This window comes from Zeus faber, assembly GCF_960531495.2.
Source record: "Zeus faber genome assembly, chromosome: 8".
Lineage (NCBI taxonomy): Eukaryota > Metazoa > Chordata > Actinopteri > Zeiformes > Zeidae > Zeus > Zeus faber.
The window spans coordinates 33,287,274-33,359,362 of NC_137195.1; positions in this window are offsets into that span (position 1 = coordinate 33,287,274).

A 72,089-nucleotide genomic window follows, 5' to 3' on the forward strand; every position below is an offset into this window, starting at 1 on the left:
ATCTTTCAATCTTTATTTCATTCTTTCTTTCAATCTTTCTGTCTTTCAATATTTCTTTCAAACTTTCAATCTTTCTTTCAATCTTTCAATCTTTCTTTCAATTTTTCTTTCAATCTTTCAATCTTTCTTTCATTCTTTCTTTCAATCTTTCAATCTTTCTTTCAATATTTCTTTCAACCTTTCTTTCTTTCAATCTTTCTTTCTTTTAATCTTTCTTTCAATCTTTCAATCTTTCAATCTTTCTTTAAAACTTTTATTCATTCTTTCTTTCAGTCTTTCAATCTTTCTTTCAATCTTTCTTTCAATCTTTCTTTCAATCTTTCATTTTTTCAATTTTTCTTTTTTCAATCTTTCTTTCATTCTTTCTTTCAATCTTTCTTTCAATATTTCAATCTTTCAATCTTTCTTTCAATCTTTCTTTCAATCTTTCAATCTGTCTTTCATTCTTTCTTTCAATCTTTCTTTCCATCTTTCATTCAATCTTTCGTTCATTCTTTCTTTCAATCTTTCTGTCTTTCAATATTTCTTTCAAACTTTCAATCTTTCTTTCATTCTTTCTTTCAATCTTTCAATCTTTCTTTCAATATTTCTTTCAACCTTTCTTTCTTTCAATCTTTCTTTCTTTCAATCTTTCTTTCAATCTTTCAATCTTTCTTTCAATTTTTCTTTCAATCTTTCAATCTTTCTTTCATTCTTTCTTTCAATCTTTCAATCTTTCTTTCAATATTTCTTTCAACCTTTCTTTCTTTCTTTCCATCTTTCTTTCAATCGTTCTTTCAATCGTTCTTACTTTCAATCTTTCTTTCTTTCAATATATCTTTCAATCTTTCTTTCTTACTTTCATTCTTTCTTACAATCTTTCTTTCATTCTTTCTTTCAATCTTTCTTTCATTCAATCTTTCAATCTATCTTTCAATATTTCTTTCTTCTAAGTTTTTCATTTTTTCTTTCAATCTTTCAATCTTTCTTTCATTCATTCTTTCAGTCTTTCAATCTTTCAGTTTTTCCTTCATTCTTTCTTTCAATCTTCATAACTTTAAATCTTTCTTTCTATCTTTTATTTTTTCAATCTCTCTTTCTTACAATATTTCTTTCAATCTGTCAATTTTTCTTTCATTCTTTCATTTTTTCTTTCATTCTTTCTTTCAATCTTTCTTTAAATATTTCAATCTTTCAATCTTTCTTTCAAGCTTTCTTTCAATCTTTCAATCTTTCTTTCATTATTTCTTTCAATATTTCAATCTTTCAATCTTTATTTCATTCTTTCTTTCAATCTTTCTGTCTTTCAATATTTCTTTCAAACTTTCAATCTTTCAATCTTTCTTTAAATCTTTCTTTCAATCTTTCTTTCAATCTTTCATTCTTTCATTTTTTCTTTCAATCGTTCTTTCATTCTTTCTTTCAATCTTTCTTTAAATATTTCAATCTTTCAATCTTTCTTTCAAGCTTTCTTTCAATCTTTCAATCTTTCTTTCATTATTTCTTTCAATATTTCAATCTTTCAATCTTTATTTCATTCTTTCTTTCAATCTTTCTGTCTTTCAATATTTCTTTCAAACTTTCAATCTTTCTTTCAATCTTTCAATCTTTCAATCTTTCTTTCAATTTTTCTTTCAATCTTTCAATCTTTCTTTCATTCTTTCTTTCAATCTTTCAATCTTTCTTTCAATATTTCTTTCAACCTTTCTTTCTTTCAATCTTTCTTTCTTTTAATCTTTCTTTCAATCTTTCAATCTTTCAATCTTTCTTTAAAACTTTTATTCATTCTTTCTTTCAGTCTTTCAATCTTTCTTTCAATCTTTCTTTCAATCTTTCTTTCAATCTTTCATTTTTTCAATTTTTCTTTTTTCAATCTTTCTTTCATTCTTTCTTTCAATCTTTCTTTCAATATTTCAATCTTTCAATCTTTCTTTCAATCTTTCTTTCAATCTTTCAATCTGTCTTTCATTCTTTCTTTCAATCTTTCTTTCCATCTTTCATTCAATCTTTCGTTCATTCTTTCTTTCAATCTTTCTGTCTTTCAATATTTCTTTCAAACTTTCAATCTTTCTTTCATTCTTTCTTTCAATCTTTCAATCTTTCTTTCAATATTTCTTTCAACCTTTCTTTCTTTCAATCTTTCTTTCTTTCAATCTTTCTTTCAATCTTTCAATCTTTCTTTCAATTTTTCTTTCAATCTTTCAATCTTTCTTTCATTCTTTCTTTCAATCTTTCAATCTTTCTTTCAATATTTCTTTCAACCTTTCTTTCTTTCTTTCCATCTTTCTTTCAATCGTTCTTTCAATCGTTCTTACTTTCAATCTTTCTTTCTTTCAATATATCTTTCAATCTTTCTTTCTTACTTTCATTCTTTCTTACAATCTTTCTTTCATTCTTTCTTTCAATCTTTCTTTCATTCAATCTTTCAATCTATCTTTCAATATTTCTTTCTTCTAAGTTTTTCATTTTTTCTTTCAATCTTTCAATCTTTCTTTCATTCATTCTTTCAGTCTTTCAATCTTTCAGTTTTTCCTTCATTCTTTCTTTCAATCTTCATAACTTTAAATCTTTCTTTCTATCTTTTATTTTTTCAATCTCTCTTTCTTACAATATTTCTTTCAATCTGTCAATTTTTCTTTCATTCTTTCATTTTTTCTTTCATTCTTTCTTTCAATCTTTCTTTAAATATTTCAATCTTTCAATCTTTCTTTCAAGCTTTCTTTCAATCTTTCAATCTTTCTTTCATTATTTCTTTCAATATTTCAATCTTTCAATCTTTATTTCATTCTTTCTTTCAATCTTTCTGTCTTTCAATATTTCTTTCAAACTTTCAATCTTTCAATCTTTCTTTAAATCTTTCTTTCAATCTTTCTTTCAATCTTTCATTCTTTCATTTTTTCTTTCAATCGTTCTTTCATTCTTTCTTTCAATCTTTCTTTAAATATTTCAATCTTTCAATCTTTCTTTCAAGCTTTCTTTCAATCTTTCAATCTTTCTTTCATTATTTCTTTCAATATTTCAATCTTTCAATCTTTATTTCATTCTTTCTTTCAATCTTTCTGTCTTTCAATATTTCTTTCAAACTTTCAATCTTTCTTTCAATCTTTCAATCTTTCAATCTTTCTTTCAATTTTTCTTTCAATCTTTCAATCTTTCTTTCATTCTTTCTTTCAATCTTTCAATCTTTCTTTCAATATTTCTTTCAACCTTTCTTTCTTTCAATCTTTCTTTCTTTTAATCTTTCTTTCAATCTTTCAATCTTTCAATCTTTCTTTAAAACTTTTATTCATTCTTTCTTTCAGTCTTTCAATCTTTCTTTAAATCTTTCTTTCAATCTTTCTTTCAATCTTTCATTTTTTCAATTTTTCTTTTTTCAATCTTTCTTTCATTCTTTCTTTCAATCTTTCTTTCAATATTTCAATCTTTCAATCTTTCTTTCAATCTTTCTTTCAATCTTTCAATCTGTCTTTCATTCTTTCTTTCAATCTTTCTTTCCATCTTTCATTCAATCTTTCGTTCATTCTTTCTTTCAATCTTTCTGTCTTTCAATATTTCTTTCAAACTTTCAATCTTTCTTTCATTCTTTCTTTCAATCTTTCAATCTTTCTTTCAATATTTCTTTCAACCTTTCTTTCTTTCAATCTTTCTTTCTTTCAATCTTTCTTTCAATCTTTCAATCTTTCTTTCAATTTTTCTTTCAATCTTTCAATCTTTCTTTCATTCTTTCTTTCAATCTTTCAATCTTTCTTTCAATATTTCTTTCAACCTTTCTTTCTTTCTTTCCATCTTTCTTTCAATCGTTCTTTCAATCGTTCTTACTTTCAATCTTTCTTTCTTTCAATATATCTTTCAATCTTTCTTTCTTACTTTCATTCTTTCTTACAATCTTTCTTTCATTCTTTCTTTCAATCTTTCTTTCATTCAATCTTTCAATCTATCTTTCAATATTTCTTTCTTCTAAGTTTTTCATTTTTTCTTTCAATCTTTCAATCTTTCTTTCATTCATTCTTTCAGTCTTTCAATCTTTCAGTTTTTCCTTCATTCTTTCTTTCAATCTTCATAACTTTAAATCTTTCTTTCTATCTTTTATTTTTTCAATCTCTCTTTCTTACAATATTTCTTTCAATCTGTCAATTTTTCTTTCATTCTTTCATTTTTTCTTTCATTCTTTCTTTCAATCTTTCTTTAAATATTTCAATCTTTCAATCTTTCTTTCAAGCTTTCTTTCAATCTTTCAATCTTTCTTTCATTATTTCTTTCAATATTTCAATCTTTCAATCTTTATTTCATTCTTTCTTTCAATCTTTCTGCCTTTCAATATTTCTTTCAAACTTTCAATCTTTCTTTCAATCTTTCAATCTTTCAATCTTTCTTTCAATTTTTCTTTCAATCTTTCAATCTTTCTTTCATTCTTTCTTTCAATCTTTCGATCTTTCATTCAATCTTTCTTTCCATCTTTCTTTCCATCTTTCTTTCATTCTTTCCTTCAGTCTTTCAATCTTTCTTTCAATCTTTCTTTCAATTTTTCTTTCAATCTTTCTTTCATTCTTTCCTTCAATCTTTCAATCTTTCTTTCAATCTTTCTTTCAATCTTTCATTCATTCTTTCTTTCAATCTTTCTTTAAATATTTCAATCTTTCAATCTTTCTTTCAAGCTTTCTTTCAATCTTTCAATCTTTCTTTCATTATTTCAATCTTTCAATCTTTCTTTCAATTTTTCTTTCAATCTTTCAATCTTTCTTTCATTCTTTCTTTCAATCTTTCAATCTTTCTTTCATTCTTTCCTTCAACCTTTCAATCTTTCTTTCATTATTTCTTTCAATCTTTCTTTCCATCTTTCTTTCAATCTTTCTTTCATTCTTTCTTTCAATGTTTCTTTTTTCAATATTTCTTTCAATCAGTCAATTTTTCTTTCATTCTTTCTTTCAATCGTTCTTTCATTCTTTCTTTCAATCTTTCAATCTTTCTTTAAATATTTCAATCATTCAATCTTTCTTTCAATCTTTCTTTCAATCGTTCAATCTTTCTTTCATTCTTTCTTTAAATATTTAAATCTTTCAATCTTTCTTTCATTCTTTCTTTCAATCTTTCAATCTTTCTTTCATTCTTTCTTTCAATCTTTCTTACTTTCAATTTTTCTCTTTCAATATTTCTTCCAATCGTTCAATCTTTCTTTCAATCTTTCTTTCAATCTTTCAATCTGTCTTTCATTCTTTCTTTCAATCTTTCCTTCCATCTTTCTTTCAATCTTTCGTTCATTCTTTCTTTCAATCTTTCTGTCTTTCAATATTTCTTTCAAACTTTCAATCTTTCTTTCAATATTTCTTTCAACCTTTCTTTCTTTCAATCTTTCTTTCTTTCAATCTTTCTTTCAATCTTTCAATCTTTCTTTCAATTTTTCTTTCAATCTTTCAATCTTTCTTTCATTCTTTCTTTCAATCTTTCAATCTTTCTTTCAATATTTCTTTCAACCTTTCTTTCTTTCTTTCAATCTTTCAATCTTTCTTTCAATTTTTCTTTCAATCTTTCAATCTTTCTTTCATTCTTTCTTTCAATCTTTCAATCTTTCTTTCAATATTTCTTTCAACCTTTCTTTCTTTCTTTCCATCTTTCTTTCAATCGTTCTTTCAATCGTTCTTACTTTCAATCTTTCTTTCTTTCAATATATCTTTCAATCTTTCTTTCTTACTTTCATTCTTTCTTACAATCTTTCTTTCATTCTTTCTTTCAATCTTTCTTTCATTCAATCTTTCAATCTATCTTTCAATATTTCTTTCTTCTAAGTTTTTCATTTTTTCTTTCAATCTTTCAATCTTTCTTTCATTCATTCTTTCAGTCTTTCAATCTTTCAGTTTTTCCTTCATTCTTTCTTTCAATCTTCATAACTTTAAATCTTTCTTTCTATCTTTTATTTTTTCAATCTCTCTTTCTTACAATATTTCTTTCAATCTGTCAATTTTTCTTTCATTCTTTCATTTTTTCTTTCAATCGTTCTTTCATTCTTTCTTTCAATCTTTCTTTAAATATTTCAATCTTTCAATCTTTCTTTCAAGCTTTCTTTCAATCTTTCAATCTTTCTTTCATTATTTCTTTCAATATTTCAATCTTTCAATCTTTATTTCATTCTTTCTTTCAATCTTTCTGTCTTTCAATATTTCTTTCAAACTTTCAATCTTTCTTTCAATCTTTCAATCTTTCAATCTTTCTTTCAATTTTTCCTTCAATCTTTCAATCTTTCTTTCATTCTTTCTTTCAATCTTTCAATCTTTCTTTCAATCTTTCAATCTTTCAATCTTTCTTTAAATCTTTTATTCATTCTTTCTTTCAGTCTTTCAATCTTTCTTTAAATCTTTCTTTCAATCTTTCTTTCAATCTTTCATTCTTTCAATTTTTCTTTTTTCAATCTTTTTTTCAATATTTCAATCTTTCAATCTTTCTTTCAATCTTTCTTTCAATCTTTCTTTCAATCTTTCAATCTGTCTTTCATTCTTTCTTTCAATATTTCAATCTTTCAATCTTTCTTTCATTCTTTCTTTCAATCTTTCAATCTTTCTTTCATTATTTCTTTCAATCTTTCTTTTGTTATTTCTTTCAATCTTTCTTTCTTTCAATCTTTCTTTCCATCTTTCTTTCAATCTTTCGTTCATACTTTCTTTCAATCTTTCTGTCTTTCAATATTTCTTTCAAACTTTCAATATTTCTTTCAATCTTTCTTTCAATATTTCTTTCAACCTTTCTTTCTTTCAATCTTTCTTTCTTTCAATCTTTCTTTCAATCTTTCAATCTTTCTTTCAATTTTTCTTTCAATCTTTCAATCTTTCTTTCATTCTTTCTTTCAATCTTTCAATCTTTCTTTCAATATTTCTTTCAACCTTTCTTTCTTTCAATCTTTCTTTCTTTCAATCTTTCTTTCAATCTTTCAATCTTTCAATCTTTCTTTAAATCTTTTATTCATTCTTTCTTTCAGTCTTTCAATCTTTCTTAAAATCTTTCTTTCAATCTTTCAATCTTTCAATTTTTCTTTTTTCAATCTTTTTTTCAATCTTTCTTTCATTCTTTCTTTCAGTCTTTCTTTAAATATTTCAATCTTTCAATCTTTCTTTCATTCTTTCTTTTAATCTTTCAATCTTTCTTTCATTGTTTCTTTCAATCTTTCTGTCTTACAATATTTCATTCAATCTTTCTTTCATTCCTTCTTTCAATCTTTCTTTCAAATTTTCTTTCAATCTTTCTTTTTTCAATATTTCTTTCAATCTTTCTTTCATTCTTTCTTTCAGTCTTTCAAAATATGTTTCAAACTTTCAATCTTTCTTTCAATCTTTCAGTCGTTCAATCTTTCTTTCAATCTTTCTTTGAATCTTTCAATCTTCAATCTTTCAATCTATCTTTCAGTCTTTCTTTCAATCATTCAATCTTTCAATCCTTCTTTCAATCTTTCTTTCTTTCAATCTTTCTTTCAATCTTTCTTTCATTCTTTCCTTCAGTCTTTCAATCTTTCTTTCAATCTTTCTTTCAATCTTTCTTTCAATCTTTCTTTCATTCTTTCTTTCAATCTTTCTTTCAATCTTTCAATCTTTCTTTCAATATTTCTTTCAATCTTTCTTACTTTCAATCTTTCTTTCTTAAAATCTTTCTTTCAATCTTTCTTTCAAACTTTCATTCTTTATTTCAATCTTTCAATCTTTCAATATTTCTTTCATTCTTTCTTTCAATCTTTCTTTCAATCTTTCAATCTTTCTTTCAATATTTCTTTCAATCTTTCTTTCTTTAAATCTTTCTTTCAATCTTTCTTTCAAACTTTCAATCTTTATTTCAATCTTTCAATCTTTCAATCTTTCTTTCAATCTTTCTTTCAATCTTTCAATCTTTCTTTCATTCTTTCTTTCAATATTTCAATCTTTCAACCTTTCTTTCATTCTTTCTTTCAATCTTTGAATCTTTCTTTAATTTTTTCTTTCAATCTTTCTTACTTTCAATTTTTCTATCTTTCAATATTTCTTCCAATCTTTCAATCTTTCTTTTGTTATTCTTTCAATCTTTCTTTCTTTCAATCTTTCTATCCATCTATCTATCAATCTTTTTTCATTCTTTCTTTCAATCTTTCTTTTTTCAATCTTTCTTGCAAACTTTCTTTCAATTGTTTAATCTTTCAATCTTTCTTTCATTCTTTCTTTCAGTCTTTCAATCTTTTTTTCATTCTTTCTTTCAATATTTCAATCTTTCAATCTTTCTGTCATTCTTTCTGTCAATCTTTCAATCTTTCTTTCATTATTTCTTTCAATTTTTCTATCTTTCAATATTTCTTCCAATCGTTCAATCTTTCTTTTATTCTTTCTTTCAATATTTCAATCTTTCAACCTTTCTTTCATTCTTTCTTCCAATCGTTCAATCTTTCTTTTATTACTTCTTTCAATCTTTCTTTCTTTCAATCTTTCTTTCCATCTTTCTTTCAATCTTTCTTTCATTCTTTCTTTCAATCTTTCTTTTTTCAATATTTCTTTCAATCTGTCAATTTTTCTTTCATTCTTTCATTCTTTCTTTCAATTGTTCTTTCATTCTTTCTTTCAATCTTTCTTTAAATATTTCAATCTTTCAATCTTTCTTTCAATCTTTCTTTCAATCTTTCAGTCTTTCTTTCATTCTTTCTTTCAATATTTCAATCTTTCAATCTTTCTTTCATTCTTTCTTTCAAGCTTTCAATCTTTCTGTCATTCTTTCTTTCAATCTTTCAATTTTTCTATCTTTCAATATTTCTTCCGATCGTTCAATCTTTCTTTCATTATTTCTTTCAATCTTTCTTTTGTTATATCTTTCAATCTTTCTTTCTTTCAATCTTTCTTTCCATCTTTCTTTCCATCTTTCTTTCAATCTTTCTTTCATTCTTTCTTTCAATCTTTCTTTCATTATTTCTTTCTTACTTTCAATCTTTCTTTCAAACTTTCAATCTTTCTTTCAATCTTTCAGTCGTTCAATCTTTCTTTCAATCTTTCTTTCATTCTTTCTTTCAATCTTTCTTTCAATCTTTCAATCTTTCTTTCAATATGTCTTTCAATCTTTCTTACTTTCAATCTTTCTTTTTTTAAATCTTTCTTTCAATCTTTCTTTCAAACTTTCATTCTTTATTTCAATCTTTCAATCTTTCAATCTTTCTTTCATTCTTTATTTCAATCTTTCAATCTTTCAATCTTTCTTTCATTCTTTCTTTCAATCTTTCTTTCAATCTTTCAATCTTTCTTTCAATATTTCTTTCAATCTTTCTTTCTTTGAATCTTTCTTTCAATCTTTCTTTCAAACTTTCAATCTTTATTTCAATCTTTCTTTCAGTATTTCAATCTTTCTTTCATTCTTTCTTTCAATCTTTCAATCTTTCTTTAATTCTTTCTTTCAATCTTTCTTACTTTCAATTTTTCTATCTTTCAATATTTCTTCCAATCTTTCTTTTGTTATTCTTTCAATCTTTCTTTCTTTCAATCTTTCTATCCATCTATCTTTCAATCTTTCTTTCATTCTTTCTTTCAATCTTTCTTTTTTCAAACTTTCTTGCAAACTTTTTTCTAATTGTTTAATCTTTCAATCTTTCTTTCATTCTTTCTTTCAGTCTTTCAATCTTTTTTTCATTCTTTCTTTCAATATTTCAATCTTTCAATCTTTCTTTCATTCTTTCTTTCAATCTTTCAATCTTTCTTTCATTCTTTCTTTCAATCTTTCTTACTTTCAATTTTTCTATCTTTCAAAATTTCTTCCAATCTTTCAATCTTTCTTTCATTATTTCTTTCAATCTTTCTTTCTTTCAATCTTTCTTTCCATCTTTCTTTCAATCTTTCTTTCATTCTTTCTTTCAATCTTTCAATCTTTCAATCTTTCTTTCATTCTTTCTTTCAATCTTTCAATCTTTCTTTCAATCTTTCTTTCCATCTTTCTTTCCATCTTTCTTTCATTCTTTCCTTCAGTCTTTCAATCTTTCTTTCAATCTTTCTTTCAATCTTCCTTTTTTTCAATCTTTTTTTAAATCTTTCTTTCATTCTTTCTTTCAATCTTTCAATCTTTCTTTCAATCTATCTTTCTTTTTTCAATCTTTCTTTCATTCTTTCTATAAATCTTTCTTTCTTTCATTCTTTCTTTCAATCTTTCAATCTTTCTTTCATTCTTTCTTTCAATCTTTCTTACTTTCAATTTTTCTATCTTTCAATATTTCTTCCAATCGTTCAATCTTTCTTTCATTATTTCTTTCAATCTTTCTTTCTTTCAATCTTTCTTTCCATCTTTCTTTCAATCTTTCTTTCATTCTTTCTTTCAATGTTTCTTTTTTCAATATTTCTTTCAATCAGTCAATTTTTCTTTCATTCTTTCTTTCAATCGTTCTTTCAATCTTTCTTTAAATATTTCAATCATTCAATCTTTCTTTCAATCTTTCTTTCAATCGTTCAATCTTTCTTTCATTCTTTCTTTAAATATTTCAATCTTTCAATCTTTCTTTCATTCTTTCTTTCAATCTTTCAATCTTTCTTTCATTCTTTCTTTCAATCTTTCTTACTTTCAATTTTTCTCTTTCAATATTTCTTCCAATCGTTCAATCTTTCTTTCATTATTTCTTTCAATCTTTCTTTTATTTCTTTCAATCTTTCTTTCTTTCAATCTTTCTTTCCATCTTTCTTTCAATCTTTCTTTCATTCATTCTTTCAATCTTTCTTTTTTCAATCTTTCTTGCAATCTTTCTTTCAATTGTTTAATCTTTCAATCTTTCTTTCATTCATTCTTTCATTCTTTCTTTCAATCTTTCTTTCAATCGTTCTTTCTTTCTTTTAGTCTTTCTTTCAATCTTTCAATTTTTCAATCTTTCTTTCATTCTTTCTTTTAATCTTTCAATCTTTCTTTCATTGTTTCTTTCAATCTTTCTTTCATTCTTTCTTTCATTCTTTCTTTCAATCTTTCTTTCAATCGTTCTTTCTTTCTTTTAGTCTTTCTTTCAATCTTTCAATTTTTCAATCTTTTTTTCATTCTTTCTTTTAATCTTTCAATCTTTCTTTCATTCTTTCCTTCAGTCTTTCATTCTTTCTTTCAATCTTTCTTTTTTCAATCTTTCTTGCAATCGTTCTTTCAATTGTTTAATCTTTCAATCTTTCTTTCATTCTTTCTTTCAGTCTTTCAATCTTTTTTTCAATCTTTCTTTCATTCTTTCTTTCAATCTTTCTGTCCGTCATTCTTTCTTTCATTCTTTATTTCAATCTTTGTTTCATTCTTTCTTTCAATCTTTCATTCAATCTTTCTTTCAATCTTTCTTTCAATCTTTCTTTCAATCTTTCTTTCAATCGTTCTTTCATTCTTTATTTTAATCTTTCAATCTTTCTTTAATTGTTTCTTTCAATCTTTCAATCTTTCAATCTTTCTTTTTTTTCAATCTTTCTTTCAATCTTTCTTTCAGTCTTTCAATCTTTCTTTAAATCTATCTTTCATTCTTTCTTTCAATCTTTCAATCTTTCTTTCATTCTTTCTTTCAATCTTTCTTAATTTCAATTTTTCTATCTTTCAATATTTCTTCCAATCGTTCAATCTTTCTTTCATTATTTCTTTCAATATTTCTTTCTTTCTTTCTTTCATTCTTTCTTTCAATCTTTCTTTCAATCGTTCTTTCTTTCTTTTAGTCTTTCTTTCAATCTTTCAATTTTTCAATCTTTTTTTCATTCTTTCTTTTAATCTTTCAATCTTTCTTTCATTCTTTCCTTCAGTCTTTCATTCTTTCTTTCAATCTTTCTTTTTTCAATCTTTCTTGCAATCGTTCTTTCAATTGTTTAATCTTTCAATCTTTCTTTCATTCTTTCTTTCAGTCTTTCAATCTTTTTTTCAATCTTTCTTTCATTCTTTCTTTCAATCTTTCTGTCCGTCATTCTTTCTTTCATTCTTTATTTCAATCTTTGTTTCATTCTTTCTTTCAATCTTTCATTCAATCTTTCTTTCAATCTTTCTTTCAATCTTTCTTTCAATCTTTCTTTCAATCGTTCTTTCATTCTTTATTTTAATCTTTCAATCTTTCTTTAATTGTTTCTTTCAATCTTTCAATCTTTCAATCTTTCTTTTTTTTCAATCTTTCTTTCAATCTTTCTTTCAGTCTTTCAATCTTTCTTTAAATCTATCTTTCATTCTTTCTTTCAATCTTTCAATCTTTCTTTCATTCTTTCTTTCAATCTTTCTTAATTTCAATTTTTCTATCTTTCAATATTTCTTCCAATCGTTCAATCTTTCTTTCATTATTTCTTTCAATCTTTCTTTCTTTCAATCTTTCTTTCCATCTTTCTTTCAATCTTTCTTTCATTCTTTCTTTCAATGTTTCTTTTTTCAATATTTCTTTCAATCAGTCAATTTTTCTTTCATTCTTTCTTTCAATCGTTCTTTCATTCTTTCTTTCAATCTTTCAATCTTTCTTTAAATATTTCAATCATTCAATCTTTCTTTCAATCTTTCTTTCAATCGTTCAATCTTTCTTTCATTCTTTCTTTAAATATTTCAATCTTTCAATCTTTCTTTCATTCTTTCTTTCAATCTTTCAATCTTTCTTTCATTCTTTCTTTCAATCTTTCTTACTTTCAATTTTTCTCTTTCAATATTTCTTCCAATCGTTCAATCTTTCTTTCATTATTTCTTTCAATCTTTCTTTTATCTCTTTCAATCTTTCTTTCTTTCAATCTTTCTTTCCATCTTTCTTTCAATCTTTCTTTCATTCATTCTTTCAATCTTTCTTTTTTCAATCTTTCTTGCAATCTTTCTTTCAATTGTTTAATCTTTCAATCTTTCTTTCATTCATTCTTTCATTCTTTCTTTCAATCTTTCTTTCAATCGTTCTTTCTTTCTTTTAGTCTTTCTTTCAATCTTTCAATTTTTCAATCTTTCTTTCATTCTTTCTTTTAATCTTTCAATCTTTCTTTCATTGTTTCTTTCAATCTTTCTTTCATTCTTTCTTTCATTTTTTCTTTCAATCTTTCTTTCAATCGTTCTTTCTTTCTTTTAGTCTTTCTTTCAATCTTTCAATTTTTCAATCTTTCTTTCATTCTTTCTTTTAATCTTTCAATCTTTCTTTCATTCTTTCCTTCAGTCTTTCATTCTTTCTTTCAATCTTTCTTTTTTCAACCTTTCTTGCAATCGTTCTTTCAATTGTTTAATCTTTCAATCTTTCTTTCATTCTTTCTTTCAGTCTTTCAATCTTTTTTTCAATCTTTCTTTCATTCTTTCTTTCAATCTTTCTGTCCGTCATTCTTTCTTTCAGTCTTTCTTTCATTCTTTATTTCAATCTTTGTTTCATTCTTTCTTTCAATCTTTCATTCAATCTTTCTTTCAATCTTTCTTTCAATCTTTCTTTCAATCTTTCTTTCAATCGTTCTTTCATTCTTTATTTTAATCTTTCAATCTTTCTTTAATTGTTTCTTTCAATTTTTCTTTCTTTCAATATTTCTTTCAATCTTTCAATCTTTCTTTTTTTTCAATCTTTCTTTCAATCTTTCTTTTATTCTATCTTTAAATCTTTCTGTTTTTTCAATCTTTCTTGCAATCTTTCTTTCAGTCTTTCAATCTGTCTTTCAAACTTTCAATCTTTCTTTCAATCTTTCAATCTTTCAATCTTTCTTTCAATTTTTCTTTCAATCTTTCAGTCTTTCTTTCATTCTTTCTTTCAATCTTTCAATCTTTTAATCTTTCAATCTTTCTTTCATTCTTTCTTTCAATCTTTCAATCTTTCTTTCAATATTTCTTTCAATCTTTCTTTCTGTCAATCTTTCTTTCAATCTTTCAATTTTTCTTTCATTCTTTCTTTCAATCTTTCTTACTTTCATTCTCTCTTTCTTTCAATATTTCTTTCAAGCTTTCAATCTTTCTTTCATTCTTTCATTCTTTCTTTCAATCGTTCTTTCATTCTTTTTTTCAATCTTTCATTCTTTCTTTCAGTCTTTCAACCTTTCTTAAAATCTTTCTTTCAATCTTTCTTTCAAGCTTTCAATCTTTCTTTCCATCTTTCTTTCAATCGTTCTTTCAATCGTTCTTACTTTCAATCTTTCTTTCTTTCAATATATCTTTCAATCTGTCTTTCTTACTTTCATTCTTTCTTACAATCTTTCTTTCATTCTTTCTTTCAATCTTTCTTTCATTCAATCTTTCAATCTATCTTTCAATATTTCTTTCTTCTAAGTTTTTCATTTTTTCTTTCAATCTTTCAATCTTTCTTTCATTCATTCTTTCAGTCTTTCAATCTTTCAGTTTTTCCTTCATTCTTTCTTTCAATCTTCATAACTTTAAATCTTTCTTTCAATCTTTTATTTTTTCAATCTCTCTTTCTTACAATATTTCTTTCAATCTGTCAATTTTTCTTTCATTCTTTCATTTTTTCTTTCAATCGTTCTTTCATTATTTCTTTCAAACTTTCTTTAAATATTTCAATCTTTCAATCTTTCTTTCAAGCTTTCTTTCAATCTTTCAATCTTTCTTTCATTATTTCTTTCAATATTTCAATCTTTCAATCTTTATTTCATTCTTTCTTTCAATCTTTCTGTCTTTCAATATTTCTTTCAAACTTTCAATCTTTCTTTCTTTCTTTCAATCTTTCTTTCCATCTTTCTTTCCGTCTTTCTTTCATTCTTTCCTTCAGTCTTTCAATCTTTCTTTCAATCTTTCTTTCAATTTTTCTTTCAATCTTTCTTTCATTCTTTCCTTCAATCTTTCAATCTTTCTTTCAATCTTTCTTTCAATCTTTCATTCATTCCTTCTTTCAATCTTTCAATCTTTCTTTCAATATTTCTTTCAATCTTTTTTACTTTCAATCTTTCTTTCTTTAAATCTTTCTTTCAATCTTTCTTTCAAACTTTCATTCTTTATTTCAATATTTCAATCGTTCAATCTTTCATTCATTCTTTCTTTCAATCTTTCTTTCAATCTTTCAATCTTTCTTTCAATATTTCTTTCAATCTTTCTTTCTTTAAATCTTTCTTTCAATCTTTCTTTCAAACTTTCAATCTTTATTTCAATCTTTCAATCTTTCAATCTTTCTTTCAATCTTTCTTTCAATCTTTCAATCTTTCTTTCATTCTTTCTTTCAATATTTCAATCTTTCAACCTTTCTTTCATTCTTTCTTTCAATCTTTGAATCTTTCTTTAATTTTTTCTTTCAATCTTTCTTTCAATCTTTCTTTCAATCTTTCATTCATTCCTTCTTTCAATCTTTCAATCTTTCTTTCAATATTTCTTTCAATCTTTTTTACTTTCAATCTTTCTTTCTTTAAATCTTTCTTTCAATCTTTCTTTCAAACTTTCATTCTTTATTTCAATATTTCAATCGTTCAATCTTTCTTTCATTCTTTCTTTCAATCTTTCTTTCAATCTTTCAATCTTTCTTTCAATCTTTCTTTCAATCTTTCTTTCTTTAAATCTTTCTTTCAATCTTTCTTTCAAACTTTCAATCTTTATTTCAATCTTTCAATCTTTCAATCTTTCTTTCATTCTTTCTTTCAATATTTCAATCTTTCAATCTGTCGTTCATTCTTTCTTTCAATCTTTCTTTCTTTCAATTTTTCTATCTTTCAATATTTCTTCCAATCTTTCAATCTTTCTTTTGTTATTCTTTCAATCTTTCTTTCTTTCAATCTTTCTTTCCATCTATCTTTCAATCTTTCTTTCATTCTTTCTTTCAATCTTTCTTTTTTCAATCTTTCTTGCAAACTTTCTTTCAATTGTTTAATCTTTCAATCTTTCTTTCATTCTTTCTTTCAGTCTTTCAATCTTTTTTTCAATCTTTCTTTCAATCTTTCAATCTTTCTTTCTATCTTTCATTCAATCTTTCTTTCATTCTTTATTTCAATCTTTTTTTCATTCTTTCGTTCAATCTTTCTTTCAATCTTTCTTTCAATCTTTCTTTCAATCTTTCTTTCAATCTTTCTTTCATTCTTTCTTTTAATCTTTCAATCTTTCTTTCATTGTTTCTTTCAATCTTTCTGTCTTTCAATATTTCTTTCAATCTTTCAATCTTTCTTTCTTTTTTCAATCTTTCTTTCAATCTTTCTTTTATTCTATCTTTAAATCTTTCTTTTTTTTGTAACATGTATTTGTCGAGTTATGATCATTTTCATCATTATTTGTACATGTGGGAAAAAACGCATTTTCAGCCGATTTAAACGTCGAAAAGGGGAATTGGTTAAACGCTTCAGTCATTACTCTGTGTGACAGTGTCAGACAGTTTAAATACAATGGTGAACTAGTATATGCTGCTAAAGTGTTGTTTGTCAAACAGTTTTAGGCCCATACAACATGTATTTGTTGAGGTATGAGCATTTTCAGAACATTGGACGGTTTGCTGTCTAGCTGAATTAGAGAAACACCGAACCATTGTCTCTTCAGAGGTGAATGATTCAGAATGCTGCAGTACAGCATAGAAATTTAATTAATATGATGAACTATTATGTGCTTCCTAAGTTTTTCTCTCAGATTTCTATGCCCATCTAACATGTATATGTGGAGTTAGGATCATTTTCATCATAGTGTGCACATGTGGGAAAAAACGCATTTTCAGCCGATTTAAACGTCGAAAAGGGGAATTGCTTAAACGCTTCAGTCATTACTCTGTGTGACAGTGTCAGACAGTTTAAATACAATGGTGAACTAGTATATGCTGCTAAAGTGTTGTTTGTCAACCAGTTTTAGGCCCATCTAACATGTATTTGTCGAGTTATGATCATTTTCATCATTATGTGTACATGTGGGAAAAAACGCATTTTCAGCCGATTTAAACGTCGAAAAGGGGAATTGCTTAAACGCTTCAGTCATTACTCTGTGTGACAGTGTCAGACAGTTTAAATACAATGGTGAACTAGTATATGCTGCTAAAGTGTTGTTTGTCAAACAGTTTTAGGCCCATGTAAAATGTATTTGTCGAGTTATGATTATTTTCATCATTGTGTGCACATGTGGGAAAAAACGCATTTTCAGCCGATTTAAACGTCGAAAAGGGGAATTGGTTAAACGCTTCAGTCATTACTCTGTGTGACAGTGTCAGACAGTTTAAATACAATGGTGAACTAGTATATGCTGCTAAAGTGTTGTTTGTCAAACAGTTCTAGGCCCATCTAACATGTATTTGTCGAGTTATGATCATTTTCATCATTATGTGCACATGTGGGAAAAAACGCATTTTTAGCCGATTTAACCGTCGAAAAGGGGAATTGGTTAAACGCTTCAGTCATTACTCTGTGTGACAGTGTCAGACAGTTTAAATACAATAGTGAACTAGTATGTGCTGCTAAAGTGTTGTTTGTCAAACAGTTTTAGGCCCATCTAACATGTATTTGTCGAGTTATGATCATTTTCATCATTATGTGTACATGTGGGAAAAAACGCATTTTCAGCCGATTTAAACGTCGAAAAGGGGAATTGCTTAAACGCTTCAGTCATTACTCTGTGTGACAGTGTCAGACAGTTTAAATACAATGGTGAACTAGTATATGCTGCTAAAGTGTTGTTTGTCAAACAGTTTTAGGCCCATGTAAAATGTATTTGTCGAGTTATGATTATTTTCATCATTGTGTGCACATGTGGGAAAAAACGCATTTTCAGCCGATTTAAACGTCGAAAAGGGGAATTGGTTAAACTCTTCAGTCATTACTCTGTGTGACAGTGTCAGACAGTTTAAATACAATGGTGAACTAGTATATGCTGCTAAAGTGTTGTTTGTCAAACAGTTTTAGGCCCATGTAAAATGTATTTGTCGAGTTATGATTATTTTCATCATTGTATGCACATGTGGGAAAAAACGCATTTTCAGCCGATTTAAACGTCGAAAAGGGGAATTGGTTAAACGCTTCAGTCATTACTCTGTGTGACAGTGTCAGACAGTTTAAATACAATGGTGAACTAGTATATGCTGCTAAAGCGTTGTTTGTCAAACAGTTTTAGGCCCATACAACATGTATTTGTCGAGGTATGAGCATTTTCAGAACATTGGACGGTTTGCTGTCTAGCTGAATTAGAGAAACACCGAACCATTGTCTCTTCAGAGGTGAATGATTCAGAATGCTGCAGTACAGCATTGAAATTTTATTAATATGATGAACTATTATGTGCTTCCTAAGTTTTTCTCTCAGATTTCTATGCCCATCTAACATGTATTCGTGGAGTTAGGATCATTTTCATCATAGTGTGCACATGTGGGAAAAAACGCATTTTCAGCCGATTTAAACGTCGAAAAGGGGAATTGGTTAAACGCTTCAGTCATTACTCTGTGTGACAGTGTCAGACAGTTTAAATACAATGGTGAACTAGTATATGCTGCTAAAGTGTTGTTTGTCAAACAGTTTTAGGCCCATCTAACATGTATTTGTCGAGTTATGATCATTTTCATCATTATGTGCACATGTGGGAAAAAACGCATTTTCAGCCGATTTAACCGTCGAAAAGGGGAATTGGTTAAACGCTTCAGTCATTACTCTGTGTGACAGTGTCAGACAGTTTAAATACAATGGTGAACTAGTATATGCTGCTAAAGTGTTGTTTGTCAACCAGTTTTAGGCCCATCTAACATGTATTTGTCGAGTTATGATCATTTTCATCATTATGTGTACATGTGGGAAAAAACGCATTTTCAGCCGATTTAAACGTCGAAAAGGGGAATTGGTTAAACGCTTCAGTCATTACTCTGTGTGACAGTGTCAGACAGTTTAAATACAATGGTGAACTAGTATATGCTGCTAAAGTGTTGTTTGTCAAACAGTTTTAGGCCCATCTAACATGTATTTGTCGAGTTATGATCATTTTCATCATTATGTGCACATGTGGGAAAAAACGCATTTTCAGCCGATTTAACCGTCGAAAAGGGGAATTGGTTAAACGCTTCAGTCAATACTCGGTGTGACAGTGTCAGACAGTTTAAATACAATGGTGAACTAACAGATGGTTAAAACGTCCATTTTCTCTCTGTGTGACAGTGTCAGACAGTTCAAATACAATGGTGAACTAGTATATGCTGCTAAAGCGTTGTTTGTCAAACAGTTTTAGGCCCATACAACATGTATTTGTTGAGGTATGAGCATTTTCAGAACTTGTGACGGTTTGCTGTCTAGCTGAATTAGAGAAACACCGAACCATTGTCTCTTCAGAGGTGAATGATTCAGAATGCTGCAGTACAGCATAGAAATTTAATTAATATGATGAACTATTAAGTGCTTCTTAAGTGTTTCTCACAGATTTCTATGCCCATTTAACATGTATTTGTGGAGTTAGGATCATTTTCATCATAGTGTGCACATGTGGGAAAAAATGCATTTTCAGCCGATTTAAACGTCGAAAAGGGGAATTGGTTAAACGCTTCAGTCATTACTCTGTGTGAACTAATGGTGAACTAGTATATGATGCTAAAGTGTTGTTTGTCAACCAGTTTTAGGCCCATCTAACATGTATTTGTCGAGTTATGATCATTTTCATCATTATGTGTACATGTGGGAAAAAACGCATTTTCAGCCGATTTAAACGTCGAAAAGGGGAATTGCTTAAACGCTTCAGTCATTACTCTGTGTGACAGTGTCAGACAGTTTAAATACAATGGTGAACTAGTATATGCTGCTAAAGTGTTGTTTGTCAAACAGTTATAGGCCCATGTAAAATGTATTTGTCGAGTTATGATTATTTTCATCATTGTGTGCACATGTGGGAAAAAATGCATTTTCAGCCGATTTAAACGTCGAAAAGGGGAATTGGTTAAACGCTTCAGTCATTACTCTGTGTGACAGTGTCAGACAGTTTAAATACAATGGTGAACTAGTATATGCTGCTAAAGTGTTGTTTGTCAAACAGTTTTAGGCCCATCTAACATGTATTTGTCGAGTTATGATCATTTTCATCATTATGTGCACATGTGGGAAAAAACGCATTTTCAGCCGATTTAACCGTCGAAAAGGGGAATTGGTTAAACGCTTCAGTCATTACTCTGTGTGACAGTGTCAGACAGTTTAAATACAATGGTGAACTAGTATATGCTGCTAAAGCGTTGTTTGTCAAACAGTTTTAGGCCCATACAACATGTATTTCTCGAGGTATGAGCATTTTCAGAACATTGGACGGTTTGCTGTCTAGCTGAATTAGAGAAACACCGAACCATTGTCTCTTCAGAGGTGAATGATTCAGAATGCTGCAGTACAGCATTGAAATTTTATTAATATGATGAACTATTATGTGCTTCCTAAGTTTTTCTCTCAGATTTCTATGCCCATCTAACATGTATTCGTGGAGTTAGGATCGTTTTCATCATAGTGTGCACATGTGGGAAAAAACGCATTTTCAGCCGATTTAAACGTCGAAAAGGGGAATTGGTTAAACGCTTCAGTCATTACTCTGTGTGACAGTGTCAGACAGTTTAAATACAATGGTGAACTAGTATATGCTGCTAAAGTGTTGTTTGTCAAACAGTTTTAGGCCCATCTAACATGTATTTGTCGAGTTATGATCATTTTCATCATAGTGTGCACATGTGGGAAAAAACGCATTTTCAGCCGATTTAAACGTCGAAAAGGGGAATTGGTTAAACGCTTCAGTCATTACTCTGTGTGACAGTGTCAGACAGTTTAAATACAATGGTGAACTAGTATATGCTGCTAAAGTGTTGTTTGTCAAACAGTTTTAGGCCCATGTAAAATGTATTTGTCGAGTTATGATTATTTTCATCATTGTGTGCACATGTGGGAAAAAACGCATTTTCAGCCGATTTAAACGTCGAAAAGGGAATTGGTTAAACGCTTCAGTCATTACTCTGTGTGACAGTGTCAGACAGTTTAAATACAATGGTGAACTAGTATATGCTGCTAAAGCGTTGTTTGTCAAACAGTTTTAGGCCCATACAACATGTATTTCTCGAGGTATGAGCATTTTCAGAACATTGGACGGTTTGCTGTCTAGCTGAATTAGAGAAACACCGAACCATTGTCTCTTCAGAGGTGAATGATTCAGAATGCTGCAGTACAGCATTGAAATTTTATTAATATGATGAACTATTATGTGCTTCCTAAGTTTTTCTCTCAGATTTCTATGCCCATCTAACATGTATTCGTGGAGTTAGGATCGTTTTCATCATAGTGTGCACATGTGGGAAAAAACGCATTTTCAGCCGATTTAAACGTCGAAAAGGGGAATTGGTTAAACGCTTCAGTCATTACTCTGTGTGACAGTGTCAGACAGTTTAAATACAATGGTGAACTAGTATATGCTGCTAAAGTGTTGTTTGTCAAACAGTTTTAGGCCCATCTAACATGTATTTGTCGAGTTATGATCATTTTCATCATAGTGTGCACATGTGGGAAAAAACGCATTTTCAGCCGATTTAAACGTCGAAAAGGGGAATTGGTTAAACGCTTCAGTCATTACTCTGTGTGACAGTGTCAGACAGTTTAAATACAATGGTGAACTAGTATATGCTGCTAAAGTGTTGTTTGTCAACCAGTTTTAGGCCCATCTAACATGTATTTGTCGAGTTATGATCATTTTCATCATTATGTGTACATGTGGGAAAAAACGCATTTTCAGCCGATTTAAACGTCGAAAAGGGGAATTGCTTAAACGCTTCAGTCATTACTCTGTGTGACAGTGTCAGACAGTTTAAATACAATGGTGAACTAGTATATGCTGCTAAAGTGTTGTTTGTCAAACAGTGTTAGGCCCATGTAAAATGTATTTGTCGAGTTATGATTATTTTCATCATTGTGTGCACATGTGGGAAAAAACGCATTTTCAGCCGATTTAAACGTCGAAAAGGGGAATTGGTTAAACGCTTCAGTCATTACTCTGTGTGACAGTGTCAGACAGTTCAAATACAATGGTGAACTAGTATATGCTGCTAAAGCGTTGTTTGTCAAACAGTTTTAGGCCCATACAACATGTATTTGTTGAGGTATGAGCATTTTCAGAACTTGTGACGGTTTGCTGTCTAGCTGAATTAGAGAAACACCGAACCATTGTCTCTTCAGAGGTGAATGATTCAGAATGCTGCAGTACAGCATAGAAATTTAATTAATATGATGAACTATTAAGTGCTTCTTAAGTGTTTCTCACAGATTTCTATGCCCATTTAACATGTATTTGTGGAGTTAGGATCATTTTCATCATAGTGTGCACATGTGGGAAAAAACGCATTTTCAGCCGATTTAAACGTCGAAAAGGGGAATTGGTTAAACGCTTCAGTCATTACTCTGTGTGAACTAATGGTGAACTAGTATATGCTGCTAAAGTGTTGTTTGTCAAACAGTTATAGGCCCATGTAAAATGTATTTGTCGAGTTATGATTATTTTCATCATTGTGTGCACATGTGGGAAAAAATGCATTTTTAGCCGATTTAAACGTCGAAAAGGGGAATTGGTTAAACGCTTCAGTCATTACTCTGTGTGACAGTGTCAGACAGTTTAAATACAATGGTGAACTAGTATATGCTGCTAAAGTGTTGTTTGTCAAACAGTTTTAGGCCCATCTAACATGTATTTGTCGAGTTATGATCATTTTCATCATTATGTGCACATGTGGGAAAAAACGCATTTTCAGCCGATTTAACCGTCGAAAAGGGGAATTGGTTAAACGCTTCAGTCATTACTCTGTGTGACAGTGTCAGACAGTTTAAATACAATGGTGAACTAGTATATGCTGCTAAAGCGTTGTTTGTCAAACAGTTTTAGGCCCATACAACATGTATTTGTCGAGGTATGAGCATTTTCAGAACATTGGACGGTTTGCTGTCTAGCTGAATTAGAGAAACACCGAACCATTGTCTCTTCAGAGGTGAATGATTCAGAATGCTGCAGTACAGCATTGAAATTTTATTAATATGATGAACTATTATGTGCTTCCTAAGTTTTTCTCTCAGATTTCTATGCCCATCTAACATGTATTCGTGGAGTTAGGATCATTTTCATCATAGTGTGCACATGTGGGAAAAAACGCATTTTCAGCCGATTTAAACGTCGAAAAGGGGAATTGGTTAAACGCTTCAGTCATTACTCTGTGTGACAGTGTCAGACAGTTTAAATACAATGGTGAACTAGTATATGCTGCTAAAGTGTTGTTTGTCAACCAGTTTTAGGCCCATCTAACATGTATTTGTCGAGTTATGATCATTTTCATCATTATGTGTACATGTGGGAAAAAACGCATTTTCAGCCGATTTAAACGTCGAAAAGGGGAATTGCTTAAACGCTTCAGTCATTACTCTGTGTGACAGTGTCAGACAGTTTAAATACAATGGTGAACTAGTATATGCTGCTAAAGTGTTGTTTGTCAAACAGTGTTAGGCCCATGTAAAATGTATTTGTCGAGTTATGATTATTTTCATCATTGTGTGCACATGTGGGAAAAAACGCATTTTCAGCCGATTTAAACGTCGAAAAGGGGAATTGGTTAAACGCTTCAGTCATTACTCTGTGTGACAGTGTCAGACAGTTTAAATACAATGGTGAACTAGTATATGCTGCTAAAGTGTTGTTTGTCAAACAGTTTTAGGCCCATGTAAAATGTATTTGTCGAGTTATGATTATTTTCATCATTGTGTGCACATGTGGGAAAAAAACGCATTTTCAGCCGATTTAAACGTCGAAAAGGGAATTGGTTAAACGCTTCAGTCATTACTCTGTGTGACAGTGTCAGACAGTTTAAATACAATGGTGAACTAGTATATGCTGCTAAAGCGTTGTTTGTCAAACAGTTTTAGGCCCATACAACATGTATTTCTCGAGGTATGAGCATTTTCAGAACATTGGACGGTTTGCTGTCTAGCTGAATTAGAGAAACACCGAACCATTGTCTCTTCAGAGGTGAATGATTCAGAATGCTGCAGTACAGCATTGAAATTTTATTAATATGATGAACTATTATGTGCTTCCTAAGTTTTTCTCTCAGATTTCTATGCCCATCTAACATGTATTCGTGGAGTTAGGATCATTTTCATCATAGTGTGCACATGTGGGAAAAAACGCATTTTCAGCCGATTTAAACGTCGAAAAGGGGAATTGGTTAAACGCTTCAGTCATTACTCTGTGTGACAGTGTCAGACAGTTTAAATACAATGGTGAACTAGTATATGCTGCTAAAGTGTTGTTTGTCAAACAGTTTTAGGCCCATCTAACATGTATTTGTCGAGTTATGATCATTTTCATCATTATGTGCACATGTGGGAAAAAACGCATTTTCAGCCGATTTAACCGTCGAAAAGGGGAATTGGTTAAACGCTTCAGTCATTACTCTGTGTGACAGTGTCAGACAGTTTAAATACAATGGTGAACTAGTATATGCTGCTAAAGTGTTGTTTGTCAAACAGTTTTAGGCCCATCTAACATGTATTTGTCGAGTTATGATCATTTTCATCATTATGTGCACATGTGGGAAAAAACGCATTTTAAGCCGATTTAACCGTCGAAAAGGGGAATTGGTTAAACGCTTCAGTCATTACTCGGTGTGACAGTGTCAGACAGTTTAAATACAATGGTGAACTAGTATATGCTGCTAAAGTGTTGTTTGTCAACCAGTTTTAGGCCCATCTAACATGTATTTGTCGAGTTATGATCATTTTCATCATTATGTGTACATGTGGGAAAAAACGCATTTTCAGCCGATTTAAACGTCGAAAAGGGGAATTGCTTAAACGCTTCAGTCATTACTCTGTGTGACAGTGTCAGACAGTTTAAATACAATGGTGAACTAGTATATGCTGCTAAAGTGTTGTTTGTCAAACAGTTTTAGGCCCATGTAAAATGTATTTGTCGAGTTATGATTATTTTCATCATTGTGTGCACATGTGGGATAAAACGCATTTTCAGCCGATTTAAACGTCGAAAAGGGGAATTGGTTAAACGCTTCAGTCATTACTCTGTGTGACAGTGTCAGACAGTTCAAATACAATGGTGAACTAGTATATGCTGCTAAAGCGTTGTTTGTCAAACAGTTTTAGGCCCATACAACATGTATTTGTTGAGGTATGAGCATTTTCAGAACTTGTGACGGTTTGCTGTCTAGCTGAATTAGAGAAACACCGAACCATTGTCTCTTCAGAGGTGAATGATTCAGAATGCTGCAGTACAGCATAGAAATTTAATTAATATGATGAACTATTAAGTGCTTCTTAAGTGTTTCTCACAGATTTCTATGCCCATTTAACATGTATTTGTGGAGTTAGGATCATTTTCATCATAGTGTGCACATGTGGGAAAAAACGCATTTTCAGCCGATTTAAACGTCGAAAAGGGGAATTGGTTAAACGCTTCAGTCATTACTCTGTGTGAACTAATGGTGAACTAGTATATGATGCTAAAGTGTTGTTTGTCAACCAGTTTTAGGCCCATCTAACATGTATTTGTCGAGTTATGATCATTTTCATCATTATGTGTACATGTGGGAAAAAACGCATTTTCAGCCGATTTAAACGTCGAAAAGGGGAATTGCTTAAACGCTTCAGTCATTACTCTGTGTGACAGTGTCAGACAGTTTAAATACAATGGTGAACTAGTATATGCTGCTAAAGTGTTGTTTGTCAAACAGTTATAGGCCCATGTAAAATGTATTTGTCGAGTTATGATTATTTTCATCATTGTGTGCACATGTGGGAAAAAATGCATTTTCAGCCGATTTAAACGTCGAAAAGGGGAATTGGTTAAACGCTTCAGTCATTACTCTGTGTGACAGTGTCAGACAGTTTAAATACAATGGTGAACTAGTATATGCTGCTAAAGTGTTGTTTGTCAAACAGTTTTAGGCCCATCTAACATGTATTTGTCGAGTTATGATCATTTTCATCATTATGTGCACATGTGGGAAAAAACGCATTTTCAGCCGATTTAACCGTCGAAAAGGGGAATTGGTTAAACGCTTCAGTCATTACTCTGTGTGACAGTGTCAGACAGTTTAAATACAATGGTGAACTAGTATATGCTGCCAAAGTGTTGTTTGTCAACCAGTTTTAGGCCCATCTAACATGTATTTGTCGAGTTATGATCATTTTCATCATTATGTGTACATGTGGGAAAAAACGCATTTTCAGCCGATTTAAACGTCGAAAAGGGGAATTGCTTAAACGCTTCAGTCATTACTCTGTGTGACAGTGTCAGACAGTTTAAATACAATGGTGAACTAGTATATGCTGCTAAAGTGTTGTTTGTCAAACAGTTTTAGGCCCATGTAAAATGTATTTGTCGAGTTATGATTATTTTCATCATTGTGTGCACATGTGGGAAAAAACGCATTTTCAGCCGATTTAAACGTCGAAAAGGGGAATTGGTTAAACGCTTCAGTCATTACTCTGTGTGACAGTGTCAGACAGTTTAAATACAATGGTGAACTAGTATATGCTGCTAAAGCGTTGTTTGTCAAACAGTTTTAGGCCCATACAACATGTATTTGTTGAGGTATGAGCATTTTCAGAACTTGTGACGGTTTGCTGTCTAGCTGAATTAGAGAAACACCGTGTGTGACAGTGTCAGACAGTTTAACATGGGCCTAAAACTGTTTGACAAACAACGCTTTAGCAGCATATACTAGTTCACCATTGTATTTAAACTGTCTGACACTGTCACACAGAGTAACGACTGAAGCGTTTAACCAATTCCCCTTTTCGACGTTTAAATCGGCTGAAAATGCGTTTTTTCCCTCATGTGCACACTATGATGAAAATGATCATAACTCAACAAATACATTTTTTTTTTTTAATATAAAAATACAGAATCATCAACAGTAACAATTATGCCAAGAAAACATTTTTAAACACTTGGGAAATACATGTTTTCCCTTTTTCTCCCTTCTCTATCCTATCAGAATGCGAAGGAGAGAGAGTGGCATTCAGTTTCCTGGAGTAGGGTAGTTTGTTGCATAAATTGGATTACAAAAAGGTCTTTGTTTCCTCCATTTAGCAACAATAAGTGGGCTTTTAGTGAGTTTCCAAAGAGGTTTTGTATGCTTACGTCTCTACCCTCATATAGTGCCAAGTTCATTCTTGTCCATGTTGCGCGCCTGGCAAATGCCAGCACAGTGTTTATCAGTAAGTTTTCCGTTGGGCTCATTGTTTTGGGGGGGGGGGCAAACATGTAGGCCCAGTCCCATGTAAGCCCTGTTAGTCTCCTAAGGCCACAATGTTCCACCAGTAGGCTCTTGACCCTCTCCCTATAGTTTGTGAGGGCCGTGCACCTAAGGAACAGGTGCTCAATGTCTTCTGCTTCTTCCATGCAGACCACACACTCCCTTTTGTGCAAGTCTTTGTGTTATTGATGCAGGATGATGCCAGTAAAAATCCTCCTGTACCTTATCTTGAAATCCAGGTGGAAGATGGCTGATGTGGCAAAAGGGATTTCCATGTTGTTCCATATATTTCTAATTGAATAGCCAGGAAATATCCTTGACCAGGCCTTTTCTGAAACTGGAATTGTCACAATCTTTGAAATGAGTAATCTATACCAGTCTCTGGTTTTCACTGATTGGATGGTGGGGAATTTTCCTCTAAGGCACAGGAGGAAGTTCAGGGCATCATCCTGCACCTTGGGTCCTTTCTCTTTGAGCATGCCTCGCCACTCAGGTAGTAGGCTTTGATCAAATTTTTCCCCGAAAGAGACAATCAGTTTTTCCCTGTATTGCACCTTCCATCTGTCTAATTCCCATAGTACATTCCCTATATCAAAGTTCCCTTTGTGGTCGGTCACCTGTCCCACTCTTGTTAGGCCTGCTGCCGTCAAGTGACTGCTGACGAGGTTTCTCCCATTATAGGTGAAGCATGGATTCGAGAGGAAAGGTAACTGCAGCACATGCTCTTTTTTACTGCACTCGGGTCTGAGGTGGGGGAGTATCCTTCCCCATGCCTCCAGCACCTCCTGGTAGAAGCCCGGCAGGCCACTGTAAGTTTTTCTGGGGTAGTGGGTACAGAGATTGTATTTGCTCCTCTCCCCAAACTCCGCCAGGTAGCCTGCGAGTGCGTCCTCCAAGGGATACTGCCTGGTCGAATCCAAGAATTTCCCTATCAATTTAACCCTCAGTGCGTCTCTTTTGGCACCAATGTCAATCAGCCCTAATCCGCCCTCCCGTTTATTAGCAATTAACGTCCTGTGGGCGAACATATTTCCCTTACCCTTCCAAAGAAAGGAGGAGATCTCACCGTTCAATGAATTTAGTGCCCAATCGGGCAGCTCACAGGTTCCCAAAGCATGATTTATTTTTGACAGCACTAGGGCATTAGATACTATTACCTTTCCTTTTAGACTAAGCCCCCTCGCCCTCCACAGGTTCAAGGTACACTGTATTTTAATTATCACACTCTTCCATGTTTTATCTCTTGCTTCACTCTCGTCTTTCCCAATGTACACACCCAAGATTTCTCTGCACCCTGTGGTCTCTTTAAGGCCCCATTTGTTTATCGTTTTTTGATTCTTACCGCAGAACATTATTGCAGATTTTTCTTTATTGATTCTTGCGCCAGAGGCTTTCTCATAGGCCCCTAGGTGTTTGAAGACATGGTCTATGCTGTCACCATCCGAGACCATGATATTAATGTCGTCTGCATATTGGACTATTTTGGTTTTGTTGCCATTTGGCGTTAAGATACCTTTTATATTTTTGTCTTTCAGTATTAGGAGTGCGAGGGGTTCTGCGACCAGGGTGTATAGCAGAGCTGAGAGGGGGCATCCCTGTCTCACCGACCTCTCGATCCGAATGTCCCTGGTGAGAAGTCCGTTGCATTTCACCCTGCTACTCGCACTTCGATATAAAACCTTGATCCAATCGATGAACTTTGCTCCGAAGCCGAACTTTTTCATTACGGACCAGAGGAACGGATGCTCAACCCTGTCAAAAGCTTTTTCTAGGTCTACTCCAAGCAGCAGGCCCCTCTGCATAGTCATTGTTTTTACTGTATCCCTAATTGTATTGATGGAGTCTGTAATATCTCTGCCTGGGATACTGTAAGTTTGCGTATTGCTGATGATTGAGCCTATTACTGCTTGAAGTCTATTAGCCAGAATTTTTGCCAGAATCTTATAATCTGAATTGAGTAGGCTAATTGGCCTATAGTTTTTCAGTTGGTTCCGGCATCCTTTATTCTTAAATACAATTGTGATGATACCTTTTGTGAGGGAGTCCGGAGTTGTCTGGTTTACTCTAATACTAGTGTAAAGTTTTAGCAGCAAGGGGGCCAGCTGGGCTTTGAAGCACTGGTAGAACTCTGTCGAGATTCCGTCTGGGCCTGGGCTTTTCTTCTTATTTTGTCCATCTATTGCCAGTTCTACTTCAGCTAATGTGATTACCGTGTCGCACTCTTCTTTGTCGATGTGATTGATTTCCCTATCAATACATTCCAGTATTTCTTTAGTCTGTTTTGGATTGGAGCTGTTACTAGTAAAGAGGTTCTCGTAATACCTATGTATTTCGTCCAGTATGTCTTCCTGCTCAGCTATTATTTCCCCCTTACTATTTTCAATCTGACCCATTCTGGCTTTGTTTTGTTTTTGTTTTTCTAGGCCAAGGAAAAAAGCTGTACATTTCTCCCCATCTGTGATATTTTTAAATCTACTTCTAACAGCTGCTCCTATGCATCTTTTTTTTTCAAAAGAGTGAAGTTTAGCTTCATATTCTTCAAATTTTGCACAACTTCTGTCAGGGTTATGGTCAAGTAATGTAATTTCTTTTGCGAGGAGGTGCCTTAATGTTCTCTCCTCCATTCCTTCCCGCCATCCTTTCTCTTTACTATAATCTATACAGGCTCTCTTAATTCGTCTTTTTACATCGTCCCATGATTTAATGTAGTTTTCTTCTAAAGCTAATTCATCTGTTATATTGCTCAGTAGATTCCTTATCTTTTTTTTGAAGGTTTGGTCCTCAAGGAGACTGGCATTGAAGCACCAGATGCCCCCACCTCTGGGCCTTCCATCGTCCCCTAATTGCCAGTATAAAGATGCGTGATCGCTCCAGCTATTGAACTCATATTTAATTTTGTTAATGTCCCTGATAATGCTGGAGGAAGCCAGACAGAGATCGATTCTGGACTGTTTGAGGACCCCCTTTACAATCTGCCTTCTCGAGAAGTCCCGCTTCAAAGGGTTTGAGATTCTCCACATTTCTACTAGGTTATGGTGATTTATCAAATTCATTAGGGTTGTTCGACTGGCGTCACTCTTGAAGGTATTGTTTACTGACACGTCCATTTTTGTTAGAGCCACATTAAAGTCTCCAGTTATTATTACATTGTTTCCGTACCATTTCTTTAATTTAATGAAAAACTGCTTTCTATGATTTTCATTGTTTGGTGCATATATGTTAATTATTCTATATCGTTGTTTATTAAGTGAAAAATCTACAATTAATACTCTGCCTTGATCGTCTTTGTATATCTCTTCAGCACTCATGCCTGAAGCAATCTTAGATATGATTGCTACCCCGCATGATCTTGCTGACCCGTGGTTTGAAAATACCTGCTTGTTTCTCTGGTTCGCCACATAGTCGTGATGCTCCTGGTCCCACCAAGTTTCTTGCAGGCAGACTACATCCGAGTTCAAAGTTTGCAGTACAGAATCTATTTTCGATTTTGTGCGTAGGCCGTTAGCATTTAGAGAAGTGAAGCTAATCATTAGAGTCACACTGAGAAGAGAGTATGATTTTCGACATTTAGTTATTAACTCTGTCTTTGTTTCTCTTGCTTCTCCTTCTCATCTGCTTTTCACTTAGCCTTTTCCCAATTCTGTTCATATGAGACAAGTCTATCTCGGATTCGGCCTCACTTGCACTTGAGATCGGGTTATCAAGAGGCAGTCGCTGGAGGGGCTGGGACTGAGATGATGACCTATTCATCATTCCCATCTCAGATGCAGGATCTCTGATTTGCTTCAGCAGCAGCGGGGTAGGAGGGGGGGTGGGGCCCACTCCCAAGGCTAGCACCTCCCCTCCCACCTCCGCCTTCAGCCTCGCTCCTCGTCTCGCTCCGCTCTCCTCGTCAGAGCCGGAGCTCAGATCTAGCCTCACCTTGCTTGCTTGGTTCATACTACCCGCCACTGCAGGTTGAGTTTCATCCCTCACATCCGCCTGCCCCGTCTCAGTCTCCATTTTATTTTCATCCTCGCTATGCAGTTCGCCTTGCCTATCGGTTGAAGCGGCCGTCGTGACCAGCGGAGCGCCGCCGTCCTCCTCGCTCTTATTGCAGTCACATTCATTCCAAGTGTTATGACACAGGTCACATTTCTTGGCACTTTTGCACTCTCTCGCAAAGTGTCCTTGCAATCCACATTTGCGACAGAAGAACTCCGGACATTCCCGTAGGATATGTCCAGGCTGTATACAGAGGCGGCAGACCTTTGATTGTCTATCGTGAATGACGCGGAAGTACTCTGGCCCTATGGCAGTGTGAAACTTTGCAGAGTATGGAAGACTCTGAACTAATTTATTGAATTTTACTCTCATAAACCGTGTACCGTCCGCAATACGGGTTCCTGGCCACATTCTGCGCTTAATCGGCGAGGTGGCCGACACGCCCCAACCATGTAGCTTCCCCAGTATTTCGTCGTCAGTAATATAAGCCGGGAGGTTGAGGAAAGAAACGACCATCTCGTCATTTCCTCAATTCTCTGGCTATTATTCTTACCTCTCCAATCTTGAATCCCTCCAGCAGGCGATCTTTCCCTCTTTGGTGACTCATTGTAAGTTCGTATCGTCGATCTCCGGTGGTGCGGCAAGCTAGTAAACCGCCGCAGAGCTCTCGCACGTTCTTCATCAATTCCGTCGTCGTAATACTTTCCTCCCCTTGCAGTTCCACACAGACTGTAAGCTCTTTTCCATAGCTTCTGTCTGCTTCGCCGCCACCTTTTGGTGCGTTTGCTTCTTCATTCAGCCGTACGTGATCCATTTTCCCGGTCGCAGAGTTTGTTTCAATGTGATCGGTCATCGCACACCCGAAGAAAAAGGGTGGTTGGGGTGTGTGGGGGGGGGGACCCCCCACGCACTGAAAACAACCACTGCTGGAGGATCAGTCACATAAAAATGAAAAAGATTCCGTAAAGACGTTCTGGAGTCCGGAAAAAACTCCCTTCCGTGTTCCACCCGCGGTGTTCCACTTCCTGGTGCTGTCGGATGCCAGTCGCGCATGCGCACTGGTTGACAAACAACACTTTAGCCGCACATACTAGTTATTCATTGTATTTAAACTGTCTGACACTGTCACACAGAGTAATGACTGAAGCGTTTAACCAATTCGCCTTTTCGACGTTTAAATCGGCTGAAAATGCGTTTTTTCCCACATGTGCACAATATGATGAAAATGATCATAACTCGACAAATACATTTTACATGGGCCTAAAACAGTTTGACAAACAACACTTTAGCAGCATATACTAGTTCACCATTGTATTTAAACTGTCTGACACTGTCACACAGAGTAATGACTGAAGTGTTTAACCAATTCGCCTTTTCGACGTTTAAATCGGCTGAAAATGCGTTTTTTCCCACATGTGCACACAATGATGAAAATGATCATAACTCCACAAATACATGTTAGATGGGCCTAGAACTCTGTGAGAAACACATAAGAAGGACATAATATTTCATCATATTAATTCAATTTCTATGCTGTACTGCAGCATTCTGAATCATTCACCTCTGAAGAGACAATGGTTCGGTGTTTCTCTAATTCAGCTAGACAGCAAAACGTCAAAAGTTCTGAAAATGATCATAACTCCACAAATACATGTTAGATGGGCATAGAAATCTGAGAGAAACACTTAGGAAGCACATAATAGTTCATCATATTAATTAAATTTCTATGCTGTACTGCAGCATTCTGAATCATTCACCTCTGAAGAGACAATGGTTCGGTGTTTCTCTAATTCAGCTAGACAGCAAAACGTCAAAAGTTCTGAAAATGATCATAACTCCACAAATACATGTTAGATGGGCATAGAAATCTGAGAGAAACACTTAGGAAGCACATAATAGTTCATCATATTAATTAAATTTCTATGCTGTACTGCAGCATTCTGAATCATTCACCTCTGAAGAGACAATTGTTCGGTGTTTCTCTAATTCAGCTAGACAGCAAACCGTCCAATGTTATGAAAATGCTCATACCTCGACAAATACATTTTATATGGGCCTAAAACTGGTTGACAAACAACACTTTAGCAGCACGTACTAGTTAATCATTGTATTTAAACTGTCTGACACTGTCACACAGAGTAATGACTGAAGCTTTTAACCAATTCGCCTTTTCAACGTTTAAATCGGCTGAAAATGCGTTTTTTCCCACATGTGCACACTATGATGAAAATGATCATAACTCGACAAATACATTTTCTATGGGCCTAAAACTGTTTGACAAACAACACTTTAGCAGCATATACTAGTTCATCATTGTATTTAAACTGTCTGTCACTGTCACACAGAGTAATGACTGAAGCGTTTAACCAATTCGCCTTTTCGACGTTTAAATCGGCTGAAAATGCGTTTTTTCCCACATGTGCACACTATGATGAAAATGATCATAACTCAACAAATACATTTTAAATGGGCCTAAAACTGTTTGACATACAACACTTTAGCAGCACATACTAGTTATTCATTGTATTTAAACTGTCTGACTCTGTCACTCAAAGTAATGACTAAAGCTTTTGACCAATTCTCCTTTTCGACGTTTAAATCGGCTGAAAATGCGTTTTTTCTCACGTGTAGACTTTGATGAAAATTATCAGAACTCGAAAAATATATTTTATATGGGCCTAAAACTGGTTGACAAACAAGACTTTAGCAGCACATACTAGTTTATCATTGTATTTAAACTGTCTGACACTGTCACATAGAGTAATGACTGAAGTGTTTAACCGTTCCGCCAAATCGACGTTTAAATCGACTGAAAATGCGTTTTTTCCCACGTGTAGACTTTGATGAAAATTATCTGAACTCGAAAAATACATTTTATATGGGCCTAAAACTGGTTGACAAACAAGACTTTAGCAGCACATACTAGTTCATCATTGTATTTAAACTGTCTGACACTGTCACATAGAGTAATGACTGAAGCGTTTAACCGTTCCGCCAAATCGACGTTTAAATCGACTGAAAATGCGTTTTTTCCCACGTGTAGACATTGATGAAAATTATCAGAACTCGAAAAATACATTTTATATGGGCCTGAAACTGGTTGACAAACAAGACTTTAGCAGCACATACTAGTTTATCATTGTATTTAAACTGTCTTTAAGAAAGACTTAAGAAGCACATAATAGTTCCTCATATTAATTAAAGTTATATGGTGTACTGCAGCATTCAAAATCATGCACCTACAAAGAGACAATTGTTCGGTGTTTCTCTAATTCAGCTAGACAGCAAATCGTCCAAAGTTCTGAAAATGATCATAACTCGAAAAATACATTTTATATGGGCCTAAAACTGTTTGACAAACAACACTTTAGCAGAACATACTAGTTTATCATTGTATTTAAACTGTCTGACACTGTCACATAGAGTAATGACTGAAGCGTTTAACCGTTCCGCCAAATCGACGTTAAAATCGGCTGAAAATGCGTTTTTTCCCACGTGTAGACTTTGATGAAAATTATCAGAACTCGAAAAATACATTTTATATGGGCCTAAAACTGGTTGACAAACAAGACATAAGCAGCACATACTAGTTCATCATTGTATTTAAACTGTCTTTAAGAAAGACTTAAGAAGCAAAATAATTGTTCCTCATATTAATTAAAGTTATATGGTGTACTGCAGCATTCTGAATCATTCACCTACAAAGAGACAATGGTTCTGTGTTTCTCTAATTCAGCTCGACAGCAAATCGTCCAAAGTTCTGAAAATGATCATAACTCCACAAATACATGTTAGATGGGCCTAGAACTCTGTGAGAAACACTTAAGAAGCACATAATAGTTCATCATATTAATTAAATTTCTATGCTGTACTGCAGTATTCTGAATCATGCACCTACAAAGAGACAATGGTTCGGTGTTTCTCTGATTCAGCTAGACAGCAAATCGTCCAAATTTCTGAAAATGATCAGAACTCGAAAAATACATTTTATATGGGCCTAAAACTGGTTGACAAACAACACTTTAGCAGCACATACTAGTTCATCTTTGTATTTAAACTGTCTGACACTGTCACATGGAGTAATGACTGAAGCGTTTAACCGATTCGCCTTTTCGACGTTTAAATCGACTGAAAATGCGTTTTTTCCCACATGTGTAGACTTTGATGAAAATGATCAGAACTCGAAAAATACATTTTATATGGGCCTAAAACTGGTTAACAAACAAGACTTTAGCAGCACATACTAGTTTATCATTGTATTTAAACTGTCTTTGAGAAAGACTTAAGAAGCACATAATAGTTCCTCATATTCATTAAAGTGATATGGTGTACTGCAGCATTCTAAATCATGCGCCTACAAAGAGACAATGGTTCGGTGTTCTCTAATTCAGCTAGACAGCAAACGGTCCAAAGTTCGGAAAATGATCATAACTCGAAAAATACATTTTATATGGGCCTAAAACTGGTTGACAAACAAAACTTTAGCAGCACATACTAGTTTATCATTGTATTTAAACTGTCTGACACTGTCACATAGAGTAATGACTGAAGCGTTTAACCGTTCCGCCAAATCGACGTTTAAATCGGCTGAAAATGCGTTTTTTCCCACGTGTAGACTTTGATGAAAATTATCAGAACTCGAAAAATACATTTTATATGGGCCTAAAACTGTTTGACAAACAACACTTTAGCAGCACATACTAGTTGATCATTGTATTTAAACTGTCTGACACTGTCACATAGAGTAATGACTGAAGCGTTTAACCGTTCCGCCAAATCGACGTTTAAATCGACTGAAAATGCGTTTTTTCCCACGTGTAGACATTGATGAAAATTATCAGAACTCGAAAAATACATTTTATATGGGCCTAAAACTGGTTGACAAACAAGACTTTAGCAGCACATACTAGTTTATCATTGTATTTAAACTGTCTGACACTGTCACATAGAGTAATGACTAAAGCGTTTAACCGTTCCGCCAAATCGACGTTAAAATCGGCTGAAAATGCGTTTTTTCCCACGTGTAGACTTTGATGAAAATGATCAGAACTCGAAAAATACATTTTATATGGGCCTAAAACTGGTTGACAAACAAGACATTAGCAGCACATACTAGTTCATCATTGTATTTAAACTGTCTTTGAGAAAGACTTAAGAAGCAAAATAATTGTTCCTCATATTAATTAAAGTTATATGGTGTACGGCAGCATCCTGAATCATTCACCTACAAAGAGACAATGGTTCGGTGTCTCTCTAATTCAGCTCGACATCAAATCGTCCAAAGTTCTGAAAATGATCATAACTCGAAAAATACATTTTATAAGGGCCTAAAACTGGCTGACAAACAACACTTTAGCAGCACATACTAGTTTATCATTGTATTTAAACTGTCTGACACTGTCACATAGAGAAATGACTGAAGCGTTTAACCGTTCCGCCAAATCGACGTTAAAATCGGCTGAAAATGCGTTTTTTCCCACGTGTAGACTTTGATGAAAATTATCAGAACTCGAAAAATACATTTTATATGGGCCTAAAACTGGTTGACAAACAAGACATAAGCAGCACATACTAGTTCATCATTGTATTTAAACTGTCTTTGAGAAAGACTTAAGAAGCAAAATAATTGTTCCTCATATTAATTAAAGTTATATGGTGTACTGCAGCATTCTGAATCATTCACCTACAAAGAGACAATGGTTCTGTGTTTCTCTAATTCAGCTCGACAGCAAATCGTCCAAAGTTCTGAAAATGATCATAACTCCACAAATACATGTTAGATGGGCCTAGAACTCTGTGAGAAACACTTAAGAAGCACATAATAGTTCATCATATTAATTAAATTTCTATGCTGTACTGCAGTATTCTGAATCATGCACCTACAAAGAGACAATGGTTCGGTGTTTCTCTAATTCAGCTAGACAGCAAATCGTCCAAATTTCTGAAAATGATCAGAACTCGAAAAATACATTTTATATGGGCCTAAAACTGGTTGACAAACAACACTTTAGCAGCACATACTAGTTTATCATTGTATTTACACTTTCTGACACTGTCACATAGAGTAATGACTGAAGCGTTTAACCGTTCCGCCAAATCGACCTTTAAATCGGCTGAAAATGCGTTTTTTCCCACGTGTAGACTTTGATGAAAATTATCAGAACTCGAAAAATACATTTTATATGGGCCTAAAACTGTTTGACAAACAACACTTTAGCAGCACATACTAGTTGATCATTGTATTTAAACTGTCTGACACTGTCACATAGAGTAATGACTGAAGCGTTTAATCGTTCCGCCAAATCGACGTTAAAATCGGCTGAAAATGCGTTTTTTCCCACGTGTAGACTTTGATGAAAATGATCAGAACTCGAAAAATACATTTTATATGGGCCTAAAACTGGTTGACAAACAAGACATTAGCAGCACATACTAGTTCATCATTGTATTTAAACTGTCTTTGAGAAAGACTTAAGAAGCAAAATAATTGTTCCTCATATTAATTAAAGTTATATGGTGTACGGCAGCATCCTGAATCATTCACCTACAAAGAGACAATGGTTCGGTGTCTCTCTAATTCAGCTCGACAGCAAATCGTCCAAAGTTCTGAAAATGATCATAACTCGAAAAATACATTTTATAAGGGCCTAAAACTGGCTGACAAACAACACTTTAGCAGCACATACTAGTTTATCATTGTATTTAAACTGTCTGACACTGTCACATAGAGTAATGACTGAAGCGTTTAACCGTTCCGCCAAATCGACGTTAAAATCGGCTGAAAATGCGTTTTTTCCCACGTGTAGACTTTGATGAAAATTATCAGAACTCGAAAAATACATTTTATATGGGCCTAAAACTGGTTGACAAACAAGACATAAGCAGCACATACTAGTTCATCATTGTATTTAAACTGTCTTTGAGAAAGACTTAAGAAGCAAAATAATTGTTCCTCATATTAATTAAAGTTATATGGTGTACTGCAGCATTCTGAATCATTCACCTACAAAGAGACAATGGTTCTGTGTTTCTCTAATTCAGCTCGACAGCAAATCGTCCAAAGTTCTGAAAATGATCATAACTCCACAAATACATGTTAGATGGGCCTAGAACTCTGTGAGAAACACTTAAGAAGCACATAATAGTTCATCATATTAATTAAATTTCTATGCTGTACTGCAGTATTCTGAATCATGCACCTACAAAGAGACAATGGTTCGGTGTTTCTCTAATTCAGCTAGACAGCAAATCGTCCAAATTTCTGAAAATGATCAGAACTCGAAAAATACATTTTATATGGGCCTAAAACTGGTTGACAAACAACACTTTAGCAGCATACTAGTTCATCTTTGTATTTAAACTGTCTGACACTGTCACATGGAGTAATGACTGAAGCGTTTAACCGATTCGCCTTTTCGACGTTTAAATCGACTGAAAATGCGTTTTTTCCCACATGTGTAGACTTTGATGAAAATTATCAGAACTCGAAAAATACATTTTATATGGGCCTAAAACTGGTTGACAAACAAGACTTTAGCAGCACATACTAGTTTATCATTGTATTTAAACTGTCTTTGAGAAAGACTTAAGAAGCACATAATAGTTCCTCATATTCATTAAAGTGATATGGTGTACTGCAGCATTCTAAATCATGCGCCTACAAAGAGACAATGGTTCGGTGTTTCTCTAATTCAGCTAGACAGCAAACGGTCCAAAGTTCGGAAAATGATCATAACTCGAAAAATACATTTTATATGGGCCTAAAACTGGTTGACAAACAAAACTTTAGCATCACATACTAGTTTATCATTGTATTTAAACTGTCTGACACTGTCACATAGAGTAATTACTGAAGCGTTTAACCGTTCCGCCAAATCGACGTTTAAATCGGCTGAAAATGCGTTTTTTCCCACGTGTAGACTTTGATGAAAATTATCAGAACTCGAAAAATACATTTTATATGGGCCTAAAACTGTTTGACAAACAACACTTTAGCAGCACATACTAGTTGATCATTGTATTTAAACTGTCTGACACTGTCACATAGAGTAATGACTGAAGCGTTTAACCGTTCCGCCAAATCGACGTTAAAATCGGCTGAAAATGCGTTTTTTCCCACGTGTAGACTTTGATGAAAATGATCAGAACTCGAAAAATACATTTTTTTTTTTTTTTTTTTTTTTAATATAAAAATACAGAATCATCAACAGTAACAATTATGCCAAGAAAACATTTTTAAACACTTGGGAAATACATGTTTTCCCTTTTTCTCCCATTCTCTATCCTATCAGAATGCGAAGGAGAGAGAGTGGCATTCAGTTTCCTGGAGTAGGGTAGTTTGTTGCATGAATTGGCTTACAAAAAGGTCTTTGTTTCCTCCATATACCAACGATAGGTGGGCTTTTAGTGAGTTTCCAAAGAGGCTTTGTATGCTTACGTCTCTACCCTCATATAGTGCCAAGTTCCTTCTTGTCCATGTTGCGCGCCTGGCAAATGCCAGCACAGTGTTTATCAGTAAGTTTTCCGTTGGACTCTTTGTTTTGGGGGGGGGGCCAAACATGTAGGCCCAGTCCCATGTAAGCCCTGTTAGTCTCCTAAGGCCACAATGTTCCACCAGTAGGCTCTTGACCCTCTCCCTATAGTTCGTGAGGGCCGGGCACCTAAGGAACAGGTGCTCAATGTCTTCTGCTTCTTCCATGCAGACCGCACACTCCCTCTTGTGCAAGTCTTTGTGTATTTGATGCAGGATGATGCCAGTAAAAATCCTCCTGTGCCTTATCTTGAAATCCAGGTGGAAGATGGCTGATGTGGCAAAAGGGATTTCCATGTTGTTCCATATATTTCTAATTGAATAGCCAGGAAATATCCTTGACCAGGCCTTTTCTGAAGCTGGAATTGTCACAATCTTTGAAATGAGTAATCTATACCAGTCTCTGGTTTTCACTGATTGGATGGTGGGGAATTTTCCTCTAAGGCACAGGAGGAAGTTCAGGGCATCATCCTGCACCTTGGGTCCTTTCTCTTTGAGCATGCCTCGCCACTCAGGTAGTAGGCTTTGATCAAATTTTTCCCCGAAAGAGACAATCAGTTTTTCCCTGTATTGCACCTTCCATCTGTCTAATTCCCATAGTACATTCCCTATATCAAAGTTCCCTTTGTGGTCGGTCACCTGTCCCACTCTTGTTAGGCCTGCTGCCGTCAAGTGACTGCTGACGAGGTTTCTCCCATTATAGGTGAAGAATGGATTCGAGAGGAAAGGTAACTGCAGCACATGCTCTTTTTTACTGCACTCGGGTCTGAGGTGGGGGAGTATCCTTCCCCATGCCTCCAGCACCTCCTGGTAGAAGCCCGGCAGGCCACTGAAGGTTTTTCTGGGGTAGTGGGTACAGAGATTGTATTTGCTCCTCTCCCCAAACTCCGCCAGGTAGCCTGCGAGTGCGTCCTCCCAGGGATACTGCCTGGTCGAATCCAAGAATTTCCCTATCAATTTAACCCTCAGTGCGTCTCTTTTGGCACCAATGTCAATCAGCCCTAATCCCCCCTCCCGTTTATTAGCAATTAACGTCCTGTGGGCGAACATATTTCCCTTACCCTTCCAAAGAAAGGAGGAGATCTCACCGTTCAATGAATTTAGTGCCCAATCGGGCAGCTCACAGGTTCCCAAAGCATGATATATTTTTGACAGCACTAGGGCATTAGATACTATTACCTTTCCTTTTAGACTAAGCCCCCTCGCCCTCCACAGGTTCAAGGTACACTGTATTTTAATTATCACACTCTTCCATGTTTTATCTCTTGCTTCACTCTCGTCTTTCCCAATGTACACACCCAAGATTTCTCTGCACCCTGTGGTCTCTTTAAGGCCCCATTTGTTTATCGTTTTTTGATTCTTACCGCAGAACATTATTGCAGATTTTTCTTTATTGATTCTTGCGCCAGAGGCTTTCTCATAGGCCCCTAGGTGTTTGAAGACATGGTCTATGCTGTCACCATCCGAGACCATGATATTAATGTCGTCTGCATATTGGACTATTTTGGTTTTGTTGCCATTTGGCGTTAAGATACCTTTTATATTTTTGTCTTTCAGTATTAGGAGTGCGAGGGGTTCTGCGACCAGGGTGTATAGCAGAGCTGAGAGGGGGCATCCCTGTCTCACCGACCTCTCGATCCGAATGTCCCTGGTGAGAAGTCCGTTGCATTTCACCCTGCTACTCGCACTTCGATATAAAACCTTGATCCAATCGATGAACTTTGCTCCGAAGCCGAACTTTTTCATTACGGACCAGAGGAACGGATGCTCAACCCTGTCAAAAGCTTTTTCTAGGTCTACTCCAAGCAGCAGGCCCCTCTGCATAGTCATTGTTTTTACTGTATCCCTAATTGTATTGATGGAGTCTGTAATATCTCTGCCTGGGATACTGTAAGTTTGCGTATTGCTGATGATTGAGCCTATTACTGCTTGAAGTCTATTAGCCAGAATTTTTGCCAGAATCTTATAATCTGAATTGAGTAGGCTAATTGGCCTATAGTTTTTCAGTTGGTTCCGGCATCCTTTATTCTTAAATACAATTGTGATGATACCTTTTGTGAGGGAGTCCGGAGTTGTCTGGTTTACTCTAATACTAGTGTAAAGTTTTAGCAGCAAGGGGGCCAGCTGGGCTTTGAAGCACTGGTAGAACTCTGTCGAGATTCCGTCTGGGCCTGGGCTTTTCTTCTTATTTTGTCCATCTATTGCCAGTTCTACTTCAGCTAATGTGATTACCGTGTCGCACTCTTCTTTGTCGATGTGATTGATTTCCCTATCAATACATTCCAGTATTTCTTTAGTCTGTTTTGGATTGGAGCTGTTACTAGTAAAGAGGTTCTCGTAATACCTATGTATTTCGTCCAGTATGTCTTCCTGCTCAGCTATTATTTCCCCCTTACTATTTTCAATCTGACCCATTCTGGCTTTGTTTTGTTTTTGTTTTTCTAGGCCAAGGAAAAAAGCTGTACATTTCTCCCCATCTGTGATATTTTTAAATCTACTTCTAACAGCTGCTCCTATGCATCTTTTTTTTTCAAAAGAGTGAAGTTTAGCTTCATATTCTTCAAATTTTGCACAACTTCTGTCAGGGTTATGGTCAAGTAATGTAATTTCTTTTGCGAGGAGGTGCCTTAATGTTCTCTCCTCCATTCCTTCCCGCCATCCTTTCTCTTTACTATAATCTATACAGGCTCTCTTAATTCGTCTTTTTACATCGTCCCATGATTTAATGTAGTTTTCTTCTAAAGCTAATTCATCTGTTATATTGCTCAGTAGATTCCTTATCTTTTTTTTTAAGGTTTGGTCCTCAAGGAGACTGGCATTGAAGCACCAGATGCCCCCACCTCTGGGCCTTCCATCGTCCCCTAATTGCCAGTATAAAGATGCGTGATCGCTCCAGCTATTGAACTCATATTTAATTTTGTTAATGTCCCTGATAATGCTGGAGGAAGCCAGACAGAGATCGATTCTGGACTGTTTGAGGACCCCCTTTACAATCTGCCTTCTCGAGAAGTCCCGCTTCAAAGGGTTTGAGATTCTCCACATTTCTACTAGGTTATGGTGATTTATCAAATTCATTAGGGTTGTTCGACTGGCGTCACTCTTGAAGGTATTGTTTACTGACACGTCCATTTTTGTTAGAGCCACATTAAAGTCTCCAGTTATTATTACATTGTTTCCGTACCATTTCTTTAATTTAATGAAAAACTGCTTTCTATGATTTTCATTGTTTGGTGCATATATGTTAATTATTCTATATCGTTGTTTATTAAGTGAAAAATCTACAATTAATACTCTGCCTTGATCGTCTTTGTATATCTCTTCAGCACTCATGCCTGAAGCAATCTTAGATATGATTGCTACCCCGCATGATCTTGCTGACCCGTGGTTTGAAAATACCTGCTTGTTTCTCTGGTTCGCCACATAGTCGTGATGCTCCTGGTCCCACCAAGTTTCTTGCAGGCAGACTACATCCGAGTTCAAAGTTTGCAGTACAGAATCTATTTTCGATTTTGTGCGTAGGCCGTTAGCATTTAGAGAAGTGAAGCTAATCATTAGAGTCACACTGAGAAGAGAGTATGATTTTCGACATTTAGTTATTAACTCTGTCTTTGTTTCTCTTGCTTCTCCTTCTCATCTGCTTTTCACTTAGCCTTTTCCCAATTCTGTTCATATGAGACAAGTCTATCTCGGATTCGGCCTCACTTGCACTTGAGATCGGGTTATCAAGAGGCAGTCGCTGGAGGGGCTGGGACTGAGATGATGACCTATTCATCATTCCCATCTCAGATGCAGGATCTCTGATTTGCTTCAGCAGCAGCGGGGTAGGAGCGGGGGTGGGGCCCACTCCCAAGGCTAGCACCTCCCCTCCCACCTCCGCCTTCAGCCTCGCTCCTCGTCTCGCTCCGCTCTCCTCGTCAGAGCCGGAGCTCAGATCTAGCCTCACCTTGCTTGCTTGGTTCATACTACCCGCCACTGCAGGTTGAGTTTCATCCCTCACATCCGCCTGCCCCGTCTCAGTCTCCATTTTATTTTCATCCTCGCTATGCAGTTCGCCTTGCCTATCGGTTGAAGCGGCCGTCGTGACCAGCGGAGCGCCGCCGTCCTCCTCGCTCTTATTGCAGTCACATTCATTCCAAGTGTTATGACACAGGTCACATTTCTTGGCACTTTTGCACTCTCTCGCAAAGTGTCCTTGCAATCCACATTTGCGACAGAAGAACTCCGGACATTCCCGTAGGATATGTCCAGGCTGTATACAGAGGCGGCGTGAATGACGTGGAAGTACTCTGGCCCTATGGCAGTGTGAAACTTTGCAGAGTATGGAAGACTCTGAACTAATTTATTGAATTTTACTCTCATAAACCGTGTACCGTCCGCAATACGGGTTCCTGGCCACATTCTGCGCTTAATCGGCGAGGTGGCCGACACGCCCCAACCATGTAGCTTCCCCAGTATTTCGTCGTCAGTAATATAAGCCGGGAGGTTGAGGAAGGAAACGACCATCTCGTCATTCCTCAATTCTCTGGCTATTATTCTTACCTCTCCAATCTTGAATCCCTCCAGCAGGCGATCTTTCCCTCTTTGGTGACTCATTGTAAGTTCGTATCGTCGATCTCCGGTGGTGCGGCAAGCTAGTAAACCGTCGCAGAGCTCTCGCACGTTCTTCATCAATTCTGTCGTCGTAATACTTTCCTCCCCTTGCAGTTCCACACAGACTGTAAGCTCTTTTCCATAGCTTCTGTCTGCTTCGCCGCCACCTTTTGGTGCGTTTGCTTCTTCATTCAGCCGTACGTGATCCATTTTCCCGGTCGCAGAGTTTGTTTCAATGTGATCGGTCATCGCACACCCCAAGAAAAAGGGTGGTTGGGGTGTGTGGGGGGGGGGACCCCCCACGCACTGAAAACAACCACTGCTGGAGGATCAGTCACATAAAAATGAAAAAGATTCCGTAAAGACGTTCTGGAGTCCGGAAAAAACTCCCTTCCGTGTTCCACCCGCGGTGTTCCACTTCCTGGAGCTGTCGGATGCCAGTCGCGCATGCGCACTGGTTGACAAACAACACTTTAGCCGCACATACTAGTTATTCATTGTATTTAAACTGTCTGACTCTGTCACTCAAAGTAATGACTAAAGCTTTTGACCAATTCTCCTTTTCGACGTTTAAATCGGCTGAAAATGCATTTTTTCCCACATGTGCACACTATGATGAAAATGATCATAACTCGACAAATACATTTTACATGGGCCTAAAACTGTTTGACAAACAACACTTTAGCAGCATATACTAGTTCACCATTGTATTTAAACTGTCTGACTCTGTCACTCAAAGTAATGACTAAAGCTTTTGACCAATTCTCCTTTTCGACGTTTAAATCGGCTGAAAATGCATTTTTTCCCACATGTGCACACTATGATGAAAATGATCATAACTCCACAAATACATGTTAGATGGGCCTATAATTCTGTGAGAAACACTTAAGAAGGACATAATAGTTCATCATATTAATTAAATTTCAATGCTGTACTGCAGCATTCTGAATCATTCACCTCTGAAGAGACAATGGTTCGGTGTTTCGCTAAATCAGCTAGACAGCAAACCGTCCAATGTTCTGAAAATGCTCATACCTCGACAAATACATGTTGTATGGGCCGAAAACTGTTTGACAAACAACACTTTAGCAGCATATACTAGTTCACCATTGTATTTAAACTGTCTGACACTGTCACACAGAGTACTGACTGAAGTGTTTAACCAATACGCCTTTTCGACGTTTAAATCGGCTGAAAATGCGTTTTTTCCCACATGTGCACACTATGATGAAAATGATCATAACTCAACAAATACATTTTAAATGGGCCTAAAACTGATTGGCAAACAACACATTAGCAGCACATACTAGTTTATCATTGTATTTACACTTTCTGACACTGTCACAGAGAGTAATGACTGAAGCGTTCAACCGATTCGCCTTTTCGACGTTTAAATCGGCTGAAAATGCGTTTTTTCTCACGTGTAGACTTTGATGAAAATTATCAGAACTCGAAAAATACATTTTATATGGGCCTAAAACTGGTTGACAAACAAGACTTTAGCAGCACATACTAGTTTATCATTGTATTTAAACTGTCTGACACTGTCACATAGAGTAATGAATGAAGTGTTAAACCGTTCCGCCAAATCGACGTTTAAATCGACTGAAAATGCGTTTTTTCCCACGTGTAGACTTTGATGAAAATTATCTGAACTCGAAAAATACATTTTATATGGGCCTAAAACTGGTTGACAAACAAGACTTTAGCAGCACATACTAGTTCATCATTGTATTTAAGCTGACTGACACTGTCACATAGAGTAATGACTGAAGCGTTTAACCGTTCCGCCAAATCGACGTTTAAATCGACTGAAAATGCGTTTTTTCCCACGTGTAGACATTTATGAAAATTATCATAACTCGAAAAATACATTTTATATGGGCCTAAAACTGGCTGACAAACAAGACTTTAGCTGCACATACTAGTTTATCATTGTATTTAAACTGTCTTTGAGAAAGACTTAAGAAGCACATAATTGTTCCTCATATTAATTAAAGTTATATGGTGTACTGCAGCATTCAAAATCATGCACCTACAAAGAGACAATTGTTCGGTGTTTCTCTAATTCAGCTAGACAGCAAATCGTCCAAAGTTCTGAAAATGATCATAACTCGAAAAATACATTTTATATGGGCCTAAAAGTGGTTGACAAACAACACACAGCAAATCGTCCAAAGTTCTGAAAATGATCATAACTCCACAAATACATGTTAGATGGACCTAGAACTCTGTGAGAAACACTTAAGAAGCACATAATAGTTCATCATATTAATTAAATTTCTATGCTGTACTGCAGTATTCTGAATCATGCACCTACAAAGAGACAATGGTTCGGTGTTTCTCTAATTCAGCTCGACAGCAAATCGTCCAAAGTTCTGAAAATGATCATAACTCCACAAATACATGTTAGATGGGCCTAGAACTCTGTGAGAAACACTTAAGAAGCACATAATAGTTCATCATATTAATTAAATTTCTATGCTGTACTGCAGTATTCTGAATCATGCACCTACAAAGAGACAATGGTTCGGTGTTTCTCTAATTCAGCTAGACAGCAAACGGTCCAAAGTTCTGAAAATGATCATAACTCGAAAAATACATTTTATATGGGCCTAAAACTGGTTGGCAAACAAGACATTAGCAGCACATACTAGTTCATCATTGTATTTAAACTGTCTTTGAGAAAGACTTAAGAAGCAAAATAATTGTTCCTCATATTAATTAAAGTTATATGGTGTACGGCAGCATCCTGAATCATTCACCTACAAAGAGACAATGGTTCGGTGTTTCTCTAATTCAGCTCGACAGCAAATCGTCCAAAGTTCTGAAAATTATCAGAACTCGAAAAATACATTTTATATGGGCCGAAAACTGGTTGACAAACAAGACTTTAGCTGCACATACTAGTTTATCATTGTATTTAAACTGTCTTTGAGAAAGACTTAAGAAGCACATAATTGTTCCTCATATTAATTAAAGTTATATGGTGTACTGCAGCATTCAAAATCATGCACCTACAAAGAGACAATTGTTCGGTGTTTCTCTAATTCAGCTAGACAGCAAATCGTCCAAAGTTCTGAAAATGATCATAACTCGAAAAATACATTTTATATGGGCCTAAAAGTGGTTGACAAACAACACACAGCAAATCGTCCAAAGTTCTGAAAATGATCATAACTCCACAAATACATGTTAGATGGACCTAGAACTCTGTGAGAAACACTTAAGAAGCACATAATAGTTCATCATATTAATTAAATTTCTATGCTGTACTGCAGTATTCTGAATCATGCACCTACAAAGAGACAATGGTTCGGTGTTTCTCTAATTCAGCTAGACAGCAAATCGTCCAAAGTTCTGAAAATGATCATAACTCGAAAAATACATTTTATATGGGCCTAAAACTGTTTGACAAACAACACTTTAGCAGCACATACTAGTTTATCATTGTATTTAAACTGTCTGACACTGTCACATAGAGTAATGACTGAAGCGTCTAACCGTTCCGCCAAATCGACGTTAAAATCGGCTTAAAATGCATTTTTTTCCCACATGTGTAGACTTTGATGAAAATTATCAGAACTCGAAAAATACATTTTATATGGGCCTAAAACTGGTTGACAAACAACACTTTAGCAGCACATACTAGTTTATCATTGTATTTAAACTGTCTTTGCGAAAGACTTAAGAAGCAAAATAATTGTTCCTCATATTAATTAAAGTTATATGGTGTACTGCAGCATTCTGAATCATTCACCTACAAAGAGACAATGGTTCGGTGTTTCTCAAATTCAGCTCGACAGCAAATCGTCCAAAGTTCTGAAAATGATCATAACTCCACAAATACATGTTAGATGGGCCTAGAACTCTGTGAGAAACAATTAAGAAGCACATAATAGTTCATCATATTAATTAAATTTCTATGCTGTACTGCAGTATTCTGAATCATGCACCTACAAAGAGACAATGGTTCGGTGTTTCTCTAATTCAGCTAGACAGCAAACGGTCCAAAGTTCTGAAAATGATCATAACTCGAAAAATACATTTTATATGGGCCTAAAACTGGTTGGCAAACAACACTTTAGCAGCACATACTAGTTTATCATTGTATTTAAACTGTCTGACACTGTCACATAGAGTAATGACTGAAGCGTTTAACCGTTCCGCCAAATCGACGTTAAAATCGGCTGAAAATGCGTTTTTTCCCACGTGTAGACTTTGATGAAAATGATCATAACTCGAAAAATACATTTTATATGGGCCTAAAACTGTTTGACAAACAACACTTTAGCAGCACATACTAGTTTATCATTGTATTTAAACTGTCTGACACTGTCACATAGAGTAATGACTGAAGCGTCTAACCGTTCCGCCAAATCGACGTTAAAATCGGCTTAAAATGCATTTTTTTCCCACATGTGTAGACTTTGATGAAAATTATCAGAACTCGAAAAATACATTTTATATGGGCCTAAAACTGGTTGACAAACAAGACATTAGCAGCACATACTAGTTCATCATTGTATTTAAACTGTCTTTGAGAAAGACTTAAGAAGCAAAATAATTGTTCCTCATATTAATTAAAGTTATATGGTGTACGGCAGCATCCTGAATCATTCACCTACAAAGAGACAATGGTTCGGTGTTTCTCTAATTCAGCTCGACAGCAAGTCGTCCAAAGTTCTGAAAATGATCATAACTCGAAAAATACATTTTATAAGGGCCTAAAACTGGCTGACAAACAACACTTTAGCAGCACATCCTAGTTTATCATTGTATTTAAACTGTCTGACACTGTCACATAGAGTAATGACTGAAGCGTTTAACCGTTCCACCAAATCGACGTTAAAATCAGCTGAAAATGCATTTTTTCCCACATGTGTAGACTTTGATGAAAATTATCAGAACTCGAAAAATACATTTTATATGGGCCTAAAACTGGTTGACAAACAACACTTTAGCAGCACATACTAGTTTATCATTGTATTTAAACTGTCTTTGCGAAAGACTTAAGAAGCAAAATAATTGTTCCTCATATTAATTAAAGTTATATGGTGTACTGCAGCATTCTGAATCATTCACCTACAAAGAGACAATGGTTCGGTGTTTCTCTAATTCAGCTCGACAGCAAATCGTCCAAAGTTCTGAAAATGATCATAACTCCACAAATACATGTTAGATGGGCCTAGAACTCTGTGAGAAACACTTAAGAAGCACATAATAGTTCATCATATTAATTAAATTTCTATGCTGTACTGCAGTATTCTGAATCATGCACCTACAAAGAGACAATGGTTCGGTGTTTCTCTAATTCAGCTAGACAGCAAACGGTCCAAAGTTCTGAAAATGATCATAACTCGAAAAATACATTTTATATGGGCCTAAAACTGGTTGGCAAACAAGACATTAGCAGCACATACTAGTTCATCATTGTATTTAAACTGTCTTTGAGAAAGACTTAAGAAGCAAAATAATTGTTCCTCATATTAATTAAAGTTATATGGTGTACGGCAGCATCCTGAATCATTCACCTACAAAGAGACAATGGTTCGGTGTTTCTCTAATTCAGCTCGACAGCAAATCGTCCAAAGTTCTGAAAATGATCATAACTCGAAAAATACATTTTATAAGGGCCTAAAACTGGCTGACAAACAACTCTTTAGCAGCACATGCTAGTTTATCATTGTATTTAAACTGTCTGACACTGTCACATAGAGTAATGACTGAAGCGTTTAACCGTTCCACCAAATCGACGTTAAAATCAGCTGAAAATGCATTTTTTCCCACATGTGTAGACTTTGATGAAAATTATCAGAACTCGAAAAATACATTTTATATGGGCCTAAAACTGGTTGACAAACAACACTTTAGCAGCACATACTAGTTTATCATTGTATTTAAACTGTCTTTGCGAAAGACTTAAGAAGCAAAATAATTGTTCCTCATATTAATTAAAGTTATATGGTGTACTGCAGCATTCTGAATCATTCACCTACAAAGAGACAATGGTTCGGTGTTTCTCAAATTCAGCTCGACAGCAAATCGTCCAAAGTTCTGAAAATGATCATAACTCCACAAATACATGTTAGATGGGCCTAGAACTCTGTGAGAAACACTTAAGAAGCACATAATAGTTCATCATATTAATTAAATTTCTATGCTGTACTGCAGTATTCTGAATCATGCACCTACAAAGAGACAATGGTTCGGTGTTTCTCTAATTCAGCTAGACAGCAAACGGTCCAAAGTTCTGAAAATGATCATAACTCGAAAAATACATTTTATATGGGCCTAAAACTGGTTGGCAAACAACACTTTAGCAGCACATACTAGTTTATCATTGTATTTAAACTGTCTGACACTGTCACATAGAGTAATGACTGAAGCGTTTAACCGTTCCGCCAAATCGACGTTAAAATCGGCTGAAAATGCGTTTTTTCCCACGTGTAGACTTTGATGAAAATTATCAGAACTCGAAAAATACATTTTATATGGGCCTAAAACTGTTTGACAAACAACACTTTAGCAGCACATACTAGTTGATCATTGTATTTAAACTGTCTGACACTGTCACATAGAGTAATGACTGAAGCGTTTAACCGTTCCACCAAATCGACGTTAAAATCGGCTTAAAATGCATTTTTTCCCACATGTGTAGACTTTGATGAAAATTATCAGAACTCGAAAAATACATTTTATATGGGCCTAAAACTGGTTGACAAACAACACTTTAGCAGCACATACTAGTTCATCATTGTATTTAAACTGTCTGACACTGTCACATGGAGTAATGACTGAAGCGTTTAACCGATTCGCCTTTTCGACGTTTAAATCGACTGAAAATGTGTTTTTTCCCACATGTGTAGACTTTGATGAAAATTATCAGAACTCGAAAAATACATTTTATATGGGCCTAGAACTGGTTGACAAACAAGACTTTAGCAGCACATACTAGTTTATCATTGTATTTAAACTGTCTGACACTGTCACATGGAGTAATGACTGAAGCGTTTAACCGATTCGCCTTTTCGACGTTTAAATCGACTGAAAATGTGTTTTTTCCCACATGTGTAGACTTTGATGAAAATGATCAGAACTCGAAAAATACATTTTATATGGGCCTAGAACTGGTTGACAAACAAGACTTTAGCAGCACATACTAGTTTATCATTGTATTTAAACTGTCTTTGAGAAAGACTTAAGAAGCACATAATAGTTCCTCATATTCATTAAAGTTATATGGTGTACTGCAGCATTCTAAATCATGCGCCTACAAAGAGACAATGGTTCGGTGTTTCTCTAATTCAGCTAGACAGCAAACAGTCCAAAGTTCGGAAAATGATCATAACTCGAAAAATACATTTTATATGGGCCTAAAACTGGTTGGCAAACAACACATTAGCAGCACATACTAGTTTATCATTGTATTTACACTTTCTGACACTGTCACATAGAGTAATGACTGAAGCGTTCAACCGACTGAAGCGTTCAAAAAACGCATTTTCAGCCGATTTAAACGTCGAAAAAGCGAATGCCTAGAACTCTGTGAGAAACACTTAAGAAGCACATAATAGTTCATCATATTAATTAAATTTCTATGCTGTACTGCAGTATACTGAATCATGCACCTACAAGGAAACAATTGTTCGGTGTTTCTCTAATTCAGCTAGACAGCAAATCGTCCAAAGTTCTGAAAATGATCATAACTTGAAAAATACATTTTATAAGGGCCTAAAACTGGCTGACAAACAAGACATAAGCAGCACATACTTGTTCATCATTGTATTTAAACTGTCTTTGAGAAAGACTTAAGAAGCAAAATAATTGTTCCTCATATTAATTAAAGTTATATGGTGTACTGCAGCATTCTGAATCATTCACCTACAAAGAGACAATGGTTCGGTGTTTCTCTAATTCAGCTCGACAGCAAATCGTCCAAAGTTCTGAAAATGATCATAACTCCACAAATACATGTTAGATGGGCCTAGAACTCTGTGAGAAACACTTAAGAAGCACATAATAGTTCATCATATTAATTAAATTTCTATGCTGTACTGCAGTATTCTGAATCATGCGCCTACAAAGAGACAATGGTTCGGTGTTTCTCTAATTCAGCTAGACAGCAAACGGTCCAAAGTTCGGAAAATGATCATAACTCGAAAAATACATTTTATATGGGCCTAAAACTGGTTGACATACAACACACAGCAAATCGTCCAAAGTTCTAAAAAAATGATCATAACTCGAAAAATACATTTTATATGGGCCTAAAACTGTTTGACAAACAACACTTTAGCAGCACATACTAGTTTATCATTGTATTTAAACTGTCTGACACTGTCACATAGAGTAATGACTGAAGCGTTTAACCGTTCCGCCAAATCGAAGTTAAAATCGGCTTAAAATGCATTTTTTCCCACATGTGTAGACTTTGATGAAAATTATCAGAACTCGAAAAATACATTTTATATGGGCCTAAAACTGGTTGACAAACAAGACATTAGCAGCACATACTAGTTCATCATTGTATTTAAACTGTCTTTGAGAAAGACTTAAGAAGCAAAATAATTGTTCCTCATATTTATTAAAGTTATATGGTGTACGGCAGCATCCTGAATCATTCACCTACAAAGAGACAATGGTTCGGTGTTTCTCTAATTCAGCTCGACAGCAAATCGTCCAAAGTTCTGAAAATGATCATAACTCGAAAAATACATTTTTATAAGGGCCTAAAACTGGCTGACAAACAACACTTTAGCAGCACATACTAGTTTATCATTGTATTTACACTTTCTGACACTGTCACATAGAGTAATGACTGAAGCGTTCAACCGATTCGCCTTTTCGACGTTTAAATCGGCTGAAAATGCGTTTTTTCTCACGTGTAGACTTTGATGAAAATTATCAGAACTCGAAAAATACATTTTATTTGGGCCTAAAACTGGTTGACAAACAAGACTTTAGCAGCACATACTAGTTTATCATTGTATTTAAACTGTCTGACACTGTCACATAGAGTAATGACTGAAGTGTTTAACCGTTCCGCCAAATCGACGTTTAAATCGACTGAAAATGCGTTTTTTCCCACGTGTAGACTTTGATGAAAATTATCTGAACTCGAAAAATACATTTTATATGGGCCTAAAACTGGTTGACAAACAACACTTTAGCAGCACATACTAGTTTATCATTGTATTTAAACTTTCTGACACTGTCACATAGAGTAATGACTGAAGTGTTTAACCGTTCCGCCAAATCGACGTTTAAATCGACTGAAAATGCGTTTTTTACCACGTGTAGACTTTGATGAAAATTATCTGAACTCGAAAAATACATTTTATATGGGCCTAAAACTGGTTGACAAACAAGACTTTAGCAGCACATACTAGTTCATCATTGTATTTAAACTGACTGACACTGTCACATAGAGTAATGACTGAAGCGTTTAACCGTTCCGCCAAATCGACGTTTAAATCGACTGAAAATGCGTTTTTTCCCACGTGTAGACATTGATGAAAATTATCATAACTCGAAAAATAAATTTTATATGGGCCTAAAACTGGTTGACAAACAAGACATTAGCTGCACATACTAGTTTATCATTGTATTTAAACTGTCTGACACTGTCACATAGAGTAATGACTGAAGCGTTTAACCGTTCCGCCAAATCGACGTTAAAATCGGCTGAAAATGCGTTTTTTCCCACGTGTAGACTTTGATGAAAATTATCAGAACTCGGAAAATACATTTTATATGGGCCTAAAACTGTTTGACAAACAACACTTTAGCAGCACATACTAGTTGATCATTGTATTTAAACTGTCTGACACTGTCACATAGAGTAATGACTGAAGCGTTTAACCGTTCCACCAAATCGACGTTAAAATCGGCTTAAAATGCATTTTTTCCCACATATGTAGACTTTGATGAAAATGATCAGAACTCGAAAAATACATTTTATATGGGCCTAAAACTGGTTGACAAACAACACTTTACCAGCACATACTAGTTCATCATTGTATTTAAACTGTCTGACACTGTCACATGGAGTAATGACTGAAGCGTTTAACCGATTCGCCTTTTCGACGTTTAAATCGACTGAAAATGCGTTTTTTCCCACATGTGTAGACTTTGATGAAAATTATCAGAACTCGAAAAATACATTTTATATGGGCCTAAAACTGGTTGACAAACAAGACTTTAGCAGCACATACTAGTTTATCATTGTATTTAAACTGTCTTTGAGAAAGACTTAAGAAGCACATAATAGTTCCTCATATTCATTAAAGTTATATGGTGTACTGCAGCATTCTAAATCATGCGCCTACAAAGAGACAATGGTTCAGTGGTTCTCTAATTCAGCTAGACAGCAAACGGTCCAAAGTTCGGAAAATGATCATAACTCGAAAAATACATTTTATATGGGCCTAAAACTGGTTGGCAAACAACACATTAGCAGCACATACTAGTTTATCATTGTATTTAAACTGACTGACACTGTCACATAGAGTAATGACTGAAGCGTTTAACCGTTCCGCCAAATCGACGTTTAAATCGACTGAAAATGCGTTTTTTCCCACGTGTAGACATTGATGAAAATTATCAGAACTCGAAAAATACATTTTATATGGGCCGAAAACTGGTTGACAAACAAGACTTTAGCTGCACATACTAGTTTATCATTGTATTTAAACTGTCTTTGAGAAAGACTTAAGAAGCAAAATAATTGTTCCTCATATTAATTAAAGTTATATGGTGTACTGCAGCATTCTGAATCATTCACCTACAAAGAGACAATGGTTCGGTGTTTCTCTAATTCAGCTCGACAGCAAATCGTCCAAAGTTCTGAAAATGATCATAACTCCACAAATACATGTTAGATGGGCCTAGAACTCTGTGAGAAAAACTTAAGAAGCACATAATAGTTCATCAAATTAATTACATTTCTATGCTGTACTGCAGTATACTGAATCATGCACCTACAAAGAAACAATTGTTCGGTGTTTCTCTAATTCAGCTAGACAGCAAATCGTCCAAAGTTCTGAAAATGATCATAACTCGAAAAATACATTTTATATGGGCCTAAAACTGGCTGACAAACAACACTTTAGCAGCACATACTAGTTTATCATTGTATTTACACTTTCTGACACTGTCACATAGAGTAATGACTGAAGCGTTCAACCGATTCGCCTTTTCGACGTTTAAATCGGCTGAAAATGCGTTTTTTCTCAAGTGTAGACTTTGATGAAAATTATCAGAACTCGAAAAATACATTTTATTTGGGCCTAAAACTGGTTGACAAACAAGACTTTAGCAGCACATACTAGTTTATCATTGTATTTAAACTGTCTGACACTGTCACATAGAGTAATGACTGAAGTGTTTAACCGTTCCGCCAAATCGACGTTTAAATCGACTGAAAATGCGTTTTTTCCCACGTGTAGACTTTGATGAAAATTATCTGAACTCGAAAAATAAATTTTATATGGGCCTAAAACTGGTTGACAAACAACACTTTAGCAGCACATACTAGTTTATCATTGTATTTAAACTGTCTGACACTGTCACATAGAGTAATGACTGAAGTGTTTAACCGTTCCGCCAAATCGACGTTTAAATCGACTGAAAATGCGTTTTTTCCCACGTGTAGACTTTGATGAAAATTATCTGAACTCGAAAAATACATTTTATATGGGCCTAAAACTGGTTGACAAACAAGACTTTAGCAGCACATACTAGTTCATCATTGTATTTAAACTGACTGACACTGTCACATAGAGTAATGACTGAAGCGTTTAACCGTTCCGCCAAATCGACGTTTAAATCGACTGAAAATGTGTTTTTTCCCACGTGTAGACATTGATGAAAATTATCATAACTCGAAAAATAAATTTTATATGGGCCTAAAACTGGTTGACAAACAAGACTTTAGCTGCACATACTAGTTTATCATTGTATTTAAACTGTCTGACACTGTCACATAGAGTAATGACTGAAGCGTTTAACCGTTCCGCCAAATCGACGTTAAAATCGGCTGAAAATGCGTTTTTTCCCACGTGTAGACTTTGATGAAAATTATCAGAACTCGGAAAATACATTTTATATGGGCCTAAAACTGTTTGACAAACAACACTTTAGCAGCACATACTAGTTGATCATTGTATTTAAACTGTCTGACACTGTCACATAGAGTAATGACTGAAGCGTTTAACCGTTCCACCAAATCGACGTTAAAATCGGCTTAAAATGCATTTTTTCCCACATATGTAGACTTTGATGAAAATTATCAGAACTCGAAAAATACATTTTATATGGGCCTAAAACTGGTTGACAAACAACACTTTACCAGCACATACTAGTTCATCATTGTATTTAAACTGTCTGACACTGTCACATGGAGTAATGACTGAAGCGTTTAACCGATTCGCCTTTTCGACGTTTAAATCGACTGAAAATGCGTTTTTTCCCACGTGTAGACTTTGATGAAAATTATCAGAACTCGAAAAATACATTTTATATGGGCCTAAAACTGGTTGACAAACAAGACTTTAGCTGCACATACTAGTTTATCATTGTATTTAAACTGTCTTTGAGAAAGACTTAAGAAGCAAAATAATTGTTCCTCATATTAATTAAAGTTATATGGTGTACTGCAGCATTCTGAATCATTCACCTACAAAGAGACAATGGTTCGGTGTTTCTCTAATTCAGCTCGACAGCAAATCGTCCAAAGTTCTGAAAATGATCATAACTCCACAAATACATGTTAGATGGGCCTAGAACTCTGTGAGAAACACTTAAGAAGCACATAATAGTTCATCAAATTAATTACATTTCTATGCTGTACTGCAGTATACTGAATCATGCACCTACAAAGAAACAATTGTTCGGTGTTTCTCTAATTCAGCTAGACAGCAAATCGTCCAAAGTTCTGAAAATGATCATAACTCGAAAAATACATTTTATATGGGCCTAAAACTGGTTGACATACAACACACAGCAAATCGTCCAAAGTTCTGAAAATGATCATAACTCGAAAAATACATTTTATATGGGCCTAAAACTGTTTGACAAACAACACTTTAGCAGCACATACTAGTTTATCATTGTATTTAAACTGTCTGACACTGTCACATAGAGTAATGACTGAAGCGTTTAACCGTTCCGCCAAATCGACGTTAAAATCGGCTTAAAATGCATTTTTTCCCACATGTGTAGACTTTGATGAAAATTATCAGAACTCGAAAAATAAATTTTATATGGGCCTAAAACTGGTTGACAAACAACACTTTAGCAGCACATACTAGTTTATCATTGTATTTAAACTGTCTGACACTGTCACATAGAGTAATGACTGAAGTGTTTAACCGTTCCGCCAAATCGACGTTTAAATCGACTGAAAATGCGTTTTTTCCCACGTGTAGACTTTGATGAAAATTATCTGAACTCGAAAAATACATTTTATATGGGCCTAAAACTGGTTGACAAACAAGACTTTAGCAGCACATACTAGTTCATCATTGTATTTAAACTGACTGACACTGTCACATAGAGTAATGACTGAAGCGTTTAACCGTTCCGCCAAATCGACGTTTAAATCGACTGAAAATGTGTTTTTTCCCACGTGTAGACATTGATGAAAATTATCATAACTCGAAAAATAAATTTTATATGGGCCTAAAACTGGTTGACAAACAAGACTTTAGCTGCACATACTAGTTTATCATTGTATTTAAACTGTCTGACACTGTCACATAGAGTAATGACTGAAGCGTTTAACCGTTCCGCCAAATCGACGTTAAAATCGGCTGAAAATGCGTTTTTTCCCACGTGTAGACTTTGATGAAAATTATCAGAACTCGGAAAATACATTTTATATGGGCCTAAAACTGTTTGACAAACAACACTTTAGCAGCACATACTAGTTGATCATTGTATTTAAACTGTCTGACACTGTCACATAGAGTAATGACTGAAGCGTTTAACCGTTCCACCAAATCGACGTTAAAATCGGCTTAAAATGCATTTTTTCCCACATATGTAGACTTTGATGAAAATTATCAGAACTCGAAAAATACATTTTATATGGGCCTAAAACTGGTTGACAAACAACACTTTACCAGCACATACTAGTTCATCATTGTATTTAAACTGTCTGACACTGTCACATGGAGTAATGACTGAAGCGTTTAACCGATTCGCCTTTTCGACGTTTAAATCGACTGAAAATGCGTTTTTTCCCACGTGTAGACTTTGATGAAAATTATCAGAACTCGAAAAATACATTTTATATGGGCCTAAAACTGGTTGACAAACAAGACTTTAGCTGCACATACTAGTTTATCATTGTATTTAAACTGTCTTTGAGAAAGACTTAAGAAGCAAAATAATTGTTCCTCATATTAATTAAAGTTATATGGTGTACTGCAGCATTCTGAATCATTCACCTACAAAGAGACAATGGTTCGGTGTTTCTCTAATTCAGCTCGACAGCAAATCGTCCAAAGTTCTGAAAATGATCATAACTCCACAAATACATGTTAGATGGGCCTAGAACTCTGTGAGAAACACTTAAGAAGCACATAATAGTTCATCAAATTAATTACATTTCTATGCTGTACTGCAGTATACTGAATCATGCACCTACAAAGAAACAATTGTTCGGTGTTTCTCTAATTCAGCTAGACAGCAAATCGTCCAAAGTTCTGAAAATGATCATAACTCGAAAAATACATTTTATATGGGCCTAAAACTGGTTGACATACAACACACAGCAAATCGTCCAAAGTTCTGAAAATGATCATAACTCGAAAAATACATTTTATATGGGCCTAAAACTGTTTGACAAACAACACTTTAGCAGCACATACTAGTTTATCATTGTATTTAAACTGTCTGACACTGTCACATAGAGTAATGACTGAAGCGTTTAACCGTTCCGCCAAATCGACGTTAAAATCGGCTTAAAATGCATTTTTTCCCACATGTGTAGACTTTGATGAAAATTATCAGAACTCGAAAAATACATTTTATATGGGCCTAAAACTGGTTGACAAACAAGACATTAGCAGCACATACTAGTTCATCATTGTATTTAAACTGTCTTTGAGAAAGACTTAAGAAGCAAAATAATTGTTCCTCATATTAATTAAAGTTATATGGTGTACGGCAGCATCCTGAATCATTCACCTACAAAGAGACAATGGTTCGGTGTTTCTCTAATTCAGCTCGACAGCAAATCGTCCAAAGTTCTGAAAATGATCATAACTCGAAAAATACATTTTATAAGGGCCTAAAACTGGCTGACAAACAACACTTTAGCAGCACATACTAGTTTATCATTGTATTTAAACTGTCTGACACTGTCACATAGAGTAATGACTGAAGCGTTTAACCGTTCCGCCAAATCGACGTTAAAATCGGCTTAAAATGCATTTTTTCCCACATGTGTAGACTTTGATGAAAATTATCAGAACTCGAAAAATACATTTTATATGGGCCTAAAACTGGTTGACAAACAAGACATTAGCAGCACATACTAGTTCATCATTGTATTTAAACTGTCTTTGAGAAAGACTTAAGAAGCAAAATAATTGTTCCTCATATTAATTAAAGTTATATGGTGTACGGCAGCATCCTGAATCATTCACCTACAAAGAGACAATGGTTCGGTGTTTCTCTAATTCAGCTCGACAGCAAATCGTCCAAAGTTCTGAAAATGATCATAACTCGAAAAATACATTTTATAAGGGCCTAAAACTGGCTGACAAACAACACTTTAGCAGCACATACTAGTTTATCATTGTATTTAAACTGTCTGACACTGTCACATAGAGTAATGACTGAAGCGTTTAACCGTTCCACCAAATCGACGTTAAAATCAGCTGAAAATGCATTTTTTCCCACATGTGTAGACTTTGATGAAAATTATCATAACTCGAAAAATACATTTTATATGGGCCTAGAACTGGTTGACAAACAAGACTTTAGCAGCACATACTAGTTCATCATTGTATTTAAACTGTCTTTGAGAAAGACTTAAGAAGCAAAATAATTGTTTCTCATATTAATTAAAGTTATATGGTGTACTGCAGCATTCTGAATCATTCACCTACAAAGAGACAATGGTTCGGTGTTTCTCTAATTCAGCTAGACAGCAAATCGTCCAAAGTTCTGAAAATGATCATAACTCCACAAATACATGTTAGATGGGCCTAGAACTCTGTGACAAACACTTAAGAAGCACATAATAGTTCATCATATTAATTAAATTTCTATGCTGTACTGCAGTATTCTGAATCATGCACCTACAAAGAGACAATGGTTCGGTGTTTCTCTAATTCAGCTAGACAGCAAATCGTCCAAAGTTCTGAAAATGATCATAACTCGAAAAATACATTTTATATGGGCCTAAAACTGGTTGACAAACAACACTTTACCAGCACATACTAGTTCATCATTGTATTTAAACTGTCTGACACTGTCACATGGAGTAATGACTGAAGCGTTTAACCGATTCGCCTTTTCGACGTTTAAATCGACTGAAAATGCGTTTTTTCCCACATGTGTAGACTTTGATGAAAATTATCAGAACTCGAAAAATACATTTTATATGGGCCTAAAACTGGTTGACAAACAAGACTTTAGCAGCACATACTAGTTTATCATTGTATTTAAACTGTCTTTGAGAAAGACTTAAGAAGCACATAATAGTTCCTCATATTCATTAAAGTTATATGGTGTACTGCAGCATTCTAAATCATGCGCCTACAAAGAGACAATGGTTCAGTGGTTCTCTAATTCAGCTAGACAGCAAACGGTCCAAAGTTCGGAAAATGATCATAACTCGAAAAATACATTTTAAATGGGCCTAAAACTGGTTGGCAAACAACACATTAGCAGCACATACTAGTTTATCATTGTATTTAAACTGACTGACACTGTCACATAGAGTAATGACTGAAGCGTTTAACCGTTCCGCCAAATCGACGTTTAAATCGACTGAAAATGCGTTTTTTCCCACGTGTAGACATTGATGAAAATTATCAGAACTCGAAAAATACATTTTATATGGGCCGAAAACTGGTTGACAAACAAGACTTTAGCTGCACATACTAGTTTATCATTGTATTTAAACTGTCTTTGAGAAAGACTTAAGAAGCAAAATAATTGTTCCTCATATTAATTAAAGTTATATGGTGTACTGCAGCATTCTGAATCATTCACCTACAAAGAGACAATGGTTCGGTGTTTCTCTAATTCAGCTCGACAGCAAATCGTCCAAAGTTCTGAAAATGATCATAACTCCACAAATACATGTTAGATGGGCCTAGAACTCTGTGAGAAAAACTTAAGAAGCACATAATAGTTCATCAAATTAATTACATTTCTATGCTGTACTGCAGTATACTGAATCATGCACCTACAAAGAAACAATTGTTCGGTGTTTCTCTAATTCAGCTAGACAGCAAATCGTCCAAAGTTCTGAAAATGATCATAACTCGAAAAATACATTTTATATGGGCCTAAAACTGGCTGACAAACAACACTTTAGCAGCACATACTAGTTTATCATTGTATTTACACTTTCTGACACTGTCACATAGAGTAATGACTGAAGCGTTCAACCGATTCGCCTTTTCGACGTTTAAATCGGCTGAAAATGCGTTTTTTCTCAAGTGTAGACTTTGATGAAAATTATCAGAACTCGAAAAATACATTTTATTTGGGCCTAAAACTGGTTGACAAACAAGACTTTAGCAGCACATACTAGTTTATCATTGTATTTAAACTGTCTGACACTGTCACATAGAGTAATGACTGAAGTGTTTAACCGTTCCGCCAAATCGACGTTTAAATCGACTGAAAATGCGTTTTTTCCCACGTGTAGACTTTGATGAAAATTATCTGAACTCGAAAAATAAATTTTATATGGGCCTAAAACTGGTTGACAAACAACACTTTAGCAGCACATACTAGTTTATCATTGTATTTAAACTGTCTGACACTGTCACATAGAGTAATGACTGAAGTGTTTAACCGTTCCGCCAAATCGACGTTTAAATCGACTGAAAATGCGTTTTTTCCCACGTGTAGACTTTGATGAAAATTATCTGAACTCGAAAAATACATTTTATATGGGCCTAAAACTGGTTGACAAACAAGACTTTAGCAGCACATACTAGTTCATCATTGTATTTAAACTGACTGACACTGTCACATAGAGTAATGACTGAAGCGTTTAACCGTTCCGCCAAATCGACGTTTAAATCGACTGAAAATGTGTTTTTTCCCACGTGTAGACATTGATGAAAATTATCATAACTCGAAAAATAAATTTTATATGGGCCTAAAACTGGTTGACAAACAAGACTTTAGCTGCACATACTAGTTTATCATTGTATTTAAACTGTCTGACACTGTCACATAGAGTAATGACTGAAGCGTTTAACCGTTCCGCCAAATCGACGTTAAAATCGGCTGAAAATGCGTTTTTTCCCACGTGTAGACTTTGATGAAAATTATCAGAACTCGGAAAATACATTTTATATGGGCCTAAAACTGTTTGACAAACAACACTTTAGCAGCACATACTAGTTGATCATTGTATTTAAACTGTCTGACACTGTCACATAGAGTAATGACTGAAGCGTTTAACCGTTCCACCAAATCGACGTTAAAATCGGCTTAAAATGCATTTTTTCCCACATATGTAGACTTTGATGAAAATTATCAGAACTCGAAAAATACATTTTATATGGGCCTAAAACTGGTTGACAAACAACACTTTACCAGCACATACTAGTTCATCATTGTATTTAAACTGTCTGACACTGTCACATGGAGTAATGACTGAAGCGTTTAACCGATTCGCCTTTTCGACGTTTAAATCGACTGAAAATGCGTTTTTTCCCACGTGTAGACTTTGATGAAAATTATCAGAACTCGAAAAATACATTTTATATGGGCCTAAAACTGGTTGACAAACAAGACTTTAGCTGCACATACTAGTTTATCATTGTATTTAAACTGTCTTTGAGAAAGACTTAAGAAGCAAAATAATTGTTCCTCATATTAATTAAAGTTATATGGTGTACTGCAGCATTCTGAATCATTCACCTACAAAGAGACAATGGTTCGGTGTTTCTCTAATTCAGCTCGACAGCAAATCGTCCAAAGTTCTGAAAATGATCATAACTCCACAAATACATGTTAGATGGGCCTAGAACTCTGTGAGAAACACTTAAGAAGCACATAATAGTTCATCAAATTAATTACATTTCTATGCTGTACTGCAGTATACTGAATCATGCACCTACAAAGAAACAATTGTTCGGTGTTTCTCTAATTCAGCTAGACAGCAAATCGTCCAAAGTTCTGAAAATGATCATAACTCGAAAAATACATTTTATATGGGCCTAAAACTGGTTGACATACAACACACAGCAAATCGTCCAAAGTTCTGAAAATGATCATAACTCGAAAAATACATTTTATATGGGCCTAAAACTGTTTGACAAACAACACTTTAGCAGCACATACTAGTTTATCATTGTATTTAAACTGTCTGACACTGTCACATAGAGTAATGACTGAAGCGTTTAACCGTTCCGCCAAATCGACGTTAAAATCGGCTTAAAATGCATTTTTTCCCACATGTGTAGACTTTGATGAAAATTATCAGAACTCGAAAAATACATTTTATATGGGCCTAAAACTGGTTGACAAACAAGACATTAGCAGCACATACTAGTTCATCATTGTATTTAAACTGTCTTTGAGAAAGACTTAAGAAGCAAAATAATTGTTCCTCATATTAATTAAAGTTATATGGTGTACGGCAGCATCCTGAATCATTCACCTACAAAGAGACAATGGTTCGGTGTTTCTCTAATTCAGCTCGACAGCAAATCGTCCAAAGTTCTGAAAATGATCATAACTCGAAAAATACATTTTATAAGGGCCTAAAACTGGCTGACAAACAACACTTTAGCAGCACATACTAGTTTATCATTGTATTTAAACTGTCTGACACTGTCACATAGAGTAATGACTGAAGCGTTTAACCGTTCCGCCAAATCGACGTTAAAATCGGCTTAAAATGCATTTTTTCCCACATGTGTAGACTTTGATGAAAATTATCAGAACTCGAAAAATAAATTTTATATGGGCCTAAAACTGGTTGACAAACAAGACATTAGCAGCACATACTAGTTCATCATTGTATTTAAACTGTCTTTGAGAAAGACTTAAGAAGCAAAATAATTGTTCCTCATATTAATTAAAGTTATATGGTGTACGGCAGCATCCTGAATCATTCACCTACAAAGAGACAATGGTTCGGTGTTTCTCTAATTCAGCTCGACAGCAAATCGTCCAAAGTTCTGAAAATGATCATAACTCGAAAAATACATTTTATAAGGGCCTAAAACTGGCTGACAAACAACACTTTAGCAGCACATACTAGTTTATCATTGTATTTAAACTGTCTGACACTGTCACATAGAGTAATGACTGAAGCGTTTAACCGTTCCACCAAATCGACGTTAAAATCAGCTGAAAATGCATTTTTTCCCACATGTGTAGACTTTGATGAAAATTATCATAACTCGAAAAATACATTTTATATGGGCCTAAAACTGGTTGACAAACAAGACTTTAGTAGCACATACTAGTTTATCATTGTATTTCAACTGTCTGACACTGTCACAGAGTAATGGCTGAAGCGTTTAACCGATCCGCCTTTTCGACGTTTAAATCGGCTGAAAATGCGTTTTTTCCCACATGTGTAGACTTTGATGAAAATTATCATAACTCGAAAAATACATTTTATATGGGCCTAAAACTGGTTGACAAACAAGACTTTAGCAGCACATACTAGTTTATCATTGTATTTAAACTGTCTTTGAGAAAGACTTAAGAAGCACATAATAGTTCCTCATATTCATTAAAGTTATATGGTGTACTGCAGCATTCTAAATCATGCGTCTACAAAGAGACAATGGTTCGGTGTTTCTCTAATTCAGCTAGACAGCAAACGATCCAAAGTTCTGAAAATGATCATAACTCGAAAAATACATTTTATATGGGCCTAAAACTGGTTGACAAACAACACTTTAGCAGCACATACTAGTTTATCATTGTATTTAAACTGTCTTTGCGAAAGACTTAAGAAGCACATAATTGTTCCTCATATTAATTAAAGTTATATGGTGTACTGCAGCATTCAAAATCATGCACCTACAAAGAGACAATTGTTCGGTGTTTCTCTAATTCAGCTAGACAGCAAATTGTCCAAAGTTCTGAACATGATCATAACTCGAAAAATACATTTTAAATGGGCCTAAAACTGTTTGAAAAACAACACTTTAGCAGCACATACTAGTTTATCATTGTATTTAAACTGTCTGACACTGTCACATAGTAATGGCTGAAGCGTTTAACCGATCCGCCTTTTCGACGTTTAAATCGGCTGAAAATGCATTTTTTCCCACATGTGTAGACTTTGATGAAAATTATCAGAACTCGAAAAATACATTTTATATGGGCCTAAAACTGGTTGACAAACAACACTTTAGCAGCACATACTAGTTTATCATTGTATTTAAACTGTCTTTGCGAAAGACTTAAGAAGCAAAATAATTGTTCCTCATATTAATTAAAGTTATATGGTGTACTGCAGCATTCTGAATCATTCACCTACAAAGAGACAATGGTTCGGTGTTTCTCTAATTCAGCTCGACAGCAAATCGTCCAAAGTTCTGAAAATGATCATAACTCCACAAATACATGTTAGATGGGCCTAGAACTCTGTGAGAAACACTTAAGAAGCACATAATAGTTCATCATATTAATTAAATTTCTATGCTGTACTGCAGTATTCTGAATCATGCACCTACAAAGAGACAATGGTTCGGTGTTTCTCTAATTCAGCTAGACAGCAAACGGTCCAAAGTTCTGAAAATGATCATAACTCGAAAAATACATTTTATATGGGCCTAAAACTGGTTGGCAAACAAGACATTAGCAGCACATACTAGTTCATCATTGTATTTAAACTGTCTTTGAGAAAGACTTAAGAAGCAAAATAATTGTTCCTCATATTAATTAAAGTTATATGGTGTACGGCAGCATCCTGAATCATTCACCTACAAAGAGACAATGGTTCGGTGTTTCTCTAATTCAGCTCGACAGCAAATCGTCCAAAGTTCTGAAAATGATCATAACTCGAAAAATACATTTTATAAGGGCCTAAAACTGGCTGACAAACAACACTTTAGCAGCACATGCTAGTTTATCATTGTATTTAAACTGTCTGACACTGTCACATAGAGTAATGACTGAAGCGTTTAACCGTTCCACCAAATCGACGTTAAAATCAGCTGAAAATGCATTTTTTCCCACATGTGTAGACTTTGATGAAAATTATCAGAACTCGAAAAATACATTTTATATGGGCCTAAAACTGGTTGACAAACAAGACTTTAGCAGCACATACTAGTTTATCATTGTATTTAAACTGTCTTTGAGAAAGACTTAAGAAGCACATAATAGTTCCTCATATTCATTAAAGTTATATGGTGTACTGCAGCATTCTAAATCATGCGCCTACAAAGAGACAATGGTTCAGTGTTTCTCTAATTCAGCTAGACAGCAAACGGTCCAAAGTTCGGAAAATGATCATAACTCGAAAAATACATTTTATATGGGCCTAAAACTGGTTGGCAAACAACACATTAGCAGCACATACTAGTTTATCATTGTATTTAAACTGACTGACACTGTCACATAGAGTAATGACTGAAGCGTTTAACCGTTCCGCCAAATCGACGTTTAAATCGACTGAAAATGCGTTTTTTCCCACGTGTAGACATTGATGAAAATTATCAGAACTCGAAAAATACATTTTATATGGGCCGAAAACTGGTTGACAAACAAGACTTTAGCTGCACATACTAGTTTATCATTGTATTTAAACTGTCTTTGAGAAAGACTTAAGAAGCAAAATAATTGTTCCTCATATTAATTAAAGTTATATGGTGTACTGCAGCATTCTGAATCATTCACCTACAAAGAGACAATGGTTCGGTGTTTCTCTAATTCAGCTCGACAGCAAATCGTCCAAAGTTCTGAAAATGATCATAACTCCACAAATACATGTTAGATGGGCCTAGAACTCTGTGAGAAAAACTTAAGAAGCACATAATAGTTCATCAAATTAATTACATTTCTATGCTGTACTGCAGTATACTGAATCATGCACCTACAAAGAAACAATTGTTCGGTGTTTCTCTAATTCAGCTAGACAGCAAATCGTCCAAAGTTCTGAAAATGATCATAACTCGAAAAATACATTTTATATGGGCCTAAAACTGGCTGACAAACAACACTTTAGCAGCACATACTAGTTTATCATTGTATTTACACTTTCTGACACTGTCACATAGAGTAATGACTGAAGCGTTCAACCGATTCGCCTTTTCGACGTTTAAATCGGCTGAAAATGCGTTTTTTCTCAAGTGTAGACTTTGATGAAAATTATCAGAACTCGAAAAATACATTTTATTTGGGCCTAAAACTGGTTGACAAACAAGACTTTAGCAGCACATACTAGTTTATCATTGTATTTAAACTGTCTGACACTGTCACATAGAGTAATGACTGAAGTGTTTAACCGTTCCGCCAAATCGACGTTTAAATCGACTGAAAATGCGTTTTTTCCCACGTGTAGACTTTGATGAAAATTATCTGAACTCGAAAAATAAATTTTATATGGGCCTAAAACTGGTTGACAAACAACACTTTAGCAGCACATACTAGTTTATCATTGTATTTAAACTGTCTGACACTGTCACATAGAGTAATGACTGAAGTGTTTAACCGTTCCGCCAAATCGACGTTTAAATCGACTGAAAATGCGTTTTTTCCCACGTGTAGACTTTGATGAAAATTATCTGAACTCGAAAAATACATTTTATATGGGCCTAAAACTGGTTGACAAACAAGACTTTAGCAGCACATACTAGTTCATCATTGTATTTAAACTGACTGACACTGTCACATAGAGTAATGACTGAAGCGTTTAACCGTTCCGCCAAATCGACGTTTAAATCGACTGAAAATGCGTTTTTTCCCACGTGTAGACATTGATGAAAATTATCATAACTCGAAAAATAAATTTTATATGGGCCTAAAACTGGTTGACAAACAAGACTTTAGCTGCACATACTAGTTTATCATTGTATTTAAACTGTCTGACACTGTCACATAGAGTAATGACTGAAGCGTTTAACCGTTCCGCCAAATCGACGTTAAAATCGGCTGAAAATGCGTTTTTTCCCACGTGTAGACTTTGATGAAAATTATCAGAACTCGGAAAATACATTTTATATGGGCCTAAAACTGTTTGACAAACAACACTTTAGCAGCACATACTAGTTGATCATTGTATTTAAACTGTCTGACACTGTCACATAGAGTAATGACTGAAGCGTTTAACCGTTCCACCAAATCGACGTTAAAATCGGCTTAAAATGCATTTTTTCCCACATATGTAGACTTTGATGAAAATTATCAGAACTCGAAAAATACATTTTATATGGGCCTAAAACTGGTTGACAAACAACACTTTACCAGCACATACTAGTTCATCATTGTATTTAAACTGTCTGACACTGTCACATGGAGTAATGACTGAAGCGTTTAACCGATTCGCCTTTTCGACGTTTAAATCGACTGAAAATGCGTTTTTTCCCACATGTGTAGACTTTGATGAAAATTATCAGAACTCGAAAAATACATTTTATATGGGCCTAAAACTGGTTGACAAACAAGACTTTAGCTGCACATACTAGTTTATCATTGTATTTAAACTGTCTTTGAGAAAGACTTAAGAAGCAAAATAATTGTTCCTCATATTAATTAAAGTTATATGGTGTACTGCAGCATTCTGAATCATTCACCTACAAAGAGACAATGGTTCGGTGTTTCTCTAATTCAGCTCGACAGCAAATCGTCCAAAGTTCTGAAAATGATCATAACTCCACAAATACATGTTAGATGGGCCTAGAACTCTGTGAGAAACACTTAAGAAGCACATAATAGTTCATCAAATTAATTACATTTCTATGCTGTACTGCAGTATACTGAATCATGCACCTACAAAGAAACAATTGTTCGGTGTTTCTCTAATTCAGCTAGACAGCAAATCGTCCAAAGTTCTGAAAATGATCATAACTCGAAAAATACATTTTATATGGGCCTAAAACTGGTTGACATACAACACACAGCAAATCGTCCAAAGTTCTGAAAATGATCATAACTCGAAAAATACATTTTATATGGGCCTAAAACTGGTTGACAAACAACACTTTAGCAGCACATACTAGTTTATCATTGTATTTAAACTGTCTGACACTGTCACATAGAGTAATGACTGAAGCGTTTAACCGTTCCGCCAAATCGACGTTTAAATCGGCTGAAAATGCGTTTTTTCCCACATGTGTAGACTTTGATGAAAATGATCATAACTCGAGAAATACATTTTATATGGGCCTAAAACTGGTTGACAAACAACACTTTAGCAGCACATACTAGTTTATCATTGTATTTAAACTGTCTTTGAGAAAGACTTAAGAAGCAAAATAATTGTTCCTCATATTTATTAAAGTTATATGGTGTACGGCAGCATCCTGAATCATTCACCTACAAAGAGACAATGGTTCGGTGTTTCTCTAATTCAGCTCGACAGCAAATCGTCCAAAGTTCTGAAAATGATCATAACTCGAAAAATACATTTTATAAGGGCCTAAAACTGGCTGACAAACAACACTTTAGCAGCACATACTAGTTTATCATTGTATTTAAACTGTCTGACACTGTCACATAGAGTAATGACTGAAGCGTTTAACCGTTCCACCAAATCGACGTTAAAATCAGCTGAAAATGCATTTTTTCCCACATGTGTAGACTTTGATGAAAATTATCATAACTCGAAAAATACATTTTATATGGGCCTAGAACTGGTTGACAAACAAGACTTTAGCAGCACATACTAGTTCATCATTGTATTTAAACTGTCTTTGAGAAAGACTTAAGAAGCAAAATAATTGTTTCTCATATTAATTAAAGTTATATGGTGTACTGCAGCATTCTGAATCATTCACCTACAAAGAGACAATGGTTCGGTGTTTCTCTAATTCAGCTAGACAGCAAATCGTCCAAAGTTCTGAAAATGATCATAACTCCACAAATACATGTTAGATGGGCCTAGAACTCTGTGAGAAACACTTAAGAAGCACATAATAGTTCATCATATTAATTAAATTTCTATGCTGTACTGCAGTATTCTGAATCATGCACCTACAAAGAGACAATGGTTCGGTGTTTCTCTAATTCAGCTAGACAGCAAATCGTCCAAAGTTCTGAAAATGATCATAACTCGAAAAATACATTTTATATGGGCCTAAAACTGGTTGACAAACAACACTTTAGCAGCACATACTAGTTTATCATTGTATTTAAACTGTCTGACACTGTCACATAGAGTAATGACTGAAGCGTTTAACCGTTCCGCCAAATCGACGTTAAAATCGGCTGAAAATGCGTTTTTTCCCACGTGTAGACTTTGATGAAAATTATCAGAACTCGAAAAATACATTTTATATGGGCCTAAAACTGGTTGACAAACAAGACTTTAGTAGCACATACTAGTTTATCATTGTATTTAAACTGTCTGACACTGTCACAGAGTAATGGCTGAAGCGTTTAACCGATCCGCCTTTTCGACGTTTAAATCGGCTGAAAATGCGTTTTTTCCCACATGTGTAGACTTTGATGAAAATTATCATAACTCGAAAAATACATTTTATATGGGCCTAAAACTGGTTGACAAACAAGACTTTAGCAGCACATACTAGTTTATCATTGTATTTAAACTGTCTTTGAGAAAGACTTAAGAAGCACATAATAGTTCCTCATATTCATTAAAGTTATATGGTGTACTGCAGCATTCTAAATCATGCGTCTACAAAGAGACAATGGTTCGGTGTTTCTCTAATTCAGCTAGACAGCAAACGATCCAAAGTTCTGAAAATGATCATAACTCGAAAAATACATTTTATATGGGCCTAAAACTGGTTGACAAACAACACTTTAGCAGCACATACTAGTTTATCATTGTATTTAAACTGTCTTTGCGAAAGACTTAAGAAGCACATAATTGTTCCTCATATTAATTAAAGTTATATGGTGTACTGCAGCATTCAAAATCATGCACCTACAAAGAGACAATTGTTCGGTGTTTCTCTAATTCAGCTAGACAGCAAATTGTCCAAAGTTCTGAACATGATCATAACTCGAAAAATACATTTTAAATGGGCCTAAAACTGTTTGAAAAACAACACTTTAGCAGCACATACTAGTTTATCATTGTATTTAAACTGTCTGACACTGTCACATAGTAATGGCTGAAGCGTTTAACCGATCCGCCTTTTCGACGTTTAAATCGGCTGAAAATGCGTTTTTTCCCACATGTGTAGACTTTGATGAAAATTATCATAACTCGAAAAATACATTTTATATGGGCCTAAAACTGGTTGACAAACAAGACTTTAGCAGCACATACTAGTTCATCATTGTATTTAAACTGTCTTTGAGAAAGACTTAAGAAGCAAAATAATTGTTTCTCATATTAATTAAAGTTATATGGTGTACTGCAGCATTCTGAATCAATCACCTACAAAGAGACAATGGTTCGGTGTTTCTCTAATTCAGCTAGACAGCAAATCGTCCAAAGTTCTGAAAATGATCATAACTCCACAAATACATGTTAGATGGGCCTAGAACTCTGTGAGAAACACTTAAGAAGCACATAATAGTTCATCATATTAATTAAATTTCTATGCTGTACTGCAGTATTCTGAATCATGCACCTACAAAGAG